We start from the raw sequence: 72,089 nt of genomic DNA on the forward strand, positions 1-72,089 counted from the left end.
CTTAAACCTTCAACATAATAAACATTATCAGTGTTATGCTTACCATCCAATGATATAGTTCCTCTTCCTCTAATCATACATGCTTTGTCATCTCCAAATCTAACCAGTCCACCATCAAATTATTGCAAAGATAAAAACTTCCTTTTATCTCCAGTCATATAATGTGAACATCCACTCTCTGTCACCCATTCATCCTTGTCTTCAATTTTAGCAACAAGGGCCTTTTCCTCATTTTGAACAATAGGTGCTGAAACATCTTCCTTAATAGCCAAAAATACCCATTCCTTTCCACTATCGGATCCACTAGCTGAATCTTGTGCCGGTTCATCATGAAAATCAATCACACCTTCCTCATCCGCATAGTAACATGATTTGTCTTTGTTTCTCCTGTACTTATGCTTGTTCTGATAATCATGGTTAGGCCTAAAATATCCTCTAGCTTTCTCTTCAAATCTTGAATTCCTTTCAGGACATCTAGATGAAAAATGACCTATGTTATTACATGCAAAACATTTAAAAGGTGATTTTCCTTCATACTTACTTCCTGTCGGACCTTTAGGTACTCTTCTAGCAAATAGGGCTTCAAGTTGCTCAAACTCATCATCTTATTTCTTCATTTCCTCCAGTTCCTTCGCATACAACTCTTTCCAATCACTCTTGTTGATTGATGATGCAGATGTGTGAAAAGAAAATTTAATCTTTGTAGCTCCTTGAGGACCAAATTCTTCAAGCTCTAAAGCAGATAATTTTCCAACCAAAGTATCCCTATTAACAAAAGTGTTAGCCATTGTTCTCAGCTCATTAATTATAGTAGCCTTCACCTTTTAAGTCGATGGAAAAACTCTCAATACTTTAGAAACAATCTCATCTTCGCTCAGAGATCCACCACAACACTGAATTCCCATAACAATTTCATTAACTCTTTCCATAAAAGTAGTAATCCTTTCATCTTCTTCCGTCTTCAGATTCTCATACCTTGCCTGGTAACCATCAAGTTTAGCAATTTTAACAGTAGGGTAACCTTCATTTAGATCCTCCAACTTATCCCATATAGCCTTCGTAGATGATTGGTTAGTTAGTCCCATAATTTGTTAGTTAGTCCCATAATTTGTTGATCAAAAAGTGCACTTTAGAGTGCTTCTCTAGCTCTACAATCATTATCAATGTCCTTATCCAAAGTTGTCAGAGGAGGATCTTCCATACAATGTAATTTGTCAAATAAATCTTAGGGGTTTCTCTTTGGAAAATAGATGCAGTTGAACTGTTAGTTGCCCTAGGATCTTCCTCAAGCGGTTAAGCTTCTACAGAGAGGACCAAGCTCTGATACCAATTGTTAGGATAACCAGTGGACAATTGAGGGGGGTGGGGTGAATTGTTTATCAACAGGTTATAAAAATTTAAGCACACAAAACCTTTTATTGGAATGCACAAACCAAATACCATAATAGAAGATATAACACTTAAGCATAAATATAAATCATAGAACAATTACCAACCATCCATAACACATAACACCATGACTTGTATGTGGAAAACCTGGTAAAGGGAAAAACCATGGTGGGAAGCCTACCCACAGTCAAATAATACTTCTGTAGCAAGTATGTGATTACAATAAGAGGGTTTGCACAAGCAGGAAGGCCAACAGCCTAGAGCGCACTGCTCATCACAAAAGAAGCCTCAATGACTACAAAATAAATCTAGACTACAATTCAAAAAGAAAAATAAACTACAAGAATAGCATCTCCTATGCCTAAGTACAATTCTGGTTAAGCTCAATACCAGAGGTCTTTAACCTCTTTTAAAAACCCAATTCGATCACCTATGATCGACCAAAATATATTCATATGATTACAACTTTATTCGCACACATATAGTCTCATAACCTTGACCTATGATCTACAAAGAGATCTTACATCATATTTATACCAATTCGAGACCTTAACAATTAGGTCGGCCACCTAAAACATAATACTCTATTACATAAACCTGCAAACCAATGATAACACAAGTCGGCCTAAGACCAAAACAACATTAACCAAACAATAAATCTAACTGGTAACGCATTGGGAGCATCATCCAAGACATTACATAAACCGGTCCATAACTTAACAAAATAATATTGGACCCAAAATAGGTCGCCATAAGCCAAATGAAACACCACGATCAACCAGAACATGAACATGATAACTATCAGCATCATGATAACCTTTTAGAAGAGTCACCAACACCACTTATCGAATTCATCAAAACATCTTCATCAAAGCGCTATCGGTAGAACCCTTACCAGTAACCAAAAGGCTTACTAGAACATATGATAACATCCGGATGATAAAATCCCAAACCAAATGAATGTGATACACATCAAGAACACATGAATAACCAATCCAAACCAATTCCAATAGCCGGACCAAACCCGAAGACAAATCTCCAGATCAACATGATAATCCAACCACTCTACCAGAAGCCGGTAGACATCAAAACAGCTAGTGTTGACATCAATGACAAACATCAATGCAAGACATAATAAATTCTTCCAAATTGGCAACACATCTAATCTTTATAAATTTCAAGAATGTTATGTCTTTAACTTTTCAAGTGGATGGTTGAACTTATAATTGTATAAAGACTTGGCTATGTGGTTGAGAGTTTCCCAATGATCAAGAATGTATGGAACTTTAGTCAAATCCTCAAGGATACTAATTTGATAGAATTTTATAGATTATGATAAAAAATAACAACACGTAGGGATGTGCTAGAGACAGGGGTAAGGTTAGCCCCTTGGATTTGTAAGACTAATATATATTATAGTCCATTGATGTAAGCTAATTCAATTTTTGAAGGATAAAATTGTAAATATTAAATGCCAATATATAAGAATCCCATTTTAGAGAGAGGTGGGTAAGGTTAGTACTTATATTTGTAAGGCTAGTCTCTTTTTTAGTTCCTTCATGTAAAATAATTCACTTGTCAAAGGACAAAATTATAAAGATCTAAAATACCAATGTATAAAAATCTTGTTTAGAGAGAGAGAGAAGTTTAGTCTAAGTAGAGAGGGTTAAGTGTAGTCTAAATGGGTCTTTGTAAGACTAATGTATTTTAGTCCATTTGAATGTAAGCTAATTCACTTATCAAATGAAAAAATTATAAATCTAAAATGTCACAATGTGACCTCTCCTTGTCAAGGGGGGTCATCATTAAATTCTTGGTCTAGGGTTTCATTTTTTTTAAGTTCATCATACTCACAACATGAACAATCTTGAAGATCATGAACAAGGGTATATGCCTTGTCTATGGGTTTGGAGGGTTCCTAATATTGTTTTGATTGTCTATCTTTAATCCGTTTGCATTTTAGAATTTTTTGAAACTATTGTGTGTGGATTATTTTAACACTAACAAACTTGATTTGTAATCTCTCTCTCTCTCTCTCTCTCTCTATATATATATATATATATATATATATATATATATATTAACATCTTTAATCCTTAAGAATAAAAAATGAATCTAATAAATTGATTTCTTCACAAGAACAAATGACAAACACAACCAATGCAAATAGAAGGTACAATATGTGTAAACAATATAAAGGAGCACCAAAGGAAAGTCCAACTTTTCAAAAACCTAAATGAATATGATAGAAAATATGAAGAATGCATTATAAGCCAATAAGATATGTATTGTTCCTCTTTCACTGCTATAAAATTACAAATCAATAAGAATCCATTCAAAAGTGTCCTTTTAAGATGTTAGATTGCCTTCCTTAATCTTGTGCATTAATTGAATGCATCTTATGAAATCACTAAATAAATAGTGAACATAGATGAAATATGAATTGCTAACAACTTAAATACCCATCTTATCAAGATAGATACGTTGGCAAGAGGCACTATTTCGGTGATATCAAATTGATGGATATTACTTAGGGGTTGTCATTGATGGAAACTCAGCTTAGTAATCCTATTTGGTACCTGTAAATTTGATCTACCAAAAGACATATTGACTTTAGACATTAGTTTGGCAGAGTACGAACAAAGTGTACAGATTCAGTAAGCACAACTCATTTCCGGTGATGTATTTTTGGTTGTGGTGATTAGGATAGTTGATTGGTTGTTTAAGATAGTTCATCTTGTAATTATAGCCTTCGATGTTGATTCTAGTGCATGATTCTTGGTTCGGTATCTGGTGATTATGGAAGAGCAAAGGTATTTCATGGATAAGGTGGGTAATGTGTATTGCAGAACTGAAGGGATGATTTCAGTGTTAGGTATTGTGTTTGAGGTTTCTTTTCCATGGCATGTGAAGCTTGTGATCATATGTTTTAGGTCTGGTATATGGATTTGTGATGGTTTGAGCCAACATGAGACTATACGTTTCATATTTAGCAGTTTTGTGAAGTCGACTTGATGGAGATCTATTTTGGTGGTGTGGATATATAAGATCGACTTGGATGATGATTTTGTATAGAGAATGTGTGAGAAATCATTTTGGGTGTGAGTGAGTGTAGTTTCACATGCACATCTTGAGTTTTGATGATCCAATAATTGGCAACATAGCATAATAGAGCATTTTTCCAGATCAATGGCAGCGGATCATTCTGAGCTTAATCAAAACTGATTCAAGGCATTTTTAGATGCTATATTCCAGCTTAGACACTGTATTTTCTTATATATCACATTTGTAGGATAGTGAGTCCTCCAAGGTTGCAACCTTGTTTTATAATTAAGTAGTAAGCTCTAGGCATTGAGCCTGAATGCAAGTGCATTCTAATTTTTTAATATTGTTTTACTACTGGCCATAGTATAATAATATTATGGGTACTCAATCCCACCGTGTTTTTCTCTTTTTAGGTTTCCACGTAAAATTTTTGGTGTTATGGTTGTGTGGTTATTTACTTTGTGTTTATAGATTATAGTTTCTATTCTTTGCATCTGGTGGTTAAATAATCAATTTAATAAACTAGTAAGTTGTAGAACACTAATTCAACCCCCCCCCCCCACTCTTAGTGTTTATTGATTCCAACAATTGGTATTAGAGCCTTGTGCCTCGGAAGAAGCCTAACAACCTGAGGAAGCTCTAGAAGATTGAATCAATGGACTCTGGTTTGCAGAGACAACTTAGTGTGGCATTTGAAGATCTTGATGCAGCAAGAAAAGAAGTTCGTTCCTTGAAAAGAAACCTGAATGCAGCTGAAGACTTCATTGAGACACTAAAAGATCAAGTGAGAACTTCTAGAGAAAATGGAATGGAGTTGATGGACAAGCTGAAGGAGAAATAAGAACAAACCATTGATAATCAAGTTCTACAAGACAAGACAAATGAATGTAAGAAGTTGGCTAAGGAAAATGTAGTTTTGAAGAATGAGATGCAATCTATTATAATGAAACCGACTAAGGAGATAGAAGACTAGAAGAAGAATGAAGAAACCCTAACTCAGGAACTAAAGGACAAATCTGATGAATGTTGTAGATTGACACATGAGAATGATCAGTTGAAGCTTGAATTGGTGCAAACAAAGAATAATGGGCAACAACTTGAAAGAAAAATCATAATTTTGAGAGATGAGCTAACTATAGCTAATGAGTACAAATAAAAATTCAAAGCTATTACAGCCTGGTTGGATGAGATGGTGGAAAGTCAGAGAAATGGGAAAGATATGCGAGGACTTGGATTTGAGAAAGGAGAATCCTCCGGTTCTAGTCAAAGCAATCATCAACAAAAGAAAAAGAAACCTTTGGTAAGACAACCTAATGCTTATAAATTCAATGGTAAATGTTTGTTTGTGGTAAATTTGGTCATATAGCAAGTCAATGCAGAAGTAGGATGAATAATGGGATGATGAATAATATGAACAATGGTCCTACCTTTACCTGTCAATGTTTCATATGCAACTTTGGTCATAAGTCAAATATGTCCAGAACAATGATAAATAACTTTCAGAACAAGAGATGTTATGCTTGTGGGATGTTTGGAAATATATCTAACCAATGCAGGATGAGACCAAATCAGATGAACTTTAGGCCTATGCAAAGGAATGTTGTTTGCCATGCATGTAACAAACTTAGTCATATTGCAAGATATTGCAGAAGCAAGAATGCTTCGGTAGGACAGAATAAATTAGATGAAAAGGGAAAAGCTAAGGTAGAAGAGATCATAGATAAGCATAAGAAGATGTGGGTGAAAAAGGAAGATTCAAATATGCAAAATTGCTCCACACCTAAATCCAGTGCTAGAACCTCATCTGGTAACTAGGGCATTTTTGCCATAGGGGTAGATTATCATGCAAATCTTTAAAACCCCCTTGCAGAGATCTGTAACTAGTCAAGGATGGTTGCAGATGATGGAGATTAGTTATGCAGTTGATAACTAAAAGATTTTATGGTGGTCTGATAATCCGGTAAATGAAATGATGAAAAACGATTTATCCGGAAGACTTTGGGGTTGTGCATTTATTACAACTAAAATATAGGTTTTCGATGGATAAAAGGGTATTTCAATAGTTCATTCTTCACAATGCAAATTAGAGAGAAGAGAAGAGTAGCAAAGTGAAAGAGATTCCAAAGTAAAAATTGAGTTCATGGCGATCTGAAAGGGATTTCTTGCATCCTGTTGTGATTGAAAAGCACATGGTTGATAGACTTGGTAACTTGAAACCAGATTTTAAGAATTTGGATGAAAAATGTTTCATTCAGTTCATTCATTTCTCGGTATTTGATGAACCCGAATGGGTAAGGTATGTTCTAAGACAAGTCCTTGATGAATTCTTATGGCTAGACAAACCCTATAACATCACAAAGCAGACTATTCAAGCATTGACCTATCTAAATGCTACTGGTGAAGTTCCTACCCTCTGGAATGTGAGGAACACCATTGTAATGGAGGTAAACGGTTCTAAACATGACAACAGATCAATGACCATAAGTGATATAGTGGAATTTGATGTAAGATTCGCTTCGATGGTTATCGGCTATATAAAATTTATCAGTCAAGTAGTTAAAATTCTTTATCTAGTACAACAATTTATGTGGCTTATCAGATGCTTAAAGAAAATTTTGAAAGAAAACAACTATCAGATCAATCCGTAGAAAGATGACTCCCAACTGGAAGAAAAATCAAGAAAAGATACATCTCCTCTTGTAGTTCATGTTCAAACAAAAGTTTCTCATGAGCAGCCATCTATACAAATTGACCCAGTAGAAATCACAAATGACACCACTAATAATCAGGCAACTGGGGACTCTAGTGAAGCTGTGTAAGACCCTCCATTTATGTAAGTGTACTCAGAGGAAGTAGATAAGGATATTGTGGATGAAAAAACTGAAGAAAAAGCTGATGTAGCAAAGGGTGACACAAATGCTAGTGTTGATGCTAAAAAAGATAAAGGAGAAGAAAAGGTTGAAGAGGCACTGGTGATCATGAAAAAGGGAAGCAGATTGTTGTTGTAGAAGATGACTTTTGCCATGGATTGATTGATTTGAGCACAATGTCTCCTATACAAGCACTGAAGTTAGTCACCCTTGCTCAAATCAAAGTGAGTGAGGACTTACTTAAGTTTGCATTTGAAGAAAAAGAGGTTATATCTCTAGCCCCTACTGTTTTGGAGAAAATTTTGCCTAACCTTAACTAGGATTCCAGTGACACGCCTTCCGGTAAGATTAAGGGTATGTTAAACAAAGTTGAATTAGATTTTGTATCATTAGAGAAAAAAGTGGATATAAAAGTTTTGAACAAATTTAATGAGATGAAACTTCAAACCTTTTTTAAAACAATTGAGGTTGATAGGGCAGTTTTCAAATCTACAGTAAAGAGTGTTGAGGATGCTTTAGATGAAGGTAGTAAAATCTTTAAGTCGTGTCTCATTTTGCCTAAATTTAAAGTAGACATTGACAAGAAGATTAGGGAACATGGAGGACAGTTAGCTGCAATTTCACAATCTCTTGCCCCTCTTTCAGTTTTTTCTAGCAGTTTTGAAGCCCAAATTATGAATCTAACAAACAAAATGAAGGGCTTGGGTGTAGAGAAGGAGCGGTTAATAGGAAGAGTAGGAGATTTGAGGAGTTTAATCACTCCCCGGTTAGATACTTTACTTGGAGCACAACAAGATTCAGTAACAACTTTGGGTAATGATGTAGCAGTAGATCTTAAGGGCGTGGAAGTTCATGCATACATGTTTAGCGCCTTAATCAATGTTTTGGATTGTTTCATGAGAGGATGGACTAAGTATCTGAAGTCCTTGAAGGCAACTTATGCAGATATTTTCAAGTTTCTATAGATCACCGTATACATTCTTTTGTATATAGGTTTTGGTTGATTCCTACCTTTGACATTGATGTCAAAGGGGGAGAGAGAGCAGTGAAAAATGGTGCTCATTCTTAGGGGGAGTTAGTTGAGTGTACAAATTTTTGGATTGTTTTAAAGTTGAGTATTTGTCATTTTTCACGGTGTTGCCATAAATTCCAAAGGGGGAGATTGTTGGAAAGAGACATTGTTCTGGTGATATCAGATTCATGGAGATTACTTAGGGGTTGTCATTGATGGCAACTCAGCTTAGTAATCCTATCTGGTACTCGTAAATTTGATCTACTGGAAATCATACTGACTTTAGACATTAGTCCGACAAAGTATGAACAAAGTGTACAGATTCAGTGAGTACAACTCATTTTTGGTGATGTAATTTTGGTTGCGGTAATTGAGATAGTTGATTGGTTGTTTAAGACAGATCATATTGTAATTCTAGCCTCTGGTGTTGATTCTAGTGCATGATTCTTGGTCTGGTATCCGGTGATTCCGAAAGATCAGAGGTATTGTGTGGATAAGTTGGGTAATGTGTATTGCGGAACTAAAGGGATGATTTCCATGATTGGTATTGTGTTCGAGGAGTTTGTGTCATGGCGTGTGAAGCTTGTGATCATATGTTTTAGGTTCGGTATATGGATTTGTGATGGTTTGAGCCGACATGAGACTATACATTTCATATTTTACAGCTTTGTGAAGTTGACTTGATGGAGATCTATTTTGGTGGTGTGGATATATAAGATTGACTTGGATGAGGATTTTGTACAAAGAAGGTGTGAGAGAAATAGTTTTGGGTGTGAGTGAGCACAATTTCACATGCACATCTCGAGTTTTTGATGATCTGGTATTTGGCAATAGAGCATAACATAGTAGTTTTCTAGATCAGTGGCAGTAGATCATTCTAAGCTTAACCGAAACTGATTCAAGGCATTTTTAGATGCTATATTCCAGTTTAGACATTTTATTTTCTTATATATCACATTTGTAGGATAGTGAGTCCCCCGAGGTTGCAACCCTATTTTGTAATTAAGCAGTGAGCTTTAGGCAGTGAGTCTGAATGCAAGTCCATTCTACTTTTGTAATATTGTTTTACTACTTGCCATAATATAATAATATTGTGGGTACTCAATCCCACCGTGGTTTTTCCCTTTCCGGGTTTCCATGTAAAAATTCTGGTCTTATGGTTGTGTGGTTATTTGCTTTGTGTTTTTGCATTATAGTTTCTAGTATTTGCATCCTGTGGTTAAAGAATCAGTTTAATAAACTAGTAAGTTGTGGAACATTGATTCACCCCCCCCCTCCCCCAACCTTCTTAGTGTTCATTGATTCCAACAAGATAATGGTGATCCAATGGCTTTGATTAATTGTTCATATCTACAAAACCAACAAGAAATTATATAATTGTTTCATTCGTCTTTGATTGATCCAAGAATAGAGGGGCGTAGGTTCAGTCGATTCAATGTCTATTGTATTGGAATGCATTGGATGGATGTCCATACATTGGGAGGGAAAGACACTTCCAAAGGTGAAAGGCCATGGGGAGATACCATATGTGATCCATGAATCTTCGATTGGGAAACCATGCCCCACTCCCTACCTCTATAGTGGGGGGTGGGGGCGAAGTGACTTAGGTAGGGGTTCCATGAGAGGGGGCTTAAACTCTATTTTTAAGGAAGAGGTGGTCCCATGAAGAAAACAAATTGTGATGTGTCATTATTTGGGATCTTTTCCAAAAAATAAGAGCCCCTACTTTTTAGGCCTGCAAATTTGAGCGAGCGAAAAAGGGGTGGGGCTAGAAATTGCCCCACCAACTTAGGGTTGTTATTTGGCACTTGTCAAACATCTAAGTTAAATTTCTATTAAAAAATAGTTTTGGAGGGAAATGGATTATTTTTATTTGTTTTTATTATGCACATAGGATAGAAGACAAAGCTATTATATTCATGAGACCACTGGCTTCCTTAAATTTCAAAGCTTAAATTTTTAAAATTGGACTACACTACAAATTTCATGGGACCAACAGCTTTGAGAATTTCCTAAAAAATCTCAGCAGCTCCAGCTTTATTTTTTAGGAAGGCCCCCTCCATGGGACCCCAGCCTTAGTGAACTAAAACATCTAAGTAGCTAGAGGAAAGGAAATCAATCGAGACCTCGTTAGTAGTGGTGAGTGAAAGTAGGTTGGGCAAATATCCATCAGCGGAACCCTGAATAGGGCACCATACCTTTGATTCATAGGGAATAGATGGCCCTGCATGTTTATTTTATGCTGCAAAGTCTATGTTGATCAGGGTTTGCTCGCAAGAATGGGTAGGTGGGCTGTTGCAAAATAGAATGTGATATGAAACGATGATGCAAACAAACACAATCTAATTCAAAAATAGTAACAAAATTTATTATTAGGTCGTAGAAAACTAATATGTTTAATTCAAACCGAAATGCTGCTGCTTGTTGTAAATAGGAGAGGAGTGGAGTGCAGTGTTATTGTGAGGACCAGAATGCAGCTGTTGTCGGCCACAGAATGCGGGAAGCATGATACAACTAACTGTTCAAGAAATCCTTACACCGCCGGATGGTTTAAAATTTTCTGTTATAATTAATACTAAAAATATGGTCGGATACGTGTGATATTATATTCATAAATGAGTAGGGTAGTAAATACATAATTGATAAAGAATCCCATCGAGAAGAATAAAGTGCCTCCTCCGTGTCATAATTTATCATAAATGAATATTTATTATAGTAATAATGTGTAACGGTTCAGATGCATCTTGGTTATATATATATATAGGATTATTTAATTTTTGATATTTAGAAGATGTATTCATATATAATGATCTATTGATGAAATTATTCTAAAAGAACCTATTTTAAAAAAAATCTTTTATAATTTCATTTTTTACATCTACATTGCCTTCCCAAAATAAATCAATGATGTAATGAAATTGAATAGATATTAGACTTTTTTCTTAATCAAATATCTATTGATGAAATTATTTTAGAAAAATCTTTTTATTTAGTGTCATTCTTAACATCTACATTGTCCATTCAAAAGAAGCCAACAATGCAATGAAATTGAATAGATAGTAATCGAGGTTTGTCAATTGCAGGATCAAATGTGGTCAATAGATGATGTTAATTCAAGATTATACCACTCCATTAATTAAGGCGTCGTTCATTGATTCATTCCTATGATGCATTATTTGAGCATTCAAGTCACAACCTTTTAAAAATACAATGATAAAGGTCATGTTTTGTGATGAAGTGTTAATACATTTAGAGTTGGAAATTCCTTACTTTGTATTTTCTAATTTACATATTTCACTTGTTTTGGTGTCCACATTTGTAGCATGTTTTAGGTTTTATTTAAGTCAATCCTTTGGCCTTTAAACCTCACCAAGTGCAAAAATATGCCATTTCTTGATTTAAGCTATTTTTGGACTTTAATTTCAATTTTTTATCACTTGGAAAATAACACAATTGTAGTTGATAGTAGTAGAATCCCCAACATTCTAATTTTTCATGCAATGCTCAACTCTAGTTTTTGTACCTTCGAACAAACAATTTAAGAAATTTCATAATTAGCCATTTTGAATGGTTAGATCTAATATATTTTTCTTTGAGAGATTAAAATATTTATCTATTTTTTTCTCATAACATTTTGTATCATACCTAAGTCTATCATTAGTCTCTCAAAGCTCTATAATCCTTACTATAGCTCTTTAACTCCTCCTCATAGTCTTATTTATATAAATATTCCTTCCAAAATTAACTGGCATCTTGGCAATCAATCATTTTCTTGATCTCCTCCATTCATAGAACACACACGACAAGTGTTAGATATCTTGTAGGGTTTTTTGGTAGCTATAATACTCTTGCACACACCATAGGCACCCACAATGTAGGGATCACATGTTATTAATATTTTTAGATTATATGTAGAGTTGAAGCACATCAAATAAGGATACAATTGAGGTATATTTCTAAAAGTTATATAGAAATTTTTATATCCCAAATATATAATTTTGATATTGATATCTACTCATTGGTACCTTAGATCTAATATCTGCTAGTAATGTAGTGATCAATAAAGGAGTACACGTCAACTATAAAATTTTGGTAGGCCAAAACACCAAGGTTTCCAATAGAGTAGTATGGTCACTATCATGATTGTTTGGTCTCTACCACAATAGAAGTCACCAGGGGAGAGGACCCAGTACCTAAACACATTCCAATGGTTGTGATAGTAGTTGTTGATTTAATACCCACACTTGTTAATTTAATGTCCAATGTTTTTGACAACATTGCACCAATAATTGTGAATTTAAAGTTGGTATTGTTGATGATGAATATCCATAGTTGTTAAAAGTAGCCAATCATGTGATGCCACATCGGCTGCTTAACTATGGGTCTCCCTTTGGCATGACCATTAGTCTCACCTTTTTTGGGGGTTGTTTTGGACACCTTGGCAAAAAGTATGTTGATGCGGCCCTGAAACCTTAGTTATAAGCAGGGGACTTACCACATAAGTTGCTATAAAAAATGGGAGTGATTTAAAATTTCTACATAAGTGTAAAGCGGAAAAATTGAACCCTAGTTGTTCCCCCCTCCCCAACTCCAGGGAGAGAGAAGGGAGAGTCACTAGGGTTGATGGTTTTCACTTAGGAGAGACTTTACATTCAAAAGAGCGGTTGAAACCCACAAGATCCAATCCCACACAATGCAAGATTGGATTCTAAATGAGTTTCAAGGGTTGTGATAACAAGGATACCCTCTTTTGTAAAGAATGTAGATAGAAAGATTGAACTAGGAATGCATGTAAAGTAGGAAAGATTTGCTTATAAACAGAGACAGGGATATGGGATGAAGCTGCGGACCTAGAATTAGCAGTAAAATGTCGAGACAGTGCTGTTCTGCAAATTTGAGTGAAAGTTGACGGGACGATGGCGCCTGGCGTGCACACGGTCCTCCGAAAAATCTACAAAATGAAGGGGGATCTGTTCGTCTCTGCACAAGGATTCCAGATCTTCAATTACAGCCGTGTACCTGCAACCTACACATAGAAAAGAGAGGATGATTGGGGGGTTAGGGATGAGGGGTTTTCCTTTAGGTCAAACCCCGGTTTTGGAATTAACCAAGAAATGAGAATGTTGTAAATGTTTGTAATGTAAACAAGTACTGATACCTTGTTGTAAGAAAGTTTGTATTCTTACATACGAAGGTGTGATGTATGTTGTTTGTTGTATGTTGTATGTGATCTCCTCTTCAATGGTTGAATCCTTGTCTTGAATGCAACACCTAGCCTTGAATGGAGACTTAGAATGCTCAATTGTTTGAAGGAATACTTGAATGCTTGAATGTTTGAATGTTTGAATATCGCTTCCGCCTTTTGCACACATATCTCTTCCTCTTTCTTACCTCCTCAAATGGGAGAGGAAATGTAGTTTATATACTTGTCAATTAGGGCTGATAGACTGATTTTTCTGACCTTAGGCCGACCAGGAAACAATATTTTCCAATTGCAAACTTAAAGACCTGATGCCCAAAAGAGACCGGGCCCAAAATAGGGCCAGGGACTAGGGCGCTGGGCGCCATGGTCCCACCTCCCGGGAAAGCAGGGTGCAAGGAGGGATCAGGCCAAGGTGCAGAAAATGCAGTTTTTGGTGTTACAAGCAGGTTTCGGGGTCTCCATTCAAGTTCAACGTTGCGCCGCCATCGTGAAGACCCAAATGCAGTCGAAATTGCAAGTGTCGCAATTTTAGGACGCTACATTTAGCCCCCACTTTAGCGGGAGTATAAGCGTACGCTCATACTTCCGGTAAAGTACAAGGAAACAACATTGAAAAACTTTCACCACGTCAAGGAGGCAAGATACACCAAGCCCCCAGTGGACTAAGGATCTTACGACTTTGATTGACAAAGTAAAAGGGAAGATCATGAGGGAGAACCATGACTGTCAGTAGTAAGGTTCCCTCACTCTGAGTCATGCAAGAAAGATATCAAAAATTTTCAAGGCAAAGCTAAATTTGTCAAGAAATTTTCAAGTATCTTGAAAAGATATGAACGGGATGTATGCCCCCCTACGTTAAAGCGATCGCACACGCCTCACCAGGGGGTGATTGCTTTAAGGTAGTGATACTGTAGCGTCCTAAAATTATGACACTTGCAATTTCAACTGCATTTGGGTCTTCACGATGGCGATGCAAAATGGAACCTGAATGGAGACCCCGAAACTTGTTCATGACATCAAAAACTACATTTTTCAGCACTCTGGCCTGATCCTCCTTGCACCCTGCTGTCCCTGGAGGTGGGACCATGGCGCCCAATGCCCTGGTCCTTCAGGTCTAGGGCGCCCAGCGCCCTGGTCCCTGGCCCTATTTTGGGCCCGGTCTCTTATGGGGCTTCGGGTCTTTAAGTTTGCAAATTGGAAAATAATGTTTCCTGGTCGGCCTAAGGTCGGGAAAATCAGTCTATCAACCCTAATTGACAAGTATATAAACTACATTTCCTCTCCCATTTGAGGGGGTCGAAAAGAGGAAGAAAACGAAGCAAGAACAAGACGCGGAAGCAATATTCAAACATTCAAACATTCAAGCATTCAAGCATTCCTTCAAGCATTCCTTCAAGCAATTGAGCATTCTAAGTCTCCATTCAAGGCTAAGTGTTGCATTCAAGACAAGGATTCAACCATTGAAAAGGAGATCACATACAACATACTACATACATTACACCTTCGCATGTAAGAATACAAACATTCTTACAACGAGGTATCAGTACTTGTTTACATTACAAACATTTACATTTACAGCATTCTCATTTCTTGGTTAATTCCAAAACTGGGGTTTGACCTAAAGGCAAACCCCTCATCCCTAACCCCCCAATCGTCCTCACTTTTCTGTGTGTAGGTTGCAGGAATGCGATTGTAATTGAAGATCTGGAATCCTTGTGCAGAGACGAACAGATCCCCCTTCATTTCCCAGATTTTTCGGAGGACCGTGTGCACGCCGGGTGCCATCGTCCCATCAACTTTCGCTCAAATTTGTAGAACAACACCGTCTCGACATTTTACTGCTAATTCCAGGTCCCCAGCTTCATCCCATATCCCTATCTCTGTTTATAAGCGAATCTTTCCTACTTTACATGCATTCCTAGTTCAATCTTTCTATCTACATTCTTTACAAAAAAGGGTATCCTTGATGTCTTAACCCTTGAAACTCATTTAGAATCCAATCTTGCATTGCGTGGGATTGGATCTTGTGGGTTTCAACCCCTCTTTTGAATGTAAAATCCCTCCTAAGTGAAAACCATCAACCCTAGTGACTCTCCCTTCTCTCTCCTTGGAGTTGGGGAGGGGAGAACAACTAGGGTTCGATTTTTCCACTTTACATTTTGGTGAACCCGATGTGAACATCCTCATTCTAATTATTCATGGTTAGATCTGAAAATTTTGCTCCCTTAATTACATTTCCATGTTTGATCTTTTGCAAATTTTAGAGGTTAATTGCATAAAAACCCTAAAATTTTCTTTTTAGTAATTAAACTTGTGAAATGTTTAATTGTTAATGCTTGTTTCAGATCTACCCTTCTATTGCAAATTGTCAATTCATATTTGTGCTTTAATTCTGAAAATTAAGTGGTTAAATGTCAAAACCCTAATTTTTAAGACCTTCTTGATTCAACCTTTGACTGATAATTTTAGTAATCAAAACACCTCCAAATCGGCTGTAACTTTGGATTCTGCAATAAAATCACAATATCTTTCATCCCTAAAAATTTGGAAAAAAGTTGCGAGGACCGTGTGCACCCCGAGCGCCATCGCCCCCGACATTTTTTCCAAAATTTCGGGAGCTAGATCTTACTGTATTTTTCTGCTAAAATCCAGAATTTTGACTGATTTTATCAATTTTAACACCTTCAAAATTAAAGTCAAAGTTGGTCTAGCAATTGCTTAGATTGAGGCTTCTAATCATTCAAAAATTGTTGAAGGTGAAATTCATATCAAAATTGTGTTTCTTACAGTCCTAAATTTGAAAAGTGTGTTAGCATTCATTCAAAATTTCAGTGCTTTATTCAAATTTTTGCAGTTTGTGACTTTTGAAATTAAGTGTTTAATTGCAACAACCTTGATTTCCACTTTCAAAATTGAATTTTGCATGAAATTGAGTCAACTTTTAAATTTCAAAACTTGCATTGCTTTCAGCATTCCCTCTAAAATCATAAAATTCAAAATTTCAGTTTCCCCCTCTTTTCCAAAATTCAAATTGTACATTTTTCAACAATCTTGGTAGGGTTCAATTTTGAGATTGCAACTTTAATTTGGCCTATCTATAGATCGTAAAATCACTCAATTTTTTCAGATTATCTTTAAAATCATCATAACTTTCATCCCAGGAAATTTTGAAAAAAGTTGCGAGGACCATGTGCACTCCGTTCGCCATGGTCCCTGACATTTTTTCCCAAATTTCGGGAGATTGTCCTGATTGCATTTAACAGCTTAAATCTAGGAGATTGGCTGGTTTTATTGAAATTTGCTACCTCTAAAATTCAAAATCTTCTCTCTCTCTTTAGTGCATGAGTTTTACAACAATAAGCCCTACTTACACTATTCCCGTTAGACGAAGCCTTAGAATTAAGTCTTTCCAAGGTTTAATTACTGAGGAGATGGAACCTAATTTGAATGGCCTTTTTAATGAGGACATGGGTAATTCCTCTAATCCTCTTAATAATGAAGAAGCTCTCCATGAGGTTTCTGTAGAACAACTTTCGAAATTGGATAACCAATTTGATGATTTACGACAATGGATGTCTCAAGAATACCCCGATAGTGAAGCTCTTTCATTAATTGAGGGTCTAAACGTATGGTTCAAAGTGATAAGAATGGAATTGATATTTTGCATGGTATTGCACACATTATGGATTCGAATGTGATGCCGATGAAAAGTTGTGCCGAAACCTTAGGTTATACACAACCTCCTACTCAAGTTAATCATTCTATTCCTTTGACAACTCCTATTGCTAGTAGACCTACTTTTACATCAAACATAATGACTACTTCAATACAAGACATTCCTCCTATGATCACTAGTCATGGGGGCAATCCCTCTTCTTCAATCAACCCTCTTCCTTCATTCAATCCGGCTTCTTCATTCATTCCTTCAATGAGTGTTCCTCTTATATCTCCACAAATGAACATGACACAAGGGGGCAATACATTTAACCCTTCCATTCCTCCTTGTAGTGTTCCTCCTTTCCAATCATCTCCTATGACTAACTATCATAGTGTCCCACCACCTTACTCTCTACCTTCTTTCAATAACATAACACCTCCATCACAATCTAACACATCTAATTGCCTCTATGAATCAATCTAAGTTTAGTGTTCCCACATTTGATGTTGCGAGCCCACTTTCTCTTGACATTGTTTGAGCCCCTAAACATGTTGAAATTCCACATTTGGAGCTTTATAATGGTAAGGGTGATCCTCTAACACATGTTAAGACCTTTCAAACAATATGTACTGATTTTGCTTATGACCAAAGGTTGCTTGCAAAATTGTTTACTAGAACATTAAGAGATAAAGCCCTACAATGGTACTGCTCGTTGCCTTCTTATTCTATTACTTCTTTCGAACAACTTGCAACTGCTTTTAATCAACAATTTCAAATCAATATAAGTCCTAAAGTTACTTTGATTGATTTAATGCATTGTAAACAAGGTGTTAAAGAAAAAGTAACTGATTTCATTGGTAGATATAAGCATTTGTATGCTCAAATTTCTTTTCCAGTGCCTGACAATGATATTCAAAGAATCTTTATTTCTAACTTACAAAAAGATATTAGAGAAAAACTTCTGTTTTCTGAGTTTACTTCTTTCCAACAATTGTGCGCAACTCTTCACAATTATCAACTGACTGTGAGTCAAATGGAACAAGCAAATCCTATGGCTCTGAGTGATAAGGGTGATAGTAGTCAACAACCATTTGGGAAGTTTAAACCGAACAGAGAGTCAATTAAATTCAATGAAAACATCATCAACAACAATGTGAATGCAGCATCAGGTGTGCCTCCTATTTCTAAGTTTTTCAAGAAAGAAAGAAAGTTTAATCCTTTGAATGAATCATTGCATAGTATTATGAATAAGTTATTGGAACAAAATGTGCTTACTCTTCCTCCTATAAGGCAAATGGATCCTGCAAAGATTAATTCACCCTATTTTGATAACAAATCTTTTTGTCAATTTCATCGTCATCCTGGGCATGATACCAAAAAATGTTTTGCTATAAAGGGTAAAATTCAAGATTTGATTGATAATAATACTATCTCTGTTTCTAGAGTGAATGATAAAGGCAACACATCTGTAGCTCCTCCTAACCCAAATATTCAGATTTTTACTGATCCATTACCTTCTCATACCTCTAATGCGATTGATACTAATGATTCCTCTGTCTCACCTAATGATCTTGTGTCTATGACTCCGAATGTGATTAACTTTGTAGAGCAGCAGAAAATCCCTAAAGAACCTTCCATCACCTTTGATTCTAGTGAAACTATCAAGGCACCTGATGGTCCTTTATATATAGTTGCAAAAGTCAAGAATGCACCTTGCCATTGAGTGCTTATTGATCCTTCTTGTATGGTTAATATCATTACTGAAGAATTTCTTTTTACTTTGCAATTGAATCAAGTGATCTATGATGAAACAAATGTGGTTGTGAAACTATTTGATGCATTTTCTTCTCCTGCAATTGGTTCTATTACATTACCTATTGAGGTCCATAACAAATCCCTTGATGTGGACTTTGCTATTATTCCATCATCCGAACAATTTCGTGTGAAGCTAGGCTATCCTTGGCTATCTTCCATGAAAGCTATTGCTTCTCCTATTCATAAGTGTTTGAAATTTCCCCATAATGGTGAAGTTGTTACTGTCAATCATAGTCTCTTTAAACCAGCTGAAAGAACTTCTAGCGTTCCTATTGATTATTTTTGGCCTAAACAATTCCAATCTCTTCCTCCGCGAAGTGATCATCTTTTTAAATCTTATCAAAAGTGGAAAAAAGATATGATCTTATCTCTAAGTGAACCTAGAACACCCAAACTTGACATTCCTATCGTTCTTGAGAAGGAAGTTCTTCCTTTGAAAGATAAAACTAATGTCTTTCCTCAAGAAGATTCCCAACCCATCCCTATGGATGTGACTATGCCTATATCTAATAAACTTCCTAAAAGTAGACCTGTACCTCCTCGTCATGATGGACTTGGTCTCCTTCCTAAACCAAATATTCCTCCCTTATATGGAGCAGTTCCTCCTCCTTCCTCTTATGGAGAGAAGAGACCTTCCTCTTCTCCTATTATTCAACCTAAGAGACCACAACCTAAACACCCAAGTGAAAAGGATGAGAACATTCCTCTTCCTCAATCTCCTCAACTTCCTACTAAGACTAGACAGAATCGTTCTGCACGTGAACGCTGACGAAAGCGTCGTCTTAGAGCTCAGGCAGCTACTTCTCAAACCCCAAAAACACCTTCAGCCAATATTATTCCATTTTCTCCTCAGCCGACAATTGAGCCGAAATCTCCTGAACATAAGATGCATGATGGTCTTGATCCCGTGCGAGTTAAAGATCCTATTTTTATAAATCTTAATGATGATATAGATGAAAATGTTATTCATGATGAAAATATTACTCCTATTCATTCTGATAGTGAGTATGAATATGTTGATGTTGATAACCATCTATCTAACGATTTTTCTAAAGCACTTATCCTAGCTCCTAGACAAGAACACCGTGGCTTGGGATATGAACATAGCCCTTGTTTGGATCTTGTGATAGCTCCATCTACTGTGTTGAATGTTCCTCCTCTAGCATGTTTCCTACCTTCCCGAAATATTGATCAACAAGATCGGGGGGTAGATGACGTGCTAGACTAGTTTCATTAGCATAGCAGACTCTCTCCTCCTCTCTTGACCTCTTTTGTTACTTCTTCTATGTGTTATTCTCATTCTTCTATTTGTTGTCCTTAGTGTTGTCTACTTGAGGACGATGCAAAGCATTGAGGTCTCTTTTGGTCTCTCTCATGTTGACTCAAAAGACACATGTGTTCCCTTCTTCTACTGACCCCGAGGAAAGCAAAGTCACCTCGTGCTTTGTGTTTTGTGTCTATTATCCTTGGGCTTATCTCACATTTGGGGGCTAAATCCTTGCGATAACGTGCTCCTTTCTCATTTCTTATATGTATCACTACATTAAAGCAATCATCCCTAGTGAGGCGTGTGCGATCGCTTTAACGTAGGGGGGCATACATCCCATTCATATCTTTTCAAGATACTTGAAAATTTCTTGACAAATTTAGCTTTGCCTTGAAAATTTTTGATATCTTTCTTGCATGACTCATAGTGAGGGAACCTTACTACTGACAATCATGGTTCTCCCTCGTGATCTTCCCTTTTACTTTGTCAATCGAAGTCGTAAGATCCTTAGTCCACTGGGGGCTTGGTGTATCTTGCCTCCTTGACGTGGTGAAAGCTTTTCAATGTTGTTTCCTTGTACTTTACCGGAAGTATGAGCGTACGCTTATACTCCCGCTAAAGTGGGGGCTAAATGTAGAGTCCTAAAATTGTGACACTTGCAATTTCAACTTCATTTGGGTCTTCACGATGGCGATGCAACAAGGAACCTGAATAGAGACCCCGAAACTTGTTCATGACATCAAAAACTGCATTTTTCAGCACCCTGGCCTGATCCTCCTTGCACCCTGCTGTCCCTGGAGGTGGGACCATGGCGCCCAGCACCCTGGTCCTTCAAGACTAGGGCGCCCAACACCCTGGTCCCCCAGGACCATGGCGCCCAGCGCCCTGGTCCCTGGCCCTATTTTGGGCCTGGTCTCTTATGGGGCTTTGGGTCTTTAAGTTTGCAAATTGGAAAATAATGTTTCTTGGTCGGCCTAAGGTTGGGAAAATCAGTCTATCAACCCTAATTGACAAGTATATAAACTACATTTCCTCTCCCATTTGAGGGGGTCAAAAAGAGGAAGAAAACGAAGCAAGAACAAGACGCGGAAGCAATATTCAGACATTCAAACATTCCAGCATTCAAGCATTCCTTCAGGCAATTGAGCATTCTAAGTCTCCATTCAAGGCTAAGTGTTGCATTCAAGACAAAGATTCAACCATTGAAGAGGAGATCACATACAACATACAACATACTACATACATTACACCTTTGCATGTAAGAATACAAACATTCTTACAACGAGGTATCAGTACTTGTTTACATTACAAACATTTACATTTACAGCATTCTCATTTCTTGGTTAATTCCAAAACTGGGGTTTGACCTAAAGGCAAACCCCTCATCCCTAACCCCCCAATCGTCCTCTCTTTTCTGTGTGTAGGTTGCAGGTACACGGCTATAATTGAAGATCTGGAATCCTTGTGCAGAGACGAACAGATCCCCCTTCGTTTCGCGGATTTTTCGGAGGACTGTGTGCACGCCGGGCGCGATCGTCCCATCAACTTTCACTCAAATTTGCAGAACAGCACCATCTCGACATTTTACTGCTAATTCCAAGTCCGCAGCTTCATCCCATATCCCTATCTCTATTTATAAGTGAATCTTTCCTACTTTACATGCATTCCTAGTTCAATCTTTCTATCTACATTCTTTACAAAAGAGGGTACCCTTGATGTCTTAACCCTTGAAACTCATTTAGAATCCAATCTTGCATTGTGTGGGATTGGTTCTTGTGGGTTTCAACGCCTCTTTTGAGTGTAAAGTCCCTCCTAAGTGAAAACCATCAACCCTAGTGACTCTCCCTTCTCTCTCCTTGGAGTTGGGGAGGGGAGAACAACTAGGGTTCGATTTTTCCGCTTTACAGATACATATAAGAAATGAGAAAGGAGCACATTATCACAAGTATTTAGCCCCCAAGTGTGAGATAAGCCCAAGGATAATAGACATAAAACACAAAGCACGAGGTGACTTCGCTTTCCTCGAGGTCAGTATGTTGTATGATAATTCATGTATATCATATGTATGTATGCATAATTGTTCTTCATTCCCCTATCAAGGAAGGTCACCTAGAAGAAGGGAACACATGTGTCTTTTGAGTCAACATGAGAGAGACCAAAAGAGACCTCAATGCTTTGCATCGTCCTCAAGTAGACAACACTAAGGACAACAAATAGAAGAATGAGAATAACACATAGAAGAAGTAACAAAAGAGGTCAAGAGAGGAGGAGAGAGTCTGCTATGCTAATGAAACTAGTCTAGCACGTCATCTACCCCCCGATCTTGCTGATCAATATTTCGGGAAGGTAGGAAACACGCTAGAGGAGGAACATCCAACACAGCATATGGAGCTATCACAAGATCCAAACAAGGGCTATGTTCATGTCCCAAGCCACGTTGTTCTTGTCTAGGAGCTAGGATAAGTGCTTTAGAAAATTCGTTATATAAATGGTTATCAACATCAACATATTCATATTCACTATCAGAATGAATAGGAGTAACATTTTCATCTATATCATCATCAAGATTTATAAAAATAGGATCTTTAACTTGCACAAGATCAAGGCCATCATGCATCTTATGTTTAGGAGATTTCGGCTCAATCGTCGGCTGAGGAGAAAATGGAATAATACTGGCTGAAGGTGTTTTTGGGGATTGCAAAGTTTGAAAAGCAGCTGCCTGAGCTCTAAGACGACGCTTTCGTTAGCGTTCACGTGCAGAACGATTCCGTCTAGTCTTAGTAGGAAGTTGAGGAGATTGAGGAAGAGGAATGTTCTCATCCTTATCACTTGGGTGTTTAGGTTGTGGTCTCTTAGGTTGAATAATAGGAGAAGAGGAAGGTCTCTTCTCTCCATAAGAGGAAGGAGGAGGAACTGCTCCATATAAGGGAGGAATATTTGGTTTAGGAAGGAGACCAAGTCCATCATGACGAGGAGGGATAGGTCTACTTTTAGGAAGTTTATTAGATATAGGCATAGTCACATTCATAGGGATGGGTTGGGAATCTTCTTGAGGAAAGACATTAGTTTTATCTTTCAAAGGAAGAACTTCCTTCTCAAGAATGATAGGAATGTCAAGTTTGGGTGTTCTAGGTTCACTTAGAGATAGGATCATATCTTTTTTCCACTTTTGATAAGATTTGAAAAGATGATCACTTCGCGGAGGAAGAGATTGGAATTGTTTAGGCCAAAAAAAATCAATAGGAATGCTAGAAGTTCTTTCAGCTGGTTTAGAGAGACTATGATTGACAGTAACAACTTCACCATTATGGGGAAATTTCAAACACTTGTGAATACGAGAAGCAATAGCTTTCATGGAAGATAGCAAAGGATAGCCTAGCCTCACACGAAATTGTTCGGATGATGAAATAATAGCAAAGCTCATATCAAGGGATTTGTTATGGACCTCAATAGGTAATGTAATAGAACCAATTGCAGGAGAAGAAAATGCATCAAATAATTTCACAACCACATTTGTTTCGTCATAGATCACTTGATTCAATTGCAAAGTAAAAAGAAATTCTTCAGTAATGATATTAACCATACAAGAAGGATCAATAAGCACTCCACGACAAGGTGTATTCTTGACTTTTGCAACTATATATAAAGGACCATCAGGTGCCCTAATAGTTTCACTAGAATCAAAGGTGATGGAAGGTTCTTTAGGGATTTTCTGCTGCTCTACAAAGTTAATCACATTCGGAGTCATGGACACAAGCTCATCAGGTGAGACAGAGGAATCAGTAGTATCAATTGCATTAGAGGTATGAGAAGGCAATGGATCAGTAAAAATCTGAAGATTTTGGTTAGGAGGAGCTACAGATGTGTTGCCTTTATCATTCACACCAGAAATAGAGATAGTATTATTATCAATCAAATCTTGAATTTTACCCTTTAAAGAAAAACATTTTTCAGTATCATGCCCAGGTTGACGATGAAATTGACAAAAAGATTTGTTATCAAAATAGGGTGAATTAATCTTTGCAGGATCTATTTGCTTTATAGGAGGAAGAGTAAGCACATTTTTTTCCAATAACTTATTCATAATACTATGCAATGATTCATTCAAAGGAGTAAACTTTCTTTCTTTCTTGAAAAACTTAGAAATAGGAGGCACACCTGATGCCGCATTCACATTGGTGTTGATGATGTTTTCATTGAATTTAATTGACTCTCTGTTCAGTTTAAACTTCCCAAATGGTTGTTGACTACTATCACCCTTATCACTGGGAGCCATAGGATTTGCTTGTTCCATTTGACTCACAGTCAGTTGATAATTGTGAAGAGTTGCGCACAACTGTTGGAAAGAAGTAAACTCAGAAAACAGAAGTTTTTCTCTAATATCTTTTTGTAAATTAGAAATAAAGATTCTTTGAATATCATTTTCAGGCACTAGAAAGGAAATTTGAGCATACAAATGCTTATATCTACCAATGAAATCAGTCACTTTTTCTTTAACACCTTGTTTACAATGCATTAAATCAATCAAAGTAACTTTAGGACTTATATTGTTTTGAAATTGTTGAATAAAAGCATTTGCAAGCTGTTCGAAAGAAGTAATAGAATAAGAAGGCAATGAGCAAAACCATTGTAGGGCTTTATCTCTTAATGTTCTAGTAAACAGTTTTGCAAGCAACCTTTGGTCATAAGCAAAATCAGTACATATCATTTGAAAGGTCTTAACATGTGTTAGAGGATCACCCTTACCATTATAAAGCTCCAAATGTGGATTTTCAACATGTTTAGGGGGGATAGCTCGAACAATGTCAAGAGAAAGTGGGCTCGCAACATCAAATGTGGGCACACTAAACTTAGATTGATTCATAGAGGCAATTTGTTGCTGTAAAGAAGAGACAGTTTATGCAAGATTTTTAATGGTCGCTTCAGTCGAAGAGTTCATATTAGACGTGTTAGATTGTGATGGAGGTATTATGTTATTGAAAGAAGGTAGAGAGTAAGGTGGTGGGACACTATGATAGTTAGTCATAGGAGATGATTGGAAAGGAGGAACACTACAAGGAGGAATGGAAGGGTTAAACGAATTGCCCCCTTGCGTCATGTTTATTTTTGGAGATATAATAGGAACACTCATTGAAGGAATGAATGAAGAAGTTGGATTGAGTGAAGGAAGAGGGTTGATTGAAGAAGAGGGATTGCCCCCATGACTAGTGATCATAGGAGGAATGCCTTGTATTGAAGTAGTCATTATGTTTGATGTAAAAGTAGGTATACTAGCAATAGGAGTTGTCAAAGGAATAGAATGATTAACTTGAGTAGGAGGTTGTGTATAACCTAAGGTTTCGGCACAACTTTTCGTCGGCATCACATTCGAATCCACAATGTGTGCAATACCACGCAAAATATCAATTCCATTCTTATCATTTTGAACCATACGTTTTAGACCCTCAATTAAAGGAAGAGCTTGACTATTGGGGTATTCTTGAGACATCCATTGTTGAAAATCATCAAATTGGTTATCCAATTTCAAAAGTTGTTCTACAGAAACCTCATGGAGAGCTTCTTCATCATTAAGAGGATTAGAGGAATTACCCATGTCCTCGTTAAAAAGGCTATTCAAATTAGGTTCCATCTCCTCAGTAATTAAACCTTGGAAAGACTTAATTCTAAGGCTTCGTCTAATGGGAATAGTGTAAGTAGGGCTTATTGTTGTAAAACTCATGCACTAAAGAGAGAGAGAAGATTTTGAATTTTAGAGGTAGCAAATTTCAATAAAATCAGCCAATCTCCTAGATTTAAGCTATTAAATACAATCAAGACAATCTCCCGAAATTTCAGAAAAAACGTCAAGGACCATGGCGAACAGAGTGCACACGGTCCTTGCAACTTTTTTCAAAATTTTCAGGGATGAAAGTTATGATGATTTTAAAGCCAATCTGAAAAAATTAAGTGATTTTACAATCTGTAGATAGGCCAAATTAAAGTTGCAATCTCAAAATTGAACCCTACCAAGATTGTTAAAAAATGTAAAATTTGAATTTTGAAAAAAAGGGGGAAACTGAAATTTTGAATTTTATGATTTTAGAGGGAATACTGAAAGCAATGCAAGTTTTGAAATTTAAAAGTTGACTCGATTTCATGCAAAATTCGAATTTGAAAGTGGAAATCAAGGTTGCTTCAATTAAACATTTAATTTCAAAAGTCACAAACTACAAAAATTTGAATAAAGCACTGAAATTTCGAATGAATGCTAACACACTTTTCAGATTTAGGATTGTAAGAAACACAATTTTGATATGAATTTTAATTTCAACAATTTTTGAATGATTAGAAGCCTCAATCCAAGCAATCGCTAGACCAACTTTGACTTTAATTTTGAAAGTGTTAAAATTGATAAAATCAGCCAAAATTCTGGATTTTAGCAGAAAAATACAGTAAGATCTAGCTCCCGAAATTTCAAAAAAAATGTCGGGGACGATGGCGCTCAAGGTGCACACGGTCCTCGCAACTTTTTTCCAAATTTTCAGGGATGAAAGATATTGTGATTTTATTGCGGAATCCAAAGTTACAACCGATTTGGAGGTGTTTTGATTAGTGAAATTATCAGTCAAAGGTTGAATCAAGAAGGTCTTAAAAATTAGGGTTTTGACATTTAACCACTTAATTTTCAGAATTAAAGCACAAATATGAATTGATAATTTACAATAGAAGGGTAGATCTGAAACAAGCATTAACAATTAAACATTCCACAAGCTTAATTAAAAAGAAAATTTTAGGGTTTTTATGCAATTAGCCTCTAAAATTTGCAAAAGATCAAACATGGAAATGTAATTAAGGAAACAAAATTTTCAGATCTAACCATGAATAATTAGAATGAGGATGTTCACGTCGGGTTCACCAAAATGTAAAGCGGAAAAATTGAACCCTAGTTGTTCTCCGCTCCCCAACTCCAGGGAGAGAGAAGGGAGAGTCACTAGGGTTGATGGTTTTCACTTAGAAGAGACTTTACATTCAAAAGAGGGGTTGAAACCCACAAGATCCAATCCCACACAATGCAAGATTGGATTCTAAATGAGTTTCAAGGGTTGTGATAACAAGGATACCCTCTTTTGTAAAGAATGTAGATAGAAAGATTGAACTAGGAATGCATGTAAAGTAGGAAAGATTCGCTTATAAACAGAGATAGTGATATGGGATGAAGCTGTGGACCTGGAATTAGCAGTAAAATGTTGAGACGGTGCTGTTCTGCAAATTTGAGCGAAAGTTGACAGGACGATGGCGCCTGGCGTGCACACGGTCCTCCAAAAAATCTGCGAAACGAAGGGGGATCTGTTCGTCTCTGCACAAGGATTCCAGATCTTCAATTACAGCCGCGTACCTGCAACCTACACACAGAAAAGAGAGGACGATTGGGGGGTTAGGGATGAGAGGTTTGCCTTTAGGTCAAACCTCGGTTTTGGAATTAACCAAGAAATGAGAATGTTGTAAACGTTTGTAATGTAAACAAGTACTGATACCTTGTTGTAAGAATGTTTGTATTCTTACATGCGAAGGTGTAATGTATGTTGTTTGTTGTATGTTGTATGTGATCTCGTCTTCAATGGTTGAATCCTTGTCTTGAATGCAACACCTAGCGTTGAATGGAGACTTAGAATGCTCAATTGTTTGAAGGAATACTTGAATGCTTGAATGTTTGAATGTTTGAATATCGCTTCCGCCTTTTGCACACATATCTCTTCCTCTTTCTTACCTCCTCAAATGGGAGGGGAAATGTAGTTTATATACTTGTCAATTAGGGCTGATAGACTGATTTTTTCGACCTTAGGCCGACCAGGAAACAATATTTTCCAATTGCAAACTTAAAGACCCGATGCCCAAAAGAGACCGGGCCCAAAATAGGGCCAGGGACCATGGCGCCCAGCGCCATGGTCCCACCTCCCGGGACAGCAGGGTGCAAGGAGGGATCAGGCCAAGGTGCAGAAAATGCAGTTTTTGGTGTTACAAGCAGGTTTCGGGGTCTCCATTCAGGTTCAATGTTGTGCCGCCATCGTGAAGACCCAAATGCAGTTGAAATTGCAAGTGTCGCAATTTTAGGACGCTACAATAATATTTCGAGAAGCACGAAGTTAGGGTTCTCAACTACTAGGTCCTCTCCCCTATATAAAAAAATCCAATTTCTACCTAGAACTAGTTTCTCTTCATCTTGTAGTCTTCATCTTTTTAGAACTAGGTTGCTATCACATTGATATAGCTTATATTATGTTTCTGCAACTTTCTATCTATAATTAATTTACACAACACTAGCAATCTTCTTCATCAAAATTTGAGATAGGGATGCCCTTCTTATGTTTACTTTGTAGTTTTAACATTTCTCTTCATGCTGAAGACTTTTTATGTCTATAAAATGCACCTCTCATATTTTTAGATTAGCATAATATTTTATTTAAAATATTCTTATTTTCTATATACTTATATTGAGTGAATGATCTGATGCTAGTTAATTAATAAAAAAATAGGGCAATTTAATATCTCCCTATACTAGGATACATAAACCAAAAAGATTAGACATATAAACCAAGACTTTTAAAAAATGTTTTTGTCAAAAACCATATTTGAGATTGGTATAAAATCCAACATATTAGAGGAACTATTGATGGTGAAGAGGAAAAAAATCTTATAAGGAATGAAGGAATAGTAGTTGGCATAAACTCATTAATCCACAAACTAAATACTTTTATAGAAAAATAAATGAAGTGACAAGGCATCTTTTTTTTTCAAGAATCTAAGAATATCCAATTAAAGTGTGGATTTACAATCTTATGGAGATATCCTAGCAAGAAAAAATAAATTCTTTGAAGCTATTATCATGATAAAAACTTAAAAAATTGTCTTGGTGAAGTCTCTTAAAAAATTTCAAGTCTATTATTTTGATTTATCACATTAGTGATACCTTGAAATATTTCCTCAAACCAACAACTTGAGTTAGTGCTTGAGCAATACCTTGAAACTTATTCTTGCTAACAACTAGGGGGTATTGCCTACATTCAATACCTTGAAATTTTATTTTTCTAAAATCTTGGAGTATTTTTGGACCTTATACCTTGATGTATCCTCTACCATGAACCTTGGGGTGTCAATGGTTGTTAGAGTCTCTATAGATCATAATGTGTCACTTGAGTGACACCTTAAGTTATATAAAGATCAAAAGGTATCACCTAGGTGATAATTTCCCCATGCATCTCCCTATTTTAACTTGGGGAATCCATAAATATTTCATACAAACTCAATGTAGTGTCATAAAATTGTGACCCTCACAATTTAGACCACATTCTAGGCCCTCACCTATGCGACTGCATCTCTCTACTCGATTGAGATCCCTCTCTGCACCTTCATTCTTAACTTCTCCCATCTCATCCCTGATGACACCTCAGGACCCTGTTCAGGCCCCAATATAGGAAAAGACAGGCGCGTAGTGCCCCTATCCCCCTTGGACAGGGGCGTCATGCTCCTGTCCTCCCTCTTAGGGTGGCCCTAAGATGGGTCTATCTAGCTCTTGAACATAATTTTCTCTTCAGGGACTTAAACTCTCCTTTTTCGCCCTTTAGTGGGATGAAAATTAATCCTCTTGGGCATGTATAAAAGGAAATTCAATTCCTTCATGAGAGATAAGATACAGATATTAAAGAGGAAGGACTTCATTATCGTCATCAAGCATTCAAGTCTTCAAGCATCTATCAAGTTCTCTTCTTCATGTGTCTTCTTCATTCATCCATTGGAGCAACATTACAACATTCATTTGCAAGTGTGTGTGTGTTAGGGTTTTTTCATGTTACATGCCATTTGATACAACATTTATGATTACATTCAAGAAGCAAAGCAACAATCATCAATCAATTGCAGATCTACAAGATATATATTTCCATTATTTGCATTTAAGCATTTGCAATTACTTTCTTTCAAGGTTGATTTCTCAATCAGGGTTTGATTGAGGCAAACCCCTATCCACAACCCTTCTTCCCTTCTTTTCTATGTGTAGGTTGTAGGTGCACAGCTGTAATTGCAGGTTTGGGCTTCATTTGTAGAGATGGAAAAACCCTTTTCAGCTTGTGGATTATTTGGAGGACCAAGTACACTTTCAACCTAGTCCTGACGAATTTTCTCTAAATTTACAAGGTAGATCCGTATCAATCTAAATATCTTAGATTCAAAGTTACAACTCGATCCTAAACCGGTAGCTCCTTATTTCATCCATTTTGTCTCCTTTTTCTGCATAGTCAACAAGTCAACTTATCTATTTACAAAAGAGGGCAAATTACATTCCAACAACTTGCAATCCGCTTGGTATTCACATCCTTATTTCCCTTGGATTTGGATCTAGTGGATTCAACCCCTCTTTTGAATGTAAAGTATCTCCCAAGTGAAAATCATCCTAGTGGTTTCCTTTCCCTCTATTAGGTGGGGAACCACTAGGATCCAATTTTCAACTTTACATTTTGGTGAACCCGATGTCTTACATCTTAATTCCGATTCCTTATTGTTAGATTTTAATAATTGCAATTTGAATTTTAAAATTTCATTTTCGAATTTGATCATTTTGCGAATTTTAGAGGTTAATTGCATAAAAACCCTAATTTTGCATTTTGAGAAAATTGAGCTTGTAAAGTGTAGCATTTTAGTTCCTTATTTCAGATTTGATTTCTATTTCAAAATCTCCATTTAAATATGTCTTTTCATTGTGAAAATTAAGTGGTTAAAAATCAAAACCCTAATTTTAAGAATATCCTATTTTGACCTTTGATGACCAATTTGACCTATCTAGACATCTCCAAATTAGCTTTTATTTGAATTCCGCAATAGAATCATAATTTCTATAATCCCTGAAAATTTCAAAAAAAAAATGTCGAACCAAGTACACTTTGCACCTGGTCCCTGGCTTTTTTCCGAAAATTTTGGGAGTCAGAATTGACTATATTTTTTTGCTTATATCCAAAAAATTGGCATACTTTATCAATTTTTCCACCCCTTAAGGTCGGATACAAATTCAAATTTCCACACTCTTAACTTTTAAATTAATTTTCATAAAAGGTCCTAATTTTAGATCTTCTTTCCAAGTAAATTAAGATTTTAATTAAGAGGCTTTCAATGGCAATTAATGGATTAGATTTATTTTCCATTTCACACATGATTACATTATTTTTAACATATATTTATTACAATCATGTGTTTGATAATGGCTTCTTTCATTTCATGTTGCTTCTTTTCATTAATAACACTTGGTCATATTGTGTTGCTAGGATTTCAAAGTCATTTCCTTTTCAAATTGATCTTAAAGATTTCATGTATCATTTTTGTTGCATTATGGTGAGGTTACTAACAAAATGCATTTCATATATTAATCACCTTAAGGGTTTTGTTGATCCGAACCCTAGAGACCCTGATTCTTGCACCTCTCCTAGGGTATCCTATGTGAATAAGATGAGAGATACTATATCAACCAATGATCTTTTTGGAAAATAGAAAACATTGGAAAACAATATGGGCCCATTTTCTTCTTACACATACCCTTGAGCAAGGGGGGCAAAATCAACATATAAACATTCTTACATCTTTAGACTCTCCTTATTCTCCTAGGACTTACCTTCAACATCAAGATATATGTAAAGAGAATGATGTTGTGCATTTTATTCATGCTCTTTCCCCTCACATAGAACTAAGTAAAGATGAAACTTTAGATGATGAAAATGTTCATTCCCAATCTCCCAAAAAGGATAAGCATGACAAAGGAAAGTAAATTATTCTTTCACATGATATTCCTTCTTCATCTACAAATCCTTTTATTCTCCCTTACACAACATATTTCAAATAAATTCATGATCCTATTCCCCAAACTAATCATTTTCAATATTCTTATAGCCGTGGCTTTCATATAATAACAAAACAAGGTTTTCAAGGACAAGGACTTGGGAAATTTGATCAAGGAATTCATGTCCCTCCTATGCAAGCTACTACAAAAGGCCTAGGAAATGAAACTCCTCTCTCTATGAATGAACTCCTTAAGCTCCAAAACTTCAAAAACTATCTCCAAAGGCAACAAATCAAAAGAGCCCACAAGAATGATTCTTCTTCAAAATGTCCTTTTTGCTCATTTCATCAAACCCATGATCATAATGCTAATGATCGCCCTGATTTTCCAAAATATATTCAAGATGGGATAGATAGTGGAAAAATTAGGATCATGGATAATAATAATTCTTATTTTAATAATTCTTCTCTTTCATGTCAAGACAATAAGCTAAAATGCATTTATCATCTTGATAGACTAGCTACAAGAATCTATTGGAGATTGAAATATGATAAGAACATTTCCTTTCCTTCGAAAAACCAAAACCAAAATCTTAAGAAAGTGAAAGGAGAGGTATATTACATTTTTCATGATTCATATTCACATTCTCTTGGAAAATGTCATGCATTTAAGAAATTTGTTTAAAAGCAATATGACCGTACATGAATTTCTCTTACAATAGATCTAGCTATCTTCCTTAAACTAAACATAGTGCCTTAGCACTTCTTTTTCTTTTCATGTTGCTCTTCACCTTATGACATAACTATCCAACTTAACTAGGGGCTCTCTATCATTTGTGGTGGTAATGTTTCAATTTTAAATACTTTCGGGTAACAACATGAAGTTCACTTCCCATGTTTTTTCAATGCATATAACTCTATCTTTATGCATTGATTAGATCTCCTTTCTTGCAAACAATTATTATCATAATTGTTTTTTGTTTTTTTCTCTTTGCTTGAAGAGGTGGATCTTTAATGAGTAATACACTTCTTCTTCTTCTCTTAATTTTATTGGAAAACTTACCTCTTCTATGGCTTCGATTATTCACAAATATGATATACCACTAGTATGGAATGATCTCTTGTGAAGTACATGTCCCTTCCTTGAGAGGATTTGTTCCATTAGGAAGACATGTCACTTGAAAATAATCACCATTAGAAGATGTGTAATGCTCCTCCTTGTTCTTCTTACTTGGGGGGCAAGGATTTCACTCCTTTCTCTTTCTTTTTATCTCATTTATCATTATTTCCTTTTGTTGGCAAATGCACACTCCAATGAGAAATTGTAGGTGATTTAAGGTATTTTCATTGATGGCAGCCTTACAATCATGCGATACCAAAAAGCACTGCCACCGGCAGACTCTACACCGAAAAGGAAGATTACCGGCACCCTGGCCGATAAGAATTTTATATAAATGTATTTTGTATTTAATTGTAAAAAATTTTGTAAGCCAACTTGGTGGATTGTAATATGACTCATATAAGTATGAGATCATTGTAGATCATTTAGTAGAGGAATGGATAGAAGGATTAATGTAGACCTAATATGCGAATTGTAAGGTAGATATTGAATAAGGGTTTATGTATACTACAGAGCTTAAACTGATACTGAATCTGGCATAGTAGATGCTCATCTGAAGCAGTACAAGCCATTGGATTTGTATAAATTATTTTTGTAAGTCAGTGTGACTTCTTTTGTACCTGAGCAATGAGCTCTAGGCACTTGGCCTTCCTGCATGTGCAGGCCCCTATTGTAAATAGTAATATTCCCTTATTGGCCAGTAAGCGAATATTGTGGGTCACAAATCCCACCGAGGTTTTTCCCACACCGGGTTTCCTCATTAAAATATTGTGTTATGGTGTGTCTCTTATGTTGTGGTTATTGTTCTTATTTGCTGCATTATTTTTGGTTTACCAGTACACAGTTTTGAAGTACTTTTCATGTTATAATTCAAGTAAATTCTTATACCAGTCAAATACTGATTCGTCCCCTCCCCCCTCTCAATATCTTTGGGAATCCTAACACCTTTAAGGGTTGTATTTTTAATATGAGATTATCATTTCTTACAATGGTATGTTCTTATGACTAATCCCTCTTAGGGTGTATGTGATGATTTCTCTCTCTTCTCTTAGAAGATTACCACTTCTTGAGACGTGCATTTTACACCTACTAATGTATTTTCTTGCATGTGTTCATGTAAGTTCATTGCACATTTTCTTATGTTTAAATCCCTCTCTAGAAGATTGTGTAAGCTCTTCTCATTGTCTCTACACTTGGGGGGCAATGGTTTCTCTCTCTCTCTCTTTCTCTAAGGATCCACTCTTTCTTATGTTGTGGATGGTGTGAGTTTTATTACTTGATGTCATTCCTTGTGTGGAATTGTTGTTGTTCACTCAAGGGTTCTCTCTTATACAAGAAGTGTAAGTCCTTGACTACAATCTCTTTCACACTTGGTAATGTACATCTATAATAAATTCACCCATCCCCATTGGGAAAAATGTGAGTCATCCTTCATCAAGAATCCCTTTCACCTAGTAATAGGAGGAAGGATTGAATTCTTGTTCTCTTCTATGCTTCATTCTAGGAGATGTTATATTTGTCTAAGACAACTCCTCTTGGGGGATAGATGTTTTTTTAACAAAGATCTCTTCTTCTCCAAGGACCTCCTTTACACTTATAGCATGATATCTCTTTTCAACTATCTTATCCTTGCTTGAAAAGTATTCTCTATCTTGCTTGGATTTATGACATTGTTGCATGATGGATATCTTCTTTGTGTTAAAGGTAGGTATCCTTGTTCTACTTTCCTTAATATATCAACATTAAACTATGTTGACATCTTAAGGGGGGGGGCACCCACACTACTCCTTTTGTACTATATTTCTCTCACACGTTGTATCTCTTATACAGTGGGTCACTCTTGGAACCAAAGGGAAGCCTCTTAGAGAAAGATGTTGCTACTTTTCTCTTATATAGTGGGTCATTCTTGGAACCAAAGGGAAGCCTCTTAGAGAAAGACGTCATTGCTTTTTTTTTATATAGTGGGTCATTGTTGGAACTAGAGCACAACCTCTTAGAGTGAGATGTCGCCGCTTTTCTTTTATACAGTGGGTCATTCTCAGAACCAAAGGGAAGCCTCTTAGAGAAAGATGTCACCATTTCTTGACATTTGTACTATACATCCTATACAGGTTGTAGCATACTCGAGCATAGACTCCTATGAGGTGCTTTGAACCTCAATTGCACACATGCACATGAAGTTGAGTGGAACTAATGATGTTCTTACTCTCCTCCCTTACATGGATCACCTAGACAAAATCTGGGGGCTAGTTTTCCATGTCCTTTTTTCTCCATGGATCACCTAATTCTAGGGGTGAGATGTCCATGGTTCCCTTCATTCACCTTTCTTCTCATGGATCACCCAAGTGTGTATTCATGTCCTCTCTCTCCTTCCTCCCATGAGCTCATAGTTTTACTATTGATGGTTCATGGATGATGCCAGTTTTTCTCTTTTATGTGAATATTGGTTTTTATGTGATGGCATTTGTCTTTGTGTTTCAATTAGTTGTTTGAGACATTTGTATCAAGATCTCTTCGACTAGTTGATATGTGGTCTTGTGTTTTTTTTTGTCGTGTGTCTTTTGTGCTTTGTTTTGTTTTGTTTGTCGTGTTCTTTTTTGTGTGCGTGCTCTTGCATATGCTTGAGTGAGTTAAAATCTTAAGATTGGGGGATTTTTTCCTCAAGATTACCAATGTCTTATACTCCTTGTGATATTGCTCTACATGTTTCATATTCATCTCTTCCTCTCCTCTACTTTATCGATAGTATTGGCATAATCCATACTCCCGCTAAAGTGAGGGCTAAATATAGCATCATAAAATTGTGACCCTCACAATTTTGACCACATCTTAGGCCCTCACCTATGCGACTGCATCTCTCTACTCGATTGAGAACCCTCTCTGCACCTTCATTCTCAACTTCTCCTATCTCAACCCTGATGACACCTTAAGACCCTATCCAGGCCCCAAGATAGGACAAGACAAGGGCGTGGCACCCTTGTCCCCCTTGGACAGGGGTGTGGCACCCATGTCCCCCTTCTTAGGGTGGCCCTAAGATGGGTCTATCTAGCTCTTGAACACAATTTTCTCTTCGAGGACTTAAACTCTCCTTTTTTGGCCTTTGGTGGGATGAAAATTAATCCTCTTGGGCATGTAGAAAAGGAGATTCAATTCCCTCATGGGAGATAAGATACAAAAATTCAAGAGGAAGAACATCATTATCATCATCAATCATTCAAGTCTTCAAGCATCTATCAAGTTCTCTTCTTCATGTGTCTTCTTCATTCATCCATTGGAGCAACATTACAACATTCATTTGCAAGCATGTGTGTGTGTTAGGGTTTTTTCATGTTACATGCCATTTGATACAACATTTATGATTACATTCAAGAAGCAAAGCAACAATCATCAATCAATTGCAGATCTACAAGATATACATTTCCATTATTTGCATTTAAGAATTTGCAATTAGTTTCTTTCAAGATTGATTTCTCAACCAGGGTTTGATTGAGGCAAACCCCTATCCACAACCCTTCTTCCCTTCTTTTCTGTGTGTAGGTTGTAGGTGCGCAGCTGTAATTGGAGAGATGAAAAAACCCTTTTCGATGCACCGATTTTTCAGAGGACCAAGTACACTTTCAACCCAGTCCCGACGAATTTTCTCCAAATTTGCAAGGCAGATCTGTATTAGTCTAAATATCTCATATCCAAAGTTACAATGGGATCCTGAACTGATAGCTCCTTATTTCATCCATTTTGTCTCCCTTTTCTGCATAGTCAACAAGTCAACTTATCTATTTACAAAAGAGTGCAAATTACATTCCAAGAAATTGCAATCCACTTGGTAATCACATTCTTATTTCCCTTGGATATGGATCTAGTGGATTCAACCCCTCTTTTGAATGTAAAGTAACTCCCAAGTGAAAATCATCCTAGTGGTTTCTTTTCCCTCTCCTAGGTGGGGAACCACTAGGATCCAATTTTCCACTTTACACTAAAAAGTAAGTTCCATTTTTAACATGCATTGATTTTTTAAAAAAAATCCAAATTCATAGTCCTCTCAACTTCCAAATATATCTTATAGAAATTACATTGTATCTTTTGAGCACCTCAATATTATTCAATGCCTCTAAGGTATTTCTTGGTGATGTATTGAAGCATCGTTTGAGTGACTTCCTTTAACCTTGTTTAAGGTATCATTGTGGTATTAATTTGATTCGTTATCAAGAAAATATCCTATATTCATACTCTCCAATACATTACCATGGTGATAGATTGAGGCATCCTTCGAGAAAAATCCTTTACCTATGATGAAAGGAGATTATGTAGATTTTGAAATAACCTTATAAAAAAGAAACATAATAAGTTATGGATATAGGAAATAATAATAAAGAAATAACACATTGCATAAGATATAATTGGAAAACATCCTCACATTTTAAAGAACATTCAATGTATTATTTGAATAAAGATACAATACAACTACATATCATTTGTCCTCTCAACATGATATACATGAGACCTTCAATCATTTAAATTTATAGAGTCAATTTGAACAATAATTAAACCTCATCTCAAGTGAGCACTACCATACAAGATACATCACAAGTATCCAATATATAGGCAAGACAATCTAGGAATTTTCCAGTGGTTTCTAATGATATGGTTAAAAAAAGGGACCCAATTTGGGCACCTAATTTGGTCCAAAATTTATTTCTATCCACTCATGAATCCACCTCCAATTATATAATGTAACTCCCAAGTCAAGGAGTCCACCCACCAAACTTGAATACTAGGCATAGGTGCATTCAAACCTCTTACACAATTTTCTTATACATTCTATTATTAACTATTTAAAGATGCTCCATTTAGTCAACTATGTAATCCCCTTCTCATAAGTGCTTACATGTGCTTCAAAGTATCATTTATACAACTTTAAATGTCATAGATGCTCTTACATACATTTCATGTCATCTAGATCATGGTAAACTTCTTACAAATGTCATTTTACTATTGCTAAGTGACATGGTGTGTCAACCCATTATATATCAAGGTTTTTTACAAGTGGAGGACACTTTTTTTGTGTTCCCATATTTATAATATATTGCAATAATAATTATCTACAATGTTCCTAATATTTGCAAGTGTAGCGTCCTAAAATTGCGACACTTGCAATTTCGACCGCATTTGGGTCTTCACGATGGCGATGCAACACGGAACCTGAATGGAGACCCCGAAACTTGTTTATGACATCAAAAACTGCATTTTTCTGCACCCTGGCCTGATCCTCCTTGCACCCTGCTGTCCCTGGAGGTGGGACCATGGCACCCAGCGCCCTGGTCCTGGCCCTATTTTGGGCCTGGTCTCTTATGGGGCTTCGGGTCTTTAAGTTTGCAAATTGGAAAATAATATTTCCTGGTCGGCCTAAGGTCGAGAAAATCAGTCTATCAGCCCTAATTGACAAGTATATAAACTACATTTCCTCTCCCATTTTGGTAGATGGAAAAAAGGCGGAAACGATATTCAAACATTCAAGCATTCAAGCATTCAAGCATTCCTTCAAGCAATTGAGCATTCTAAGTCTCCATTCAAGGCTAAGTGTTGCATTCAAGACAAGGATTCAACCATTGAAGAGGAGATCACATACAACATACAAAATACAACATTCATTACACCTTCGCATGTAAGAATACAAACATTCTTACAACAAGGTATCAGTACTTGTTTACATTACAAACATTTACATTTACAACATTCTCATTTCTTGGTTAATTCCAAAACCGGGGTTTGACCTAAAGGCAAACCCCTCATCCCTAACCCCCCAATCGTCCTCTCTTTTCTGTGTGTAGGTTGCAGGTACGTGACTGTAATTGAAGATCTGGAATCCTTGTGCAGAGACGAACAGATCCCCCTTCATTTCACGGATTTTTCGGAGGACCGTGTGCACGTCGGGCGCCATCGTCCCGTCAACTTTTGCTCAAATTTGCAGAACAGCACCATCTCAACATTTTACTGCTAATTCCAGGTCCATAGCTTCATCCCATATCCCTATCTCTGTTTATAAGCGAATCTTTCCTACTTTACATGCATTCCTAGTTCAATCCTTCTATCTACATTCTTTACAAAAGAGGGTATCCTCGATGTCACAACCCTTGAAACTCATATAGAATCCAATCTTGCATTGCGTGGGATTGGATCTTGTGGGTTTCAACCCCTCTTTTGAATGTAAAGTCTCCCCTAAGTGAAAACCATCAACCCTAGTGACTCTCCCTTATCTCTCCTTGGAGTTGGGGAGGGGAGAACAACTAGGGTTCGGTTTTTCCGCTTTACAGCAAGGTATATAACACTTAATACTAATATTATCCCAACTGTTGTATACATTAAAAAAAGTTAAAAAATTATATAGAAAGTTCTAAAAAAATGAATTAACCACTAAGGGATGAATGATTGTAGTCAACTTGCACCAACCATGCAACAACTTGTCACTGCTCATTTATTTGAAAGAACTGCCAACTTGGTAGGAATACAATCACCAAAATCTCTTGTAATGCCATAAGCTAGACATCTAGGAAATAAGTCTAATAGATAACTTTTTTTTGAATAAACAACAATGAAGATAAAGATACAATGATAATATACTTTATTATACAATCTAACACACACGAGTGTCATGTGAAACATTATGATATAAGGACATTTTAAAAACATGGTTGACCTCACCAATGGTACAAGCATAAAGATTTACCAATTATGGGAGGAAGGGACCATGATGAATCTATGGTTCATGAAAACAACCCATAAATGACAATTGGATACTAAACCACGATCATGTCCTCTCACAACACAAAAAAAGGGAAGATTAAGGGAACTGTCAACTTTAAAAAATTACACCAAGGCACTCCCGAAAACTAAATATCATTGGACATTAACCTATACAACCAATGGAATAAATATTAGCTAATAACCATCGACTAGATTACTCAACCATGAAATTTTGGAACAAGCAGTAGGATGAGGGTAATAACCACCTCCAATCAACTCAATAAAAAACTTAACAAAACCTAAACAAAAAGAAAAACCATCACAACAGGATTCCTTAGTAGGAGGCACAAGCTTTCTACCAAATCAAATGATAACAAGTCAATTCCAAGATAGGATATGCTTCCTAATAAAATTAGGTGCAATAGAGCTTGAAGTATAACACTTGTCAATGAAGAAATAACATCAAAAAAATCACTAGGCCAAGGGGAACAACTTTCATATACAAAGTTTCCTTAAGAAATGGTTAAATGACCAAAAATATGATGAAATGATAAAAACAAGGGACCAAAGGACACTAACACTTAGAAAATATGGTATCCCTAGTGCACAAGTGTTTAGGTCTAGTGTTGTAGTCCTAATTTGGTGCTAGAGTTCCAAGTAAGAATTGTAGCCCTTCCTAGCACTATGGTCTTGAGTCTAGTGCTAGTTACTTGACCAATGAACAAATAAAATCTTAGTCTTGGTTCTAGGACAAGAACAACACTCAAGAACCACAAGGAGAGTACCATGATAAAAAAAAAACTTAGAAATGATGAAAATAAATGAGGAATCACTAAGGTCCTAGACAAACAATCTCACCTCACACTTTCTCATGAAGGAGACAACTCCCAAAGACTTGGGAGACCAAAAGAGACTCCAACATAAGAAAGAAAACATGAAATTCATGCCACATATTCCTACCCAACCCAACCCAGTCATGCCAAGGCCATAAGGAGAACCCAAAATGACCCCACAATATGGTAGTTCTAACCTACACTCTATCATAAACTTGGGAGCCAACTAAAGGAGATTGAATGTTTATAATCCACAAGGATTCATTTTAAGGCTAAATCCAAATACACTTTCTATTCATTTTACTAGTGTTTCTATGAAGAAAAATTACATATGAAAAGATAGAAACATTTAACACCAAAATCGAGAAAAAAAACATCTAAAAGTAGGTCCACTTATGTGAGAGGGTTATTAAATTTTGACTTTCTACAACGTTTACATATATAAAGAAATGAGGTTTCTTTAGTCATGGAAGCAATTCTAAGATGTACATTTCTAGGGTTCAACTTGAGGGAAACAACATTTTCTTAGAAGTTTGTATAAAGTTTTTTAATATTTTTCAGCCAAAAAAGAGGTGGCATCAAGTAGAGAAAGCATATATACTCATCCACAACCAGTCAACAATTACATTAGTAGGAGGGTCAATTCTATTAAGTCATCATCCACATTGGCATAATGATCATGGTATATTGGATCATGAATGTTGACATAGTCCAAATTAAAATTAAAGTATTTTTTAAAAACTTGTATGAGATTGTTTTCTTTAAAGAATTTTAAATCATACAAGAGAGAAATGACAATATAAAAAGCACACTCATCTGCAACCCATCTAAAAAAAACTTATTAACTACATAATATCAAAATATATGATTTATTTTTTTAAAAGAAGGTGTAAATGCTTTTGACGTGGAGCTATGAACTAGCGAGGTCACAAATGAGAGACCTCATCCCCATTAAAACATTCAACAATACCACCCCAACACGATTTTAACCTTGATGATAAGAACAATAACACCACAACTTAACCACCACACCATACCACTACTGACATCAAAATGCATGATTGAACACCTCAATAAAAAAGATATTTATTTTTATCAAATATTAAAGATGATAGCTACCTACATCCAAAAAAAACAACAACCTAAGATTAAACTTTTTAAGGCACACCTACCTATCAATGATCCTCCAACTAAGAGCCCAATAAAAATATATCCCCCCTTATACAAATTGGCTGATTTTCAAGATTATTGCCCCTTTCCCAAGTTCTAGAATAGATTTTCATTCATCCCTCAAATATTGTTGTCCCTTTGGCTTAGGACAAGATGAGAATTTAGAGGCCCAACTTGCCTAATCATGGTATTTCACATGCTTTGTCCTCACTACCTTTATGGCTTCGATCACCCATAGATAACACTTTGTGAATCTTGGTGTGAAAGCAATGACAGTTAAGTTGGTGGCAATTGACTTATGAATTGTTTTGGGTTGTAAAGCACAAACAAACACTCTTGTACGCAACCTCCATGAAATTAGCTTGTTTATATTCGTCCTCGAAAGGAATGTAAAACTTTAACTTTCTCTCCCATGAATTGTGAAGTTTGAGACGTGCATGTGAGATATGGCCTTGCGTGCCAGTGCAGTGGAAGGAGCCATGTTTTAGTCTCATAAAAGTACACTGAAATCGTGAAACGAAATCTCCTCAAATTCGGGTTTTTGAAAACATGCCAGGTCAAAGAAATGGAGCGACTGCAACGTAACGCTGAGAAAAGAAAGGAATAAAAATATGAATTTGCAATGCTTTTCCGACATGCTTGACTTAAATGTGCGCCATGATCCGACCGACCAGTCAAACCTCCCGAGCCGTGCGGCGATGGGCGCGCGGTCGTGCAGATTACAAGGCGCCTTCTTTACTATTTAACGCATAGTTTATTTCGCATGAGCTGTTTTCCGTTCTCTGCTGCATTTAATATTTTCCGGATTCATGTAATCATTGCGCACAGGGTTTCGATTCTTTATCTAGGAGTGGAAATTTGGAGTTTTGGCCAGGGATTTTGAGATGGATAGCGGTGCGGACAAGGGAGGAGAAATATTTCATGCATGGAGGGATTCAATCGCTGGAGGTGCTCAGAATGCGAATTCTAGTTTCTATGCCAGGCTTCTCGCTGGGCCGAATTATAGGTACCAGGGAAGGGACGGGACTCGAACCTGCGCCGACACGACGGGGACCGCTCTGAACAGGGCGGCTGCGCCGTTTTTGCAGAACAGGCAAAGCGCTTTTGTGGCTCCCGCGGGGTCGAACACGGGACCGGTTGATGAATTTTCTGATTTGGGGTTTCCTTTCAGTTTTCCTCTCCATTTGGCGGCACCTCAAGTAACGGTGGTTCTGGAAGGGCGGTCCATCTGTCAGAGGATTTGCCTTGATCATCATGCAAATTATGAGTCCTTTGCCAGAGCGCTGCGCAAAATGTTCGCCGACATTGTTGTTATTTCTTCACTGGATGACTCCTCTTGCATTAATTTGGCAAACGCCGTCCCAGGGCACTTGATTGCTTATGAAGACATTGAAGGAGATCTTCTCCTCGCCGGTGATCTGTCATGGAAGTAAGTTGAAGCTAAATCTGTTTCGTATTTAGACAAAATGTTTTTTTTCAGAGAAGAAATTTGTTTAAATTTTAGACGGAACGTTTAAACAGCACCGTTAAATATACTGTGTAAAGCTTTTTCAGTTTTTCCGCCCCGGCCTACTGTACTGAAGGGAAATGAAGGTTAGCCAGGAATTACATACCTCAAAATACAAAGTTTCGGTAGTTTATTCTGCTATCTTGAATATTTTTTAGTCAGTAGGAAATTTGTTTCATTTTCAGACAAGATTTTATCAGCACCGTAAAATATACTGTGTAGAAGCTTTTTCAGTTTTTTCGCCGGGCTGGTTTACCCGAGGAAGAGGAAGTTTGGCCAGGAATTATATACCTTAAAAGATACAAAATTTTCTGCAGTTAGGTTGAATATTTTCAGGATTAGGTTATGTGAGCATATTTCTGCAGTTTAGTTTGAATATTTTTCACATTAGGTTATGTGAGCATTTCTTTCTTCAATGTATATTTTATAATTCATCATCATTTTCTTGTTTATTCAATCCTGGATCCTGGGATATATTTTAAAAGACATAAAATTTCTACTGTTATAATTTTAGCTTGAATATGTTCTGATTTCTGAATTAGATTATAGAAGCTTTTCCCATCATAAAGATTTCAGATCATCATTTTCTTTTCCCTCGCCTGTTCATTTTGATGATAGATCTTGAAATATGAATCGAAATAGATGAAAATTATTCACTGAAAGAGATAGTCGAGCTAACATTATATACCTTGTTTTATCCTTTTTTGTTCTAAGCTTAGAATTAAAGCTGAGATTTTCAAGCCTCTTTTAAGCTTTTCATATAGAGTGAGTTTAAAGAAACACCATACACAGAGCCATTTTCCTATTGACTAAGCTTTTCCATTTTTTCACTTGATTCAAAAAGTCGTACCCAAATTTGCATACACAGAGCATTCAAACAGCTCAATCAAGCACAAATACAAGAAACAAATAGTACTTATTGTAGGTCATCATTTGATTTTTTTATAAAGTACTGGGAAGCATTTACTGGCTCCCATTATGTAGATTTATAAGCCACATTTGAGCTTCTGATTTTCCTTCCTGTAAACGATCTTCAACTACCCTTATAATGATAATAATAATTTAATTACGACATGTCATTGTCATGTACAGTTTTTATTTTGCATGTGAGTTAACAGAATAATAACTCTTTGTCTTTTCTGTTACAGAGATTTTGTCCGGGCTGCAAAGAGAATTAGAATTTTACCGGCGAAGAATCCGCCACGGAAGAGTCATTGATTATCTGAGTACTCACAAGGAATCAACTGAAGCTCAGTGGTTTTGATTATTTAATTGTATAAATTGGCTGTATGTGTAAATGGAAAAATAGCATTATTTTATAGAAATGAAGTTGTTGATCTGTTTAGCCCAAGTATTTCTGTCATGAGTTTTGGAGTTTTCTTTTTCTCAACCAACTCCTTAGTTTGGAGTGGGAACAAAAACACCAAGTTTAGTGAAATAATTCAGCGATGTAGTAAGAACAGTCTAATTTTAGACTTGTCCATTCATATGACTACTTATTATTAGTTGGCAATATGATCAGCAGCCTGTTACTCTCTTATCAGTTCTGAACACAATGAATGCAAAGTCAGCAAGAACAGCTCTACGAAGCAATCGGAACATATTTGGGGAATGTAATTCAGCACACAGATTTATTCTAACAATAGTATCATTATAGCATAATAGCAATAATGTTTTCACAGTTGTAAATATACGGACACAGTACAATTCAGAGATAATTCAAGCATCAATATAATATTCATTGATGATTCACCACAAGCAAAATTGATGGTAAACATCAAAATGCGTTTTAAAGCATTTTCAATCTTCTTTAAAAACCAGTGGTTCCCATTAGATAGGTTAACTCTTAACTCATACCAAATCTCGTTGAAAAAAACAGTGGCTCTTAAAATATTTATCTCTTGAATCTTCTTACCTAAATTTAAATGTTGATTTACAGTTCTTATCTTTGTTAGTGATTTGTCTTTTAGTTTTTATACGGTTGTGTGAAATAATTTTAATAGCTTTTGTATTTTATTGGTATTGGAAGTATGAATCAAAGTATGATGGGCTTTACAATCAACTTGTAGACTTTGAATTTTGATAGACTTTTCACGAGTCATTTCAATCAATAAATAAATCAAAAGTCAACCAATTCTTTATAAATTAATCAACTTCAATCATTGATTAATAATATCTCGTAATCTTTAACTCTTAGATCTACATTGTCTTCTTTTGTGGAGGCTTTTGGATCTCTTCAAGCTTCTTGTTCAGGTTTGGTGGCCTTGCTTGGTTTGGATTTGTGCATTGGTAGGGGATTTCAGCCTGTCCTTGTTCTTCCACATGTGATGCTTGATGGGACTCATGCTGGTCTTGTCAGCTTCTTCCCCAACTAGTCATTTTGTGGTGGATGTTGCTCTTGCAGTTTATGCTATGGATATGGATATGCTTTAGGGTTTATGGCTTCCAAGCTCTTGGTTGGGGTACATTTCGCATTGTCTTCTTCTCTCTCTCTCTTGGTCTTTTGGTGGAGATTGAGTTTGTTATAGTGTCCTCTAGAGATTTATGCCATTGTTCATTCTACTAAAGATCTTATGGAGGTGGTCGGGGTGGGTTGTTGTTCTTCCGATAGTGGGCCTTGTTGTGGAGTTTGGAGGGGTTCCTTTCAAAGAGTCTTTGTGCTCTTTCTTGCCCCTTTCTATTTCTATGAAGATGGTTATTCTTAGGGCTTCTACTTGTACAAGGTTTCAAGATGCCTATCAAAACTAGTTGGTTTTATTTTTTAGCTTATAGTGGGCTTATGGAGGTGGTCCTTATTGTGTTTGGAGGTGATTTGTCTTAGCTTTTTTTAAGCTCTTTGTTGATTCTTTCTATGAACATAATCATTTGTATGGGAGCTACCTACAAAAGGTTTCAAGCCGCCTTCCAAAACTTGATGGTCATTACTGCTTTGTTTTATTCTTTGGTTGTACTACATGCAGTGCAAAGTGTTCTTAAAAACTAGAAGATTCAGGGTTGTTTCTATGTTCCTTTTCCTTGGCTACATTTCTTTATAGCCTAAGGTGGTTTTGATGTCGAGTTTTAGAATCCTAAGGAAAACCTATAGTGGTATTGCAAATTACAAACCTATTGAGGTGGTCCATGATGCTTTGTTTGCAAGGATATCTATTGTAAAAGGTTTAGGGATGCCTTTCAAAATAAAGGTTTTTTTGTGCTAGTCCATTCTTTGAGTATACTATTTAATTCTTTGCTAGAATGACTAGGTGATTATATTGGCACAAGGTTTTTAGATGCCTCCTAATCTTTGTGACCTCCCTCCTTGTCTAAGATAATCTCGATTCAAGGTGGACCTTCAGGTAAAAGGTTGTGGGAAGCCTTTGAAAATTTGCCTTTTGTCAATTGTACCCTTGGCCATTTTGGTTCCACCTCAAGGGTTTTTTCCAAGAAGATGGTTTGAGGTTCTTTTCAAAACATATTTGTTATTAAAATATGATTTCTAGGGTCGGGACCCTTGTTCTTACCAGTTAGTTGCTCCAATCAAAAGCCTCTTTTCAAAAAAGAGGCTATACTTTTTTGGTTTTTGTGGTCCTGGTGGTCTCATTGCTTGTGATTTCCTCCCTTTTGTGCACCTGCATAGTAGTTTTATAATGATTTGAGCCTCTCTGCACCTACATGGCAGTTTTGTAATGATTCAAACCTCTCTCAAATTTATCTAATCAAAACTCTTAGATCTACATCTAATTACCAAGTAAAATAATTTAAATTTACTATCTTCAATATAAATATTACTCTTTTTACTTTCTTAAAAGCTTGATTTCCCAAATGAATTCTCTTTGTTTAGTGGGTTGAGAGCTAGGAGCTCTAGAGTCTTTTAAGACTTTTCCAATCACTAAGAGTGTCATATCCTTATGTTGGGAAAATATTAATAAATGAGAATAAATAAAATTAATTAATTAAGGAGAGGCAAAAATATTGAAGGAAGATATGGGCTTGCAATCATGACAATTAAAATTGGTCAACATTCAATGAGTCTTTGGGCTCTTTCTTGTCCCTTTCTCTTTCTATGAACATGGTTGTTCTTAGGGCTTCTACTTGTACAAGGTTTCAAGATGCTTGTCAAAACTAGTTGGTTTGGTTTTCTACTTACAGTGGGCTTATTGAGGTGGTCCTCGTTGTGTTTGCAGGGGTTTTGTCTCATCTTTTTTGGGGCTCTTTATTGACCCTTTTTCTTTCTATGAACATGTTCATTTGTAGGGGTGCTACCTATAAAAGGTTTGAAGGTGTCTTCCAAAACTTGATGGTCATTATTGTTTTGTTTTATTCTTTGGTTGTGCTACATGCAGTGCAAAGTGCTCTTAAAACTAGTAGATTTGGGGTTGTTTATGTGTTCATTTTCCTTGGCTATGTTTCTTTATAGCCTAATGTGGTTTTGGTGTCGAGTTTTAGGATCCTAAGGAAAACCTATAGTGGTACTACAAATTACAGACTAATTTGAGGTGGTCCGTGATGCTTTGTTTGCAAAGATATCTACTAGTAAAAGGTTTAGGGATGCCTTTCAAAATCCTTTGATTTCTTTTGTGCTAGTCTGTTCTTTGGGTATACTATTTAATGTTTTGCTAAATGGCTAGGTGATTATACTAGCACAAGCTTTCTAGATACCTCTTGATCTTTATAGCCTCCTTCATTGTTTGTGATAGTCTTGATTCAAGGTGGACCTTTAGGTAAAAGGTTGTGGGTAGCCTTTCAAAATTCACCTTTTGTCAATTGTGCCATTGGCCATTTTGGTTCCATATTAAGGGGTTTTTCAAAGAAAATGGTTTGAGGTTCTTTTCTAAACACTTTTGTTATGATAATATTATTTCTTGGGTCAACACCCTTGTTCCTGTCGGTTAGTTGCTCCAATCAAAAGCCTCTTTCCAAAAAAAGGGTCTATCATTTTATGGTTTTCGTGGTCTTGGTGGTCTCATTGCTTGTGAGTTCCCCCCTTTTATGCACCTACATGGTAATTTTATAATGGTTTGAGTCTCTCCCATTTTTATGTAATTAGAACTCTTAGTTCTATATTGAATTACTAAATAAAATAATTCAACATTTACCATCTCCAATTGAAAATATTAGTCTTTTTATTCTCTTAAAAGCTTGATTTCCCAAATGAATTCTCTTTGTTTAATGGGTTGAGATCTAGGAACTCTAGAGTCTTTTAAGACTTTTCCAATCACTAAGGCTATCATATCCTTATGAAAAGGAAATATTAATAATGAAAATAAATAAAATTAATTAGTTAAGGAGAGGCAAAAATATTGAAGGAAGCTACGGGCTTGTAGTCATGACAATTAAAATTGGTCAACATAAAAGGAGTGGTACACATGTTACTACAACTTTATTGGACATGATAGGAAAGTGTATGATATATCCATCCATCAAATTATAAATATGTAGAGGAGGAGATTTGTCACCTCCCAAGATGATGAATCTCAGAGGACAAATCAATCCACCTCTACCTCACTCGAACTAGTGCTAAGGTGAGCTAGGGGATAACAAAACTAATACTTGCGCTAGAATGAAAAATAATTAAATGATGTGAAGTACAAAAATAATGAAATACAAGAATCTGAATTGACAGAGCGATATAAAACTCGGAGTAGAGTATACCACAAAGTCGAGAAGATCTTAGGTTTTGGACACCAACGTGGTACACACTATCGTCTGCACGACCAAAAACCACATAAGCATCCTGAGAATCAACAGTAACTTCCCTCCACTGTGCAGGATCTGTTCGCCACCTATACACACAAAGATGAGGTAAAATTATTAGGGTTGTCTAGGGGCATGCCTTAGTCAAACCCCCGTTTAGGTTTTTCCACCACCACGGATAGCCAGATAGATAGATTGGAATAAAATATAATTGGTAAATATGCAAATAGAAACTATACTCCACTTAATGGAAGTAAACCCCTATTGCAAACAAACAAATTGGTAAATTGGTAAGCTAAATGCACCTAAATGATAGATACATTCAAAGATAAGATTGATATATTGCATGCAATGATAAAATATGGATAAAATATAAAGAGAAGACAAGGCGTACAACCAAACCCCCCCTTTTTGAGATACGAGTGTGACAAAGCTCGAGATATGTGCTTGTTGCAAGATAGTTGCAAGATTGTTGTAGATAAAGATAGCTTGATAATATTGGTAGAGAATTCAAGAGAGCATTGGAAGATCAATATGGAAGCCAATAGAGACATAATGAGATCCAAAACCCAAAAGGGAACCCTTCAAAATGAGCAAAGAAATGTTTTTAAACCCGGAAAGGAGTGCAGAGAGCCGTTACAGCCGAAAGTGAGCCAAGAGACATGCGCCGGCAGGCGTCTGACTCACTACAGGACTTGAGATTTTGCAGTTTCATCTGAACATTAGTGTGGAACACAAACATCTACACGGTGCACTATTGTCTTACCAGAGATAGGCCCAAATGGGATTTTGGGATAAACATGGGCACTTTGTCTTTGGGACTCATGATGTGAAAATAATAGGATTTTGATCATAAGTTCATCATTAATGTACCAGGTGTCATGCATAAGTGTCATAAATGCACTCAGTGCAATTTAGGACACTACAAAATAGTTGATAAATTTTGAGAGGAGTAGTTGACACAACCCATTGAAGCATGAATATCCAAAAATAAAATCACTACTCTACAAGATATGCATAATGTAAGTTGAATGCCACCATAGAAGTAAAGAAATGGATAAATTAAGTTAGTGAACTATAGGAGAGTTATAATTATGCAAGCCAAATCACTAAGATATTGATTTCATTGAAATGGGAGAGAACTAGAATTATTTCATATTAGCCATAGTTTGGCATTAATGATTGTATGGACTTGAAAGTATGTGTAACTAGAGTACAATATGTATTATAACAAAAAAGAGGACCTAAGATTAGGCCTTGTATGATGGCATAATTCATCCAAATTATCGTTTGTACCTAAAGGTGACTTGGATTAATATACCTTATGGCTTAAAATTGGAATGGTTTCTATGGGACAATATTTTAATTGCTTCTTGGTAGAAGTGTTACTATTGTTAAATTTTCCTTAAATTGTATTAAATAAGGTTATTACTATTAAGTAATAGTGTAGTGTTTATGATACCAAGGGAAACTAGACATTGATTCTTTATTTAAGCTTGATTTTTAGTTTCATAATTAAGCATAGACCCTTAAGTATTTAAGGTAGAATATATTATATTATGATAAGTATTTGTAATCAAAATATTAAAAGGTTGAAGATAAATACTTTCCTTATGGATTTCTCTTGTCAAATAGAATGGATATAGCATAATATCACTTAGATATGATCCTTGCAATGCTAATGAGTACAAAGGAATAATTGTACCATTACAATATTTTATGTATTGATGTTTTGGATAGTTTATGATTATGATTAAACTTTTTAACTATCATTATCTTATACAATATTTGTAAATGGTCCCACTTTTGATCATATTCATTTATATGATAATTATGGTCAAGGTTAGTGATTATGATGTTTTTATTTGAAAATATTAATGGTCAAATTAATACCATTTGATTCTCTTTAAGGTCCATGTCAAGATTAATCTTGTTTAATAAATCATTATAGTTAGAAAAAGATGATTATTGTAGATTTGTTGGTATTAATAGAAGTAACTTTTCTTACCCAATGAGAAATTTCAAATGGGATTGTAAGGAACTAATCTAACTCAATTATTGTAGTGGGTTATTGTGAATATTTGAATTAGTGATAACATTGAATTTGTAAGCATGAGTTTTTAAAAATAATTGTAATATGGTTCTTTCTTGTCAATAAGAATTCAACCTAGCATAGTTAATAAGAAATCAACCTATCCTAGTACTCATAAGAACATGTATGCAGATTTAAATGGATCACTTCATGTGATATGTAATTCTAGTTCAACATGGCCAATGTTTGTGAATCCTTTTGGTATCATAAATATGCATACTTGTGCATAAGATGACCCTACATGTTGCAACCAATTTTGATATAGGTGTAGATAACTAGTTGTTAGTAGTACTATGCAAGTGACAAATGCTAGGTAATCATCCTCTAAAACATAGGATTAACGTACTTTCACTAGTAGCATGAAGGTGAAGGATGTTGGTGTGAATATGGTTTTATCCTAAATAGTTCTTAGTTGGAACCTATTCACATATATTAAGTGTTGAATACACCTTAGGAATAAGAGCGGGGGTGTGAATCAATCTGAACCTAATACTTTTTTACTTAATCCACATACACTTTAACCTTATTTTTATCAACAATAATGAAAGATATAGCAATAAAACACCATGCACAAGAGAACACCAAATTTATGTGGAAATACCAAACAAGGAAAAAATGATGGTGAGAGTCAACTCACAATATATGAATTACAATATAATATAGTTTTTAGGCTCATTTCCAAGGAAGCACATTACTCCCTAAAGGACTTTCAAGATAGAGCCTACAACCCTAGGGCAAGATACAAAGATCCAATCTAAAGATCACTTCTCTAGAAAAGGATACAATGAATGTATGAATCGACAACAAGAAGGTATTCAACAATACATCCTTTGACGATATCCAAACATGAAGTTGTCCTTGAATCTCTATTTTAGGTGACCAACTCCACAACAATCAACGCAAACTAATTTTGTCATAACTAACCTTTGTAAATAATATACTCATGTAGGTGTTGTTATATGGATCCTAATCAGACTCAAAGGTTAAAATTTCTCTACTTCTATTGGCGTGGTTTCCCCCCATATTTTTTTACAGGGATTTGGGGGAAGCGCCTTCCAAGATGGGGTCAAGGGGCAACACCCTTTGCAGGGTTCAGGGGCAGTGCCCCTAGCGCACTCCCTGTCACAATATAGGGTGGGGTCAAGGGGTAGCACCCCACGAGGCCAAAAATACTTATTATTTATAAAAGAGTCGAGTGTTATTTTTCTATTGGCTGACATGTTGTAACCCTAATTTTGTAACCAACATAAGTCTTGATAAAAAGACTAAGGGTTAGGGTTTTTCTATAGAGAATTTTGTAGCATTTTTGCAGCGGTATTGAGTTGCAAGGGGATTGTTGGTTGTAATCGGTTTTCATTTAATGGATAATAATATTGGACTCTCTACTTAGTAGATGTATCTCGAGATTGGGTGAACCACGTTAAATATTGTCTCTTCATTGTTATTATTTCTGTGTTTTTCATTCCTGTGTTTAATATTTATCTTCATATAATTGATATTTTCTGCATGCAATTCCTAACAGTATGCACAACACCCTCCTTTTCACATACACACACACATGCTCCATCAATATAAATTTGTTCTTCTATATATACTACCTTCTTCATTACAAACATCAATTAGGTCCCCCAAAATAAAGGACAACCACAAGTCCTATCAAATTGACCACCAAAACATAGTTATGGTGAAAACAATCGAATCTAGGAGATAGAGAGAACCTAAAAACATCTTAACACTTCCTTCTAAGTAGGTAGGAACAACTCACACGTTATCAATCATCCTCTAAAGATCGACAATAAGGTAATGTGTAGAAACACCAACCAACATGCCACAAATTTCCCCCAAAACATGTCCTCTAGATGATAAACCTAATGTGGATCCTTACACACCTTGGTAGGACCCAAAATAAATTCAACATAAACTTCTAAGTAGGTAGATAAATCCAAGGATTCACCACATGACAAGGAACAATACTAATCAATTGAACCAAAGCAGTTAACCTAAAACACAAATTCTAATCACCTTACATCATTAAACAAACTATTTGACACCATGAGGAGCACACTAGGATGTTCCATGAACATCCAACAACACTCACAAATTCTTCCTACACTTATTCATATCAAGATCATATTGGCACAATATAATTGATACTAAACACTTCATTTCAGAGAGTCATTCAAACATCAAATGCAATATCATTACTTGCAAACAAATAAACCATCTTATTTAATTTAAATGAGACACAACATAATTTTTTTAAACATTCCCTCTAAGTCACAACATCAAAAACATCAATGCGAAGAAATGAAGATTATTTCCCTGGCCACTTTTGAAAGAGAATCTAATTGTCAGTCAACAAAAAATACTAACTAGACCACATGCATCACCAAGAACCTAAAAATTTGGGAGTGCAATATCCATAGAGAATAAAAATTATATCCAAGTCCATAAGACCATATCTATTAATGTGGAGAAACACAAAGCATTCTTTGAGGTAGACATCAATACATACTTCTTATGCCAACTTTCTTCATCAAGCTTCCAAGAACCAAACTATCTTGTAAATAATAACTTCTCATTCAATGCATCATCTTCATTATCTTGTCATGCATCTAATAATCATCTTAATATCTCAATTTATTTAATCATCAATATATGATAATTTTCATCAACATTATCAATAATATCAATATACCCAAGATGAAAGGATGAAGAGATCATTACCCAAAGACATCCACCTTTGAGAATAGAGGGGATATTAGAAGGAAAAGAAGAATACATGTACCTTCTCCAATATGTAGGAAAAGAGTATTGTTAGAGAAGGATTGTGCACTTTCACTAAGGAGAGATTGTTCATGAAAGATGTATTATTTCAAACAAATAATAGGTCCTAAATAAGAAATACATATTTATATGCAAGAAATGATATCAAATAAAAAATGAAACTCAACAAAGGAAAGGTGAATCATTGAAGAAAAGATAAAGGAGGTAAATATTACCCTTTCCCCCCAAGCATAGAGGCAAGGACATCAAAGAAGGATCATTTATAAAATAAAAACTCTTCTAAGAGAAGGAAAGAGATCCTCATTAGGGATAAGTACATCTACCATATAGAAGGGTTTGTTATAAAAGATACCACTCAATGAAGAAAAGGATTTGATGAATGGTTATAGACTTCCAAGACTAAGGAAGAGGTCCCAATTAAGTATATATACTTAAGATCCTCATTAGGGATACTCTTTCCAATAAGAGGAAGGAGATCCCCCAACAAGGATATACACCTCCACAATCAATAAGAGATTCTTATAGAAGACACTACCTCACAAAAGGGAAAGTTTTAATCTCAAGAAGTAGGGATGTTTGAAATCATTCTTGTCACCATACATACAGACAAGAGATGGGACAATGATATGCTATTATGTTGCTTCCAAATTATGATTGTATGTGAAATTGTACTATCATGAATGACAATAAGCCCCCAATAGGAAAGCTACCAATGTCACATCGTAAAAAGAAACATAATAGACACTAATGTTATTTAAATATATGACATATTGGACGAAAATTTTGAATATGACATGTTAAACGCTCTACAATCAATGAGAGAAAAAACATGTATAAGATGATAAGTATTGAATTTTCTTGATCAAGAAATTAGTTTCTAGGAGGAGAATAGGCATCTAAGTCATGTTTCTCTTCCACACAAATTTCCTCATACATAAAAGAAACCTTAGGAAAGGGACAAGTATACTTTTTTAGGGCCCCATTTCTATAAGAGAGGATATTGGAATGAATAGAAGATAAAGCCTCATGAATGGGATTGTCCATCACTTGGGGAGATTCTTCAAGATCCTTGTCAATAATCATTTCCTTATGAGTGGAATGAGTGTTGAGAGATGTAGAGGAAGATTAAATTGAGATGAAGTCATCATCACTAATAAATATAGCATTCACATTGAGAGATGGTCTTTTAGATGCTTTTGTGGGCTTCAAAGGATTATATCCAAGTCCAAATGAGGCTTCACATATGTTATTTTCTAAAGGAACCTTAATCCCTTGTTCATTTATGCCACAACCATTGCCATTATATCCACTTTTGGCTAAGATGTGAAAAACCAGACCGTAAAGGGATGCCTTATCAAAAAGAGATGGTGGGGCCTCACATGTCTCAATGCCATAATTAGATGAATAAGAAGAAGATTTTGAATAATTGTTTGAATTAGAAGCAACCACAAAATTGTTACTTATTTGTTTAGACAAAGTGGGTTGCTTTTTAGATTCATCCATTTCTTTCTCCTTTTTAATCTTAGGTTGTCTAGGGGGGACTTTATATTCTCCTATGAAATCTTGAGGGTGTAAATTCTAAAGACCCCAAATCATCACCTTAGAGTACTTCCTCGGGAAAAGAAGCATCTTTGGGAGAAGATGGTGATTTGGTTTGAATGGAAGAAGAATAAAGAGTACTTGAAGAAGTAGGAGTACTTGAAGATGTAGGAGTTTTTGAAGAAGAATTAGAAGTAGTTGAAGAAGATTTAGAATATGACATTTGCAAAAAAGCTTGTAAATTGGTATCAACAAACAAAGTATGCATCTTGTTGTTTAAATGAATTTTACACTACGATGAAGAGTAAAAGGGACAACTTGCATACTATGAAGCCAATATCATCCTAATAGAATATTGAAAGTAATTTTATCAAGCATGATGTAGATAGGAGTAGGTAAAATAATAGGTCCTACCTTAATAGGCAAGGTTATAGTACCTAAATATTGTTTAGCAACATTGTCAAATCCATGGATAGTAAGAGAATTAGGTTGAATAAGAGAAGGATCCACTTTAATCTTATGAAATAAGTCAATGCTACAAATATTAAATCTAGATCCATTGTCCACTAAGGTTCTTCTTATAGTATTACCATTGATAAGAACAACAATCATAAGAACGTAATATTAATGTTGAGCTTTATGTGTTGTCATTGAGTCAATCAAAGAAGCCACATTATTAGGTGTCACTAGAAGTGGGACATCTAAGTTATTTAAACCATCTTGTAACATTCCACGATGTGTGCATGAAGTTTGGGTCAAATCACAAAGGGATATCTTGGCAGGAGTAGCTTTAAGTTGTTCAATAAGATCATACTCCTTACCAAGTGTTTGTGAGATATGAGGTGTTGGTGGAAGAATAGGTTGAGAAGTAGGAAGTGAAGAAGGAATAACCTAAGGAAGATTAGGTTGCCTATTTTTTTGTGTATTATATGTATGGGCAACTAAATTGTATCTCTCTTGAGTAATGTGTTTAGCATATGCATAAGGACTCTTTGTAGGATATCCTCCTTGCACAATAATATCTAGTTTATTAGCAGTGCAAAATTAATCATTAGTATAACAACCTTGAACCACAAAGAGAGGCTTGTTAAGAGGTTGAAAAAATGGAGAAGGATTAGCACCTTGAACTATAAAGAGGGGTTTATTAGGTGTTTCATAATCATTCACATGTATCATATTGATAAAAGAGGGTTGAGGAATATGTGAGGAAGATCTAGTAGAGTTGAAATCATCAAGTGGTTCATAAAGAGGATTATCAACCTTAAGCATTTCTTCATGAATAGTATTGTCTTTGGATTGAATGAAAGGGACATCCTCATAGAGGGGATTTTTAATTATACCAAACCATTGTAACCTAATATCATTCTCTTTTTCTAAAGTTTCCTTACAAGGGGTATGCATTTTAGGAGAAGGATCAACATCATTCATACATGATAAGGATTATTGAAAGATGTGTTAATAGTCTCTTCTTGCACCAAAATGTTATCATGGATAAGATCAATTTTGGGAGAGGGATTACCACTAGTCAATAATTATTTATCCCTAAAAGGAAGTTTATTGAAATAAGTTGTAGTGTTACTAGGAAAGGTAGGCCTCATATCATCATCTATCACCAAAGGATCCACATGGGGGAGATACTCTCTAGGAGAAGGATCAACATTACTCTTTAAAACTTCATCCTTGGGAGGGAGATCTTTGAAAGAAATATTAACAATTGCTTCTTGAAATAGGGTATCTTCATGGGTAGAGCCAAGTTGGGGATAGGGAATAGAACTATGTATTAACGCTTCATCCCTAGAGGGAATATTATTGAAATGAATAGAAAGTGATAGTTTTTTAAAGGAATTGTCAATCATATCACCCTCTTTAACCATAATATCATCTTCTTTGACCAAGGTACTATTAGGGAGGGGCATAGTGAGAGAATAATCAACATCATCATCTAATGGTTTATCCCAAATTGGGAGATCATTGAGAGAAATGCTAAAAATATCTTCTTGCACTATTATGTCCTCATGGGAAGGGACAATTTTGGGAGAGGGAATAACACTCTTTATTAGTGCTTCATCTTTAGAAGGGGGAGAATTAATAAAGGTGTTATTGAAATCATCCTCTTGCCTCAAAATGTCCTTGGTAGGATTGTTAGGAAGGGGGTGAATTGCTATAAGAAGTTCTACTAAACTATCATGATGCAAAGACAAGTCAGCCAGAGGCCGACATGTCATCCTAGAATTGATGGAAATTTTTTGGGCATGAAAAAGATTTGAAATGTCCTTTTTAAATTTTTTTTTTTACAAAATGCAATAAAATAAACAATGAAAGTAAAGAAAGTAAAATAAATATCTAAGCAATGAAGCAATTGTGTGATTAACTAAAAGCAAACATAAAAGTGCATGAGCTATATGAATGTTTAAGTGCATACAAATCAAATCTAAAGATGAAAAGCAATATTTTTGAGATTTTTGTGTTTTTTATGTAATAACGAGATCTAATAAAAAAATGTAAATGTAAGAAGGTCGGGTTCACCAAAAATGAACCAAATTGTAAGCACATCAAGTTCAGCAAAATGTGACAGATGAAAACAGGCTCAAGTAAACTAGAACCTAATCCCACTCTCATTCATACATTGGAATATGAAGGAGCCTAAGGATGTGATTCAATTTGACTTCCTCTTGTGAAAGAGAGTCAAGGAATATCTTTAGGACTTCTATGCCTTTGCTTCTATCAAAGGGAAATGAGTCAAGTGTCAAGTAATGATAGCCTAAGCTAGTGAAATGTATGAAAACAACTATATTAACTGCAATAATGGTAAGATATAGAGATGAAACTGAGACATAACTTGTACATATATGAGAGGGTAATTTTGATGTGCGCCTGATGCTAAAATATGAGTCTAAATTCATAGGACCAGAGCATTGGGCGCTCTGGTCCCAGTGACTATACTGACCTACAAACTAGAAATTTGTAAATTGAAGTGATCTGAACTTGAACTGCCAAAACCTACAACTGACTACAAAGGACCAAGGTGTTGGGCATTCTAGTCCTAGACTAGAGAATTGGGCACTCTTTTCTTAGATATCTAAGACCCTCTTCTGAATATGGATCTATTTATGTTGATTCTAACTTCCTGAAAGTTTGTAGCTTCACTGAAAACGTGCAAATGTACCTACTGTTAGATACTTGGTTAACCTCAAAGACACTAAGAGGGGAGCGGGGGGGGGGGGGGTTGAATCATTGTCAAACCAGTAGATGAAAGATTTAAAATTTTTTACAACTTTATAACTAAAATTAATATACCGCTAAGAAAATAATAATGTAGTAAAGAGAAACAAAAGAATTAGCATCAATGCACACCACAACACAAATATTTTGGTGAGGAAACCCAGTAGGGAAAAAACCTCAGTGGAATTTGTGACCCACAATATTTACTCACTGGCCAATATGAATAAGTATTACTTAGTACAATAGGGGCCTACACATGTAGGAAGGCCAATTGCCTAGAGTTCACTGCTCAACCATAAAATAGGAGTCACATTGACTACAATTGGATGGTTAAATCCAATAAACAATGTACTACTTCAAAATAGCATCTGCAATGCTGGATTCAGTACTGGTTTAAGCTCTGTCTGATACCTCTGCCAAAAACCTTGCTAGTAAATGATTCTTCTTTCACAAAATTGTCTTCGCTTTGCCCTGCTTCTTATTTGCTCTCAAAATAAATACATCAAAATGCATAAACAACTATCTGGTATCATAACCTCTGACATTTCATATACTGCTTACATACACATATTTCATTACCTATTTGCATTTCAAATGACCTACAAGATCTCATAGATATATGAGTCTTTACAATACATCATGTCAGCCATACAAATATAATTTACATTTCAAAACAATATTATTGCCAAGTCGATGTAGACTGCTGGTGTAAACTGGATGCTGGTGTGAATAAACCTTGTAGTGACTGTCGGTGCCGGTAGGTAAAGTATGTTGCCGGTATAACCTATGAAACCTTGTTGAACCATGTTGCCAGCTTGTTGCCATGTTGAACCTTGAACTTTGTTGCCACTTTGAACTTTGTTTCCATCAATAACAACATCTACCATTCTCATCTGAGTGTATAATGCCAACACCTACAAGATGGAATAAGGTGTATGGGTGGATATATAGGGTTTTTCCTTAGTCAAACCCCTTTTTTTGGGTGATTTCCACCTCCACAAATAGAAAATAACTATTGAAAAGTGTGTGTGCCCTAGAATCTCATGTGTTTGTAAGATCCTAATGAGCTAGAGTGCAAAACTAGAGTTGTACCCTTTGTTTTGAGTAAAAACCCTAAATGAACATAATGTAAATCCTTCAAATCACAAATGCAATATGGATATAAAGAAATAATGAAAATTTGAAAATTAATTATGTGAAACTCACATAGAGATATCAAAATAACATGAAATCATACCAAACCCTAAGGGAGAGGCACAAGCCAATCAATAGTCGTTGATCTCCTTGTTATTCTTCAATGTCTCCTAAGCTTTGATTGATGGTGAAAAAGGTTGATGAAGACTTGATGAATGCTTGAATTTTTTGATTGTAGAATCCACATAAAACCCATGCCCTTAATTTCTAGTGAATGGATCTTTCAAATGAGGAAATAATTTAAGGTTATATATATGAAACCCTAACTTTAATTTTAATCATAGGCCGACCTAGAATTGATGAAACTTCACACAAAGAAAGATTTAAACATTATAATACCACCCAAATATGATCTTCAAATTCAAGGAGAAAAAGTCGGGACTGATGTGATTCACACTGGTCCAATCAAATTTTTCCAAAAGTTTAGGGATGTAAGGTATTGTGATTATAAAGTCAAATCTAGCTCGATACATCAATCCAAGGTGTTTATATATGCGAAAATTAGCCTTAAAGATTGAAATAGGACTTTATTAGGATCTAATTAATTAATTAACTAAATAAGATGAAATAAAAAGGGGAACACTTAGGGTTAAGGGCCCAATTTTACAATGTTTGAAATGGTGAGAGGATTTTAAATTTAATTAAATTGATAATTAAATTCTTAAAGGAATTTTAAATTGTAGAATGCCACACACTAAGATGGGTGCTAATCTAAGTGTGAAATTGGACAACCCTAATTAAGGGTGTACAATTTCTAATGCAACACCTTGAAAATTTGTAACCCATTGATCTTATTGTTCCATTTGAACAAGATTTGCATCCATACCAATTTGTGGACCTTGTAAAAGAGGACTGATCAACAACCTATCTATGTAATTTTCATGCTTATGTTGATCACAACTTGACAACATTATTAGTTCATATATATTCTCTTCATCATTACCAACAAAAAAGGGAAGATTTCAACAAATAAATCAACTCAAATTTGAAAATCATCAACCTTTTCTTGATCTAGAACTTGATGTTCTTCATCTACAACCACTTCTACCTTTTGTGGCAAATCTAATTTATCATTTTCAACAACTTGTATAAATATATTGAAATATCCTCTTGTTGTTCTACAACCTAATCGTCTTGATAAATCAAAACATCATTGGGTTTATCTATGGATAGGCAATGGTTTGTGGTGGCAACTGATCATGTTCAATATCTCCCTATAGCAGGTTTGATTCATCTCCATTTGGAGCATGTCGCCATGGTAGGATAGGTTGCACATCGTTTCTATGTTGCTTATGAGAACCATTCGCACTCCATACAATAGGTCCACCTTTAAAAAGGGAAATAATGGTAGGAAGAGGAGGTCTAGGTGGTGGGATATTTTGCAAAGGGGACTGGGAGGTTTGAGTAGCGAGTTGATGGCCTCGAAAGATTGGAATCTTGAATTTGGGTCTTTCTTCAATAGTTTCCTCAAAAGGTTTCTCTTTAAACGAAGGAGGGTTCCTAAAACTTGGAATTTTTTATTTGGGAGATTTAGGAGACTCACATTATCTAAATCTTTGAAATTTATGCTCATGGACCTCTCCTTTCATAAGCTGATTTGGAACACAAGGGGGCAATTGAGCCTCTAGCATTTGCATTTGAACAAAGAAAAGTCTCACTTTTTCCTCTTTAGTAGCCACCTCTCTTGCAATATCCTCCTCACATTACCTCCTTTGAGCCTCCAATTCTTTCTCATGAAGATAGGCTCGAGACTCTAGTTCCACTTGTTACATATCAAATGCATGTTGCCTCTTGATATCATTCGATTTATTGGTCTAGTTTAGCACCATACTTTTGATATCACTGACAAAATAATCTTTTTAAAGATGGTTTTGGGCATAAAATATCTACCATGAAGTTGAGAAGGGATGGGTGAGTGGCAAGCATTAGGAAAATACCCATTTGTTGTTGAATTAAAGTCCCTTTGGCTAAAACTAAGAGCAGTCCTAGTTTGATCTTGTCGGTAAGGAAGCGAATAATAGGCTATATTCTCATGAAATGGAGGGAATAAAAAGTATTCCCTTGATATAAATTTATTATAAAGCATCTAAGAAGTCAAGACTGATTCTAATAAAATGATTGAAGGACAAATAAGTATTCTTTGTTGGGGATTGAAAAAATATCATTATGTTGCCAAAATTTGATTGCAAAGTCACCAAGTGCTTGAAGATTACCTCTCTAAGGCTTGATGGACTCAAGAAAACACTGAATCTTTAGTTTGGATTGAGCTTAGGACTGCTTGGCCAATAGATTTTCTTCTTAGAGTCGCTAGGTATGTGAAAATATTGCCTCCAAAGGAAGAAATTACTGACATACACACTAACTATCAACAAGAGGTAAGAGAACCTAAACTAAAATAGTTCAAATAGTCCCACCAACTATGCCAGATGTTTTTGTCACAAAATTTTGCACCCTTGTCTGAGCTATTAACTCAGGCAACCTTGTGAAACATGGAAATAACATCCAAGTGTGGGACCTTGACATATGAGATTGAGTTTCCAAAAAATGTCGACTTTCTTTCCAATCAAGGTGTAGTATTGAACCAACCCAACACTTGTAAAACTTTATTCTAATCCTCTTTTATTGATTCACAGAGAAAAAGGGGAGGATTGCAAAAAACTAAAAGAGGTGATACACCAGGATTGAAATTGGTCTTTCTTTTCCTATGAATGCATAAGACATACATAAAATTAACCAAACATACACATATTTTCCATTCTAATCATCTCTCAAGGATATATGTGAAGGTTAAGATCTTATAAGGTGATGGGGGAAATGAAAGTAATTCACGGATAGTACCTACAAAGATGTTAACATAGTCACACAATCTAAAAATAAAGAAAAATACATTCAAATAGAAAGGTAAGGTACATTACACAAGGTGGTTGAATTGAAAAGAGGTAAAAATAATAATTATATTGATGTAAAGGCAAGGAAAAAATAGAGATATAGAAAAGAATGAATTTCTATATAAGAATTGAAGGGTGAAGAACCTCAAAAATATATTATAATATTACCTTTATAGTGTAGGCATAACTCTGATTGGTTGTTGAAAACCCTAACCGACTAGGGTTAAGTTACAACAGGAATATAATGCATGGATCATATTAAAGATCTGAATGCTTGCATTATGGAATAGGTTCATAGGATGAAAAATTTATTGTTGTAGCCAATGAAGGTAGGAGAAATCAAAAATTTGTGTGACTTTGTCAAATGGATGGCATCTAATTGTTCTCTATTAGGATGAGAAAGTCTTATGTATGAAATAAATGAGCATGGACAACCTTGAGAAGCATTTATAGAGCCTGAAAGAAGTAATTAAAGTTGTCCTACATCAATTGGAAGAAGTTGGATGAAGATCAGATTGTATCAAGTCACTGAAAATATCAAAATGAAATGTCGACCTACTAATCAGCAACAACCCTCGAGTATCCATTTGAATTCAAACATTCAAATTGATTTTGAATGCAAGTCGTTGGATTTGGTCCTCACACAAATGAATGGCTCAAATCCACCAGGAGGGCCCTCATAATAGGAAATTAAAACATCACCATCGATCTGTGTCTACTATGCAAAATGGATAGTTGATATTAGATGAGGGGCCCACCTTTTGTCTTATGAACGACTTTGCAGCTCTACAGGTGATTTTTTCTTTGTTTTCTACCACATGTGGAGCTACAGAGTAACAAATGCTTCATATTTTATGACTTTGCAGCTCCGCAAGTGGTATTTACTTGTTTGACCATCTCACATATCTTCCTTGTCAATATTTTAAAGTTAATGTGCCAATGAAATGGTCCCACATCAGTTTCTTTTTAGCTTCAACAATCATTGGCCCCACATTATTATTTTATGCCACCTCTATAACTCCGCAGATGCATTTTTCTCTATGTTTGATCACTTGTAGAACTGCAGAGTAACACACTTTACTTCCTTTCTTGGGTCACACCCTCTTCATTTGTTTCTACCTGTGGAGTTTACACTATCTCACATGCCTTCCTCCACAACTTTGTAGGTCACTTTTCCTTCATTCGCTACCACAAGTGTGGAGTTGCTTCAATACACCATGTAAAATTCCTTAACTGAATTTATTTGCAAGGAAAAGAAATATCACAGGTCAAGCAAAAGATTTCTAATAAAACATTAAGATATTGAATCTTTGAATTTATAGAAATTTTATCACACCATTCTGTTTTAATTGCATCCTTCCTCTTGCTTAATTCACAACACATGTATACGTTCGATATAATAAGGGAATGATTATTGATCATTTCAAATAATGTTCCTAATTATAAAAATGAAAGGAAATGAATATGCATTTTTCAACTGGTAAAGATTTTAATATTTGTGCACCTAAAGCATTCACAGCCAAGTTGGCAATTCAGTGTTGACTTAAATTATTATAATGTAATGGCTCTTTCTAGAAACACTGTCACAGGTCAAGAAAAAGATTGCTAATAAAACATAAAGATATTGAATCTTTGAATATCTAGAAATTTCATCACACCATTCTGTTTTAATTGCATCCTTCCTCTTGCTTTGATTCCACCATGGATATAATAGCAATAGGAAAATCCCAATAGGCCAATTATTATTGACGAAAGGAATACTCTGTATTTCTTATTGAAAAATAGAGAGATGAATATGAACTCTCTTCCAGTTATTAAATCTAATGATATTTTTTGTTGCACCATTTCCAACAGTGCCTCCATTTAAAAATGAATTTAGAAAGGAATCTGTTCCATCCCGAAACTGTTTGGAAACCAACCCGAAACTTATTCCATTTCAAAAATAAACAATAGCTTATTGGCTTATTATTTAGTTTATATTAGTGAAGAAATACTAATATAAAATAATTAACCTGAGAATAATTTATTTAATTATTAATTAATTTATATTAATAAAATGGACAATTACTATAAAATAATTAATATAATATTCTAGTTGAACTTAAACTAGAATTTATTAGGGGACATTACAGTCTCCCATGCCTCGTGTTGCTTACCCACAAGCAACTATAAATTTGAATGCTCAAGAACATTTGCATTCTCCCATGTAGCGTCATCATGAGGCAAATTTTTCCATTTGATAAGGTATTCTTGGATTGTCTTGTTTTGCAAGTGTCTGTCCCTAGTATCCAGAACAACTTCAGGTATCATCTCTAACTTACCATCTTCATCCATTGGTGGTAAATCCTTAGAAACTGTCACCTGCTGACCCAAAGCTCTTTTGAGACAAGATACATGAAATACATTGTGTATCTTGCTATATGTTGGCAAAGCTAGTTCATATGCAACTACTCCAACTTGTCGAACTACACGATATGGTCCATTAAACCAGGGTTTCAATTTCTCGGCCCTACTATGCTTGAGTTAAATTTTTTACATGAAGTTCAGGATCTTTAGAATCAAATCTATCAATAAGTTTCTCAGTGAATTCAACATATGTAATAATCTGATTATGACCCAAATTTACTTGCCCATGGTGCCACCATTCATGTGCTACACCATCAAGATGTAATGCTACATGTTTGATTGCTTCATCTTCCAACATAGGATTTAATTGAAAATAGGTGTCAAGTTTTTGCACCCATGCCCTGGCTGTGGTTTTCCCTGACCTATCAAAGTAAGGAATAGACATCTTACCAATTTTCCTCTGTAATTCACTATTATTCCCTCACTATCCTCTTGGCCTATGTTTCATTCTGACATCCATGTATTCTCTAAATGTCATTGTTGATCTAAAATCATCCCCTAATAATAACCAATCATGGTGTATCTCATCCTATAATTCTCTAATTGTCAGTTCATTTTCTGGTTGCACATTCCTAGCAGTGAAGGTTGGCATAAAGGGTCTAGTTGTTCATGTTCTTTCCGGCTGATTATTATTAACAGAATGCTCATCTCTACCCCCATTATGTACCCCAACATTTTGATGTTGATTATTATTTTGTGCCATAAATTGGGTCATTAAATTAGTCATTCTGTTGACATTGTCCTACATATCTTGTTGACTTCTAATTAAAGTTGCTATGAGATCCCTATTATTTTCAAGTTCCCCAATATTGTTTGTTGCAAAAATAATCTCTTCGTCAGTTTCAGTATGGTTGTCCTCAATTTCAAACTGAATAGAAGAACTACTTTGTGCTAAAGGAAAGTTTTGATATATGTTTTGTCGAGCCCTAGTATTCCGAAAATTAGAATTTCCCTGGTGCATACTCAGTTGTGCATAGATTTTTCATGAATTTTCAACTAAAAAAAACACCCTACAGGCTAGAAGGATTCAAAAGCTGTGATACCACTGTAAAATTCCTTAACTGAATTTATTTGCAAGGAAAAGAAATATCACAGGTCAAGCAAAAGATTGCTAATAAAACATAAAGATATTGAATCTTTGAATTTCTGTAAATTTCATCACACCGTTCTGTTTTAATTGCATCCTTCCTCTTGCTTAATTCACAAAAAAATTATACTTGTTCAATATAATAGGGGAATGATTATTGATCATTTCAAATAATGTTCCTAATTCTGCAAATGAAAGGAAATGAATATGCAGTTTGCAACTAGTAAAGATTTTAATATTTGTGCACCTGAAGTGTTCACAACCAAGTTGGCAATTCGGTGTTGACTCAAATTATTATACTAAAATGGCTCTTTTTGGAAACACCTGGGTATGCACCAGGGAAATTATAATTTTTGGAATACTAGGGTCTGACAAAATAGATATCAAAACTTTCTTTTAGCACAAAGTAGTTCTTCTATTCAGTTTGAAATTGAGGACAACCATATTGAAACTGACGAAGAGATTATTTTTGCAACAAACAATATGGGGGAACCTGAAAACAATAGGGATCTCATAGAAGCTTTAATTAGAAGTCAACAAGATATGTAGGACAATGTCAATAGAATGACTAATTGAATGACCGAATTTATGGCACAAAATAATAATCAACATCAAAATGTTGGGGTACATAATGGGGGTAGAGATGAGCATTTTGTTAATAATAATCAACCGAAAAGAATAGGAACAAGCAGACCCTTTATGCCAACCTTCACTGCTAGTAATGTGCAACCAAAAAATGAATCGACAATTAGAGAATTATAGGATGAGATACACCATGATTGGTTATTATTAGGAGATGATTTTAGATCAACAATGACATTTAAAGAATACTTGGATGTCAGAATGAAACATAGGCCAAGAGGACAGCGAGGGAATAATAGTGAATTACAGAGGAAAATTGGTAAGATGTCTATTCCTTACTTTGATGGGTTAGGGAAAACCACAGCCAGGGTATGGGTGCAAAAAATTGACACCTATTTTCAATCAAATCCTATGTTGGAAGATGAAGCAATAAAATATGCAGCATTACATCTTGATGGTGTAGCACATGAATGGTGGCACCATGGGCAAGTAACTTTAGGTCATAATCAGATTATTACATATGTTGAATTCACTAAGAAACTTATTGAAAAATTTGATTCAAAAGATCCTGAACTTCATCTAAAAGATTTAACTCAGCTTAAGAAAACTGGAACTGTTGAGCAATACATTTATGAATTTGAAAGTTGGCAGTTTTAGTAACTGAAATTTCAGAGAGACATAAAATTGTTATATTCATAGATGGATTGTCCGATTCACTCAAAGGATGGGTTAAATCCTTAAATCCTCCAACATTACAGACAACTAGTAAAAGAGAAAGGGAATTGGAACCTTCTTTAAAAGGGAAAACTTTTAATAAAGGACCACCACTTAAGCTAGACAAACAACCCTTTAACAAGGAAAATTACCCCAATAACAGGTTAGAAAAAGAAGAAAGGGAAGAACTCAGAAGAAAAAAAATATGTTTCAGCTGTAGAGAATCATGGCAGCCAAAACATAGATGTCTAGGAAAGGGGAAAATTCATTACATTGAGGCTATGTTAGATAGTGACGATGAAGAGAATGTTGAACCTAACATAGAACCTGCATCAAAGAACACAAAATCAGAGACAGTAAAACATGGTGAAGGGGTAATAGAATCTATGACAGGAACACCACATTATAATATTTTCAGAGTTAGAGGAGTTTTGAATGGGTAGCATGTGGTCGTTATTCTTGATAGTGGTTCTACTCATAATTTTATAGATGCAGCTCTTGTGAAAAAGCGTGGTTTGCAAACTAAAAAACATGAGGGTTTTGATGTTAGAGTAGCAGGTGGAACTAATTTATCCAGTACTCATAAAGTTCCTAAATTGAGTATTACTCTTGGTAATTATATTGTTACTGATGATTTTTATGTGATTGATTTGGCTGACACTAATGTTGTTCTGGGTATTCAATGGATGGAAACATTAGATGAGTACACTCAGGGTTTTAAAAGATTGGAATTTTCTTTTAAAATTGATGATAAGAAAGTAGTACTTAGTGGAATGTCTAACAGTGGTCCCAAGATCATTAGTACTAAAAGAATGGAGGCTATATTCAGACATGGAGATGTGGCATGGTCAACACAATGTTTAATCTCTAACAAGGTATCAGGATTTGAATCTAAATCTTATCAAGATGATTTGTTAAAATTATTAGATTCACATCATTAGGCTTTCAGTGATATTCCTCTAGGAGTCCCACCTGATAGAGGATTTGAAGGTGCCAAACCAGTTATCACAACTCCTTACAGACATCCTAAAACATTCAGGGATGAAATAGAAAAGGCAATTAAGGAATTGTTGGATATGGGGCATATCAGGCCTAGTTCTAGTCCTTTTGCATCATCAGTAGTACTGGTCAAAAAGGATGGAACTCTTCGTATGTGTATTGATTACCAGGATCTTAACAAGAAGACAATCAAAAACAAGTATCCAATTCCTCATATTGATGAGTTGTTAGATGAATTACATGGTGTTGTCTATTTTTTTAAAATTGATTTGAGGTCAGGATATCATCAGATTAAGTTAAGAGATCAAGATATTCATAAAACTGTTTTTCATTGTCATTATGGTCATTATGAATTTTTGGTTATGCCATTCGGTTTAACAAATGCTCCGGCAACATTTCAATCTTGTATGAATCATATCTTTAACAAACAGTTGAGGAAATTTTTGCTAGTTTTCTTTGATGATATATTGATTTACAACAAAACTTGGGAAGATCACTTGAAACATATATATTGATATAGTTCTTGGTATTATGGAATCTCAATCACTTTATACAAAGGCTTCTAAATGTAAATTTGGAATTATAGAAATTTTGTATTGAGGGCATATGATCAGTGCTACAAGTGTACAGGTTCATCAAGAAAAGATAAGAGCCATTCAGGATTGGCCACCGCCACGAAATCTTACAGATTTACGAGGATTCTTTGGATTATGTAGTTATTACAGGATATTTGTCAAAGGCTTTTCACAACTTGGGGCACCATTGACAGATCTTACCAAAAAGGGGGCATTCTGATGGACTGAGGAAGCACAACAAGTTTTTGAGAAACTTAAAGAGGTAATGAGTTCTTGCCTAGTACTTGCACTTCTAGATTTTAATCAACCTTCTGTCTTAGAATGTGATGCATTTGGTGAGGGAATAGGAGTAGTATTAATGCAAAATAAACATCCTATAGCTTATGAAAGCAGGAAACTTAGTAACCTTGAGAGATTGTATTCTATTTATGACAAAGAAATGTTGGAAATCATGCACGCGTTGGCAAAATTTAGACAATATTTGGTTGGTGGCAAATTTGTAGTAAGAACTGACCATAACAATTTGAGATATTTATTGGGATAGAAAGACTTGAATGACAGGTAGAAAAAATGGATCAGTAAGATCCAAGCTTATGATTTTGAAATTGAATATGTGAAAGGTAAAAACAATGTTGTTGCAGATGCATTATCTAGAAGGCCTAAAACAAATGCATTATCTGTAGTAACAACTGATTAGAAATCTTTATTGTTGGTTGAATATTCTAAGGATTCTTTTGCATGTGATTTGCTAGATGGTAATATACAAGATGATAAATATAAGGTTGTAAATGATGTTATCTATTACAAGGATAGGATTTATTTGATTCCAGGTTTGAAGTTGAAAGAGAAAATCCTCCAATCCGTGCATGATATTCCTTTAGTAGGGCACCCTGGATACTTTAAAACTTATCGACAACTAAGAGAAAGGTTCACATGGAAAGGATTAAAAAATAATGTCCTTCATTATCTTTAGTAAAAACAATGTTGTTGAAAATGCATTATCTAGAAGGCCTAAAACAAATGCATTATCTGTATTAACAACTGATTAGAAATCTTTATTGCTGGTTGAATATTCTAAGGATTCTTTTGCATGTGATTTGCTAGATGGTAATATACAAGATGATAAATATAAGGTTGTAAATGATGTTATCTATTACAAGGATAGGATTTATTTGATTCCAGGTTTGAAGTTGAAAGAGAAAATCCTCCAATCCGTGCATGATATTCCTTTAGCAGGGCACCCTGGATACTTTAAAACTTATCGACAACTAAGAGAAAGGTTCACATGGAAAGGATTAAAAAATAATGTCCTTCATTATGTCAAAGAATGCACCACTTGCCAGCAAAATAAAGCAGAGCATACTTATCCTGTAGGCTTATTATAGCCGCTGCCTATACCAGAACAAAAATGGGAAAGTATATCAATGGATTTCATCACAGGTTTACCGAGGTCCCAAGGTAAAGATTGTATTTTTGTTTTGGTTGATAGATTAACTAAATTTGCACACTTCTTTTCTATCACTACAGAATTCACAGTTGTTTAGATCGCAGATTTATTCTTTAGAGAGATATTATGTTTACATGGTTTACCGAAGAATATAATCAGTGATCGAGATAGTAGATTTTTTAGTATATTTTGGGGGGAGATTTTTAGATTGACAAGTACAGAGTTGAACCACATCACCATTTATCATCTGCAAACTGATGGACAGATGGAAATAGTGAACAAGTGATCTTCCCAAGTTTTGTTGTAAATCAATATATCATCAAAGAAAACTAACAAAAAATTCCTCAACTGTTTGTTAAAGATATGATTCATACAAGACTGAAATGTTGTCAGATCACATGCTTATATTCATAACTCTGTAGCTCTGTAAGTTCAATTTTTAACCTTATTTTCTACCTATGGATATGTGGAGTTGCATTTGCACTAAGACAAGCCAACTAGTAGTGAGTAGCTTAGGACCAATGAATGAATTCTTTGGGGACCCTCCAACCGATGATGCTTAGGTGATCTAACCAGTTTTGTAAGTCAAAGTGAAAATAAAACAATGTCGAAAGCTAAGGCATGAATCTTAGGGGTTTAGGGTTTAAGGCCTTAGGTCAAATACAAAAGGGTTTAAGCCATTGAAGATGTCTCAAATTAGTTATGGTCAATGGCTTAAGGGTGACATGAAATGTCAACAAAAACCTTCACACTTACAACATAAACCATAAAAAAATTAGCATCTAACTCATACAATTTATATCATCCTTCAAATATATTTTATATTTGTATACCATTTGAAACCAAAGAAACATCAATTAGGTCATCCTGATTAGATGTAATGTGTAGGTTACAAATAGTTAGCCCAAAAACAATCTCTAAAATAATGTGAAATGAAAAATAAAATGGGTGAAGTCACACCATATCATCGCACATTCCTATCCATCCCAGATCAATGCCTGCAACTTTGTACGCTACCACACAAACCAAAATTGTATAGGTTGGCTCCAAAGGATAGAATTGTTAAAGAACACCAACCAAACTTACTCCAAACATGATATGGACCACCAAGACTTGCAGATGAAAAACATGGCATCACCTAACACCAACATAGCTAGATTATTGAGCCGCACCACCAAAACTACTAAAGGCGGAGGAATGCAATGCATGTCTGCAAATTGTCACAATATCATTTTATAACACAATACTCAAATCATCACAACTTCAACTGTAGATCAAATGAGAAGATACAAACTAGGATATATCAAGCATTTATATCTACCATCATCATACTACTACCACAAGAAATGATGAAGAAATCTGCCACAATACAAACCATAAAACTATACATAATTTGATAGACTATTCACTGCAATAGTCACCTTTAGCCAACTTCAATTGTGGACCATAGAATAA

At 35.5% G+C, this 72,089-nt stretch overlaps 1 protein-coding gene across 1 annotated transcript; it reads left to right on the plus strand.

The window, feature by feature from the left end:
• Positions 1-42,249: 42,249 nt before the first annotated feature.
• Positions 42,250-44,969, plus strand: LOC131059252 (auxin-responsive protein IAA1). The gene is made up of 2 exons (XM_057992539.2): positions 42,250-43,351; positions 44,578-44,969. The coding sequence occupies exons 1-2, from the start codon at positions 42,807-42,809 to the stop codon at positions 44,645-44,647; spliced, it is 615 nt and encodes a 204-aa protein (XP_057848522.2). The 5' UTR covers positions 42,250-42,806; the 3' UTR covers positions 44,648-44,969.
• The last annotated feature ends 27,120 nt before the right edge of the window (positions 44,970-72,089 follow it).

Source organism: Cryptomeria japonica, chromosome 9 (assembly GCF_030272615.1).
Source record: "Cryptomeria japonica chromosome 9, Sugi_1.0, whole genome shotgun sequence".
Taxonomy (NCBI): domain Eukaryota; kingdom Viridiplantae; phylum Streptophyta; class Pinopsida; order Cupressales; family Cupressaceae; genus Cryptomeria; species Cryptomeria japonica.

What these genes read in the sequence shown, in the direction of transcription:
- LOC131059252 (XM_057992539.2), top strand. Translation starts at nt 42,807, where the DNA reads ATGGATAGCGGTGCGGACAAGGGAGGAGAAATATTTCATGCATGGAGG. An exon ending in GCCGGTGATCTGTCATGGAA is followed by an intron (nt 43,352 to 44,577) that starts GTAAGTTGAAGC and finishes TTTCTGTTACAG; the next exon opens with AGATTTTGTCCGGGCTGCAA.